The sequence below is a fragment of the Phaethon aethereus genome, assembly GCF_964289735.1.
Source record: "Phaethon aethereus genome assembly, chromosome: W".
Classification (NCBI taxonomy): Eukaryota; Metazoa; Chordata; class Aves; order Phaethontiformes; family Phaethontidae; genus Phaethon; species Phaethon aethereus.
Window position 1 is genome coordinate 37,052,737 of NC_138581.1, and position 68,260 is coordinate 37,120,996.

Genomic DNA, 68,260 nt, shown 5'->3' on the forward strand with positions numbered 1-68,260 from the left:
TTGCTTCTTGCATCTTTGCTTCTCTGTCTGTGACCTCTCAAGCCTCAGGATGGGAGCAAGTAGCATCTTTAAAAGTTTGCAAACTGGTAATAGCACTCTGTAAAGGCAGTCTCATTTGTGAAATGTTACTAAACCATTAATGTGTCTTACAGTTTCCTATAATGAACTTTTTTCTGCTGGACACTTGCATAATAACTTTTCTTTCTTATTTGAGTCTCATTGACTTTAAATATTACAAAGCTATGTAGATTTTTTTTCTGAAATCTATTTGCTAGAGAGTCACTAGCTACTGTTCAGAGCAAAGGTGAGGCTGACAATGAAGGAAAGGTGGACTGGAAACAGGTGTGACCTTTGCATTTTGTGAAATAGCTACACAGAGATAGTGTAGATGATATTCAAAGCAGAATTCAAAGTGTTCTGGGATCCACTTGCATATAATTGCTGTAATATCAACCTTATCTTTCCATGTTAAAGATTGTAATGGCTAGTGGTGGAAAGTTGTATCTGTAAAGGCACCGAACTGAAGATTTTGGAATAGCTGTGAGGGGAGAAAAGTCAGGGAAAAGTAGTCTATTTCAAAAAATAATTAAAAAAAAAAAATCCATAGAAATCTAAATATTGGTTATTCTTAAGATACTTCTAAGAATCTTATGGTATATTTATTGAACACTAGTATACTGTTTACTTTGTTATAAATACATTAACCAAAAATCTCACAGCATTTTGGTAGTGGGAGGGGCTGCAGAGGTGGCCAGCCAATCAGTGACACTGGTGCTGCCTCTGTGATAACATGGTGAAGAAAGGGTAAAAAACACTGCACAGCAGCTGTGAGAGGAGTAAGAAAAATGTGAAACAGTCCAGCAGACACCAAGGTCAGTGAAGCAGGAGGTGGAGGAGGTGCTCCAAGCTCCGGAGCAGAGATTCCCTGCAGCCCGTGGAGAAGACCATGGTGACACAGGTTGTCCTCCTGCAGCCCATGGAGGTCCATGGTGGAACAGATATCCACCCTGCAGCACATGGAGGACCCCATGCTGGAGCAGGTGGATATGCCCTAATGAATCTGCAGCCTATGGAGAAGAGCCCACGCCGGAACAGGCTCCTGGCAGGACCTGCATCCCGTGGAGAGGAGCTCACGCCAGAGCGAGTTTTCTGGCAGGACTTGTGGCCCTATTGGGGACCCATGCTGGAGCAGTTCTTGAAGAACTGCAGCCTGTGGGAAGGACCCATGTTGGAGAATGTTGTGAAGGACTGTATCCTGTGGGTGGGACCCCATGCTGGAGCAGGGGTGGAGTGAGTGAGGAGGAAGGAGCAGCAGAGACAACGTTATGAACTGACTGCAACCTCCATTCCTCATCCACCTGTGCTGCTCAGGGGGGAGGAGGTAGATCATTCAGGAGTGAAGTTGAGCCTGAGAAGAAGGGAGCAGTGGGGGGAAGGAGTTTTTAGATTAGTTCTTATTTCTCATCCTATTCCAATTTTGATTGGCAATAAATTAAATTAATTTCCCCAAGTTGAGTCTATTTTTCCCATGACGGTAATTGATGAGTGATCTCTCCATCCTTATCTTGACCCACAAGTTTTTTCATCATATTTTTCTCCCCTGTCCTTGTTGAGGAGGGGGAGTGATAGAGCAGCTTGGTGGGCACTTGGCAGCCAGGCAAAGTCAATCCACCACAGGGAAACATTGCAGTACCCAGTAGGTCAGGTCTAGTCCATGGTTATGCCTGAGGTAGGAACTGTTAGATGCCTTTTTTTTTTTAAAATGTATATTTACTGATATTATTGTGAATGGAAAAAATATACATCTGAATACAGGAGAAGTTACTGTGGATGTGCTAATGGATATAGATGGCCTCAAAGGAAAGGGGTTATAAGGGATCAAATAGACTAAAAGGATTAAAAAATAGAGTGGAAAGATACTTCATTTTTTTGTACAGTACTACTTAACAATATGTTTTTAACATATTTAAGAATATCAAGAGTATAGTTACAGTATTTGTTATTAAAAAGGGGGCCAAAATAATTTTAAAAAGCAGATGTCAGTGATAGTTTTGTTATGAGACACTCTGTAGAGTGTAAAACAAAACTGAATAGAGAAGTACTGATTATGGTTTCTGGATGATAAAAAATCTCATTTCTGAGATCCTCTTTCTGTTAAAATCTCTGTTTTATTTTTAGGAGAATAGCACGTTGCTTAAAACGGATATAAATGGAGAGTCCAGAACTACTGCATCTACGTTCCCTGTACCTCTTGCAGAGGTCAGTTCTGCAGGCAATATAGAAGCAGAGAAACCACGATGTTCCAGTACCCCCTGCTCACCAATGCGACAGACAGTTTCAGGCTATCAGATCCTTCATATGGATTCCAACTACCTGGTTGGCTTCACGACTGGAGAGGAGCTGCTAAAATTAGCCCCAAAATATACAGGAAATGAAGATAATAAAGGGGAATCCAGGCCTAACTTGCACTCTAAACAGCTTGATTCAGGACTTGCATGTTCGTCCCATTTGTACAAAGCTAAAAGTAGGTACTATCAGCCATATGAGATCCCAGCAGTAAATGGGAGGAGGAGGAGACAGATGCCAAGTTCAGGGGATAAATGCACTAAGGCTTTACCATATGAACCTTACAAGGCACTTCATAGTCCCCTGCCTCTTTGCCTTTTAAAAGGTAAAAGGGCTCACTCTAAATCCCTGGACTATCTCAATTTAGACAAAATGAGCATCGAGGAATCTGCTGACACAGACATGCTACAATACCAGCTCCAACGCCTTACTCTTAGAGGGGACCATATGATTGCAAGAAATAACACATGAACTATGATCTATAATCTAGAATTTAGAACCAGTTTCTTGTTATTTCTCTGTCGCTGCAAAAAGCCACTGTCATACTGTGTACATGACTGTCTACATTGTAGGTGGTATCAGCTAAATGTTATCAGAAAGGATTTTATTTGAATAGAATTTTGACAGTGCACTGTGTTACAAATACTTGGAGGGAAAAAATCTTTCCAGAGCAAGCAGCTTCTAATGCAAATCTGACTGCAGGTGGTGGATATTTCTTTGGACACTTTTTAACAAAGAAGAGGTTTTTGGTTTTTGGATTTGGGTTTGGGGTTTTTTTGTACAGTTATCTAGTATTTATGGTAATTTAATACTGAAAAATTGATGGTCTGCTTGATTGTTGCTAATTTTGGCTTGATGTTAGAAATTGCTCTTTGATAAGTACTCAGGTTATCTTTTTGTTTCCTACTGTATTCTACAATCAAATGTATGTATGATTTTTTACATCATGGGAAGGAATGTGAGTTTGGCTAAATTGGATCACTTGTTATCTTAAACCATCCCATTCAAACATTTTGAAATTGGGTTTGCACTGGTGGTGAGGAGGAAATTCACTCATAAAATAAATTTTTGTTCATTTACTACTTTAAACCTATTCAATTATTTTTTAGTTTCTGCATGGAAGTAATTTTTTTGCCTCCTCTGTTTTATAAAACTAGTTTTTGGAATATTAAGAATATTTGGAATATTAAAACTAGTATTTGGAATATTAAGAAAATATTTTTGAGAGTGAAGGGTTTGTTTTTTTTATTAATATGACTTATTTTTACATTGTCTTGACATGTAAACAAGGATTCACTTGAGATTCCAGTAAATACACTAGAATGTCTGCATCAGTATGTCAATAAAGTTTTTAATTTTAATTCATTATTTCTATGTAGTATAGTAATGGAAGATGTCAAATAACTCTAGCATTGCTTTGGAAATTTAGTTTATTTGAAGTACTGAACACTTTTATTAAGATCCAGAAGGTAGATTTTTAGATGGAGTGCAAGTAAGTGAAGTGTTTCTCTATCAGCCCTGAAGAGCTGATTCTGGATTATTCAACAGAGTAGACTGAATACACTGGCTTAATTTGTTGCTTAAGAATTTTTTGTCCAAATATGACATCAAATGCAGTTTTAATAGATGTATTCTTAGATGTATTTAAAACATGTTAGTAACTTATGTTTAAAAATTAAAGTTTTTAGACATTTTTAGGTGCAATCTATTACTGAAGCAGTGTGCAACTTCATTTTGATTTACTTATTTAGAAGTTAAAATTAAGATCACGTTGTTTTGAAACATAACTTATTTGATCAGTTGTTTCTGGTACAATTCAGGGTTTTTTTGTTTCCCCTTCAGAATGAATAGCAAGCACTAGTCAATGCATGTATTGTAGAAAATGAAGAGTTCTTTTCATTCTGTCACTTACTCCATAACTGTAACTGAAGGTAGTGAAGAGGAGCGCAGTAGACTATGTTTTACTGGTTTGGTTAATGTTTTCTGGCTTATTAGAATATTTACAACTGATGTGTATTTTAAAGAGTTAACTGCACCTCTATAAATTTACTGTATTGAACAATGATTTCTAAAGTAAACTTTTCCTATGTAGTCTTTAGTTTGAAAAACAGAATATGGTCAGATGCCAAAGAGATGGAGGTTTTGTCTAAGAAATAAACACCACTATTTATTGAAATGCCCTATGAAAAGGTATTTCTGGCTGAAAAATAGAGAGAGTGATATAAATACCTTTTTTTGTGGAGTCTTTTGCTGTGTAGAAGAATGAGGACATTTAAAAATACAACTTTAGACCAGGAATCATTAAAACTTGAAAGCAAGAATCTTATACTTCTGTGAAATATTTAGACAGTTAGGATTCTTCTGTTGTTTCAGGAAATCAGATAGTGCTGTGTTTGGATTTAGGGTGAGAATAATGTTGATAACATACTGATGTTTTAGGTGTTGCTAAGTAGTGTTTATACTAAGTCACGGACTTTTCAGCTTCCCATGCTCTGCCTGTGAGGAGGTGCACATGAAGCTCGGAGGGATCATAGCCAGGACAGCTGACCCAAACTGGCCAAAGGGATATTCCCTACCATATAACATCATGCTCAGTATATAAACTGGGGGGGAGTTGGCAGAGGGGTAGTGACCGCAGCTCGGGAACTGGCTGGGCATCGGTCAGCGGGTGGTAAGCAATTATACTGTGCATCACTTATTTTCTATATTCTTTTATCATTTTTTTTTCTCTTTCCTTGCTGTCCTATTAAACTGTCTTTATTTCAGTCCACGAGTTTTACCTTTTTTTTCCGATTGTCCTCCTCATCATTTTGATAATGGGATGGCCTACACGGCACCTGGCTTTCTGGCATCATATGGGATTCACCTTTCTCAAAGGGGGAAGAGGGTCTTTGCTCGCAAGCTAGCGGGGCTTATAGACAGGGCTTTAAACTAGACTCGAAGTGGGAGGGGGACAATATCAGGCATGCCTGCGTCAAGCTGTGGGATGACACACCAAGGTTAGAGGGCCGGGGTGCTAGCGGGGCCCCTCATCCTTTTGCTCTGAGATGTGCTGGCTACATGGCAGGACACTTGAAGGCTTACAGAGATGAGTCAGGGGCTACTGAGGTAATAGGAGCAAACAAGGAAACACCAGCGAAGGACATCAAAGGACCTAAGGGGTGTTCCCCTAAGAGGATGACATGGCCGACAGCCCAGATGAAGTGCCTCTACACTGGCACTGCCCAATGCATGCAGCATGGGCAATAAACAGGAGGAGCTGGAAGCCACCATGCTGCTCGAAAGCTACAATCTGGTTGCCATTACTGAAACTTGGTGGGACGAATCTCACAACTGGAGTGGGACTATCAGTGGCTACAGGCTGTTCAGAAGGGACAGGCGAGGAAGGAAGAGCAGAGGCATTGCCCTCTACATCAAGAAACGGATAGAGTGTGAAGAGCCGTCTCTGAAGAATATCCACGAGCAGGTTAAAAGCTTATGGATAAGTATTAGAGACTGAGGCAACAAAGGGAACCTTGTGGTTGGTGTCTGCTACAGGCCGCCGGATCAAGGGGAGCCTACTGATGAAGCCTTCTCGCTCCAGCTACAAGAGGCATCGCGCTCGCAGGCTCTCGTCCAGCTGGGGGACTTCAACAACCCTGACATCTGCTGCAAAAGTAGCACAGAAGCTGTAGGAAATCCAGGAGACTCCTGGAGTGCATGGAGGATAACGTCGTATGTCAGGTAATAGACAGCCCTACCAGAGGGGATGCGATACATGACCTGTTGGTCACCAGCGCAAGTGAGCTAACTGGTGACATCAAGATTGGAGGAAGCCTGTGCTGCAGTGATCATGCACTGGTGGAGTTCGCAGTCCTGAGGGATAGGGGGCAAGCAAAGAGTAAAGTCAGGACCCTGAATTGTAGGAAAGCAAACTTCCAGCTCTTCAGGGAGTTAGTCAGTAGGACCCCCTGGGAAGCTGCCCTCAGGGACAAGGGAGCAGAACAAGAGCTGGCAGATCTTTAAGGACGCTTTCCACAGAATGCAAGAGCTCTCAATCCTCAGGTGTAAGAAATCAGGAAAGGAAGGCAAGAGACCGGAATGGATGAGTGGAGACCTGCTGGTCAAACAAAAGGGCAAGAAGGAAATGCACAGGCAGTGGAAGCAGGGACAGGTAACCTGGAAAGAGTACAGGGATGCTGCCTGGTTGTGTAGTTATGGGGTCAGGAAGGCCAAGGCACGGCTGGAGCCGATCATGGCAAGGGACGCAAAGGATAATAAGAAGGGCTTCTAGAGGTATGTCAGCCAGAAAAGGAAGGTCAAAGAAAGCGTACCCCCCCTTGATGAGCAAGACTGGCAGACTGGTAACAATGGACAAGGAGAAGGGTGAGGTACTCAACGACTTCTTTGCCTCAGTCTTCAATGGCAATCTCTCTTCCCATACCTCTCGAGGAGATGGACTGCAAGAGAGGGGCTGGAGGAGCAAAGTCCCTCCCACTGTAAGAGAAGATCAGGTTCGAGACCACCTGAGGAACCTGGACATCCATAAGTCTATGGGACCTGATGAGATGCATCCCAGAGTCCCGAGGGAATTGGCTGATGTAGTTGCCGAGCCACTCTGCATGATATTTGAAAAGTCATGGCAGTCAGGTGAAGTCCCTGGAGAATGGAAAAAGGGAAACATTGCACCCATTTTTAAAAAGGGTAGCAAGGAGGACCCTGGGAACAACTGACCTGCCAGCCTCAGCTCTGTGCCTGGGAAAGACTTCTGTAAGGCCTTTGACACAGTCCCCCACAACATCCTTCTCTCTAAATTGGAGAGATATGGATTTGATGGGTGGACTGTTGAGTGGATGAGGAGTTGGTTGAATGGTCACATCCAGAGGGTAGTGGTCAACGACTCAGTGTCCAGATGGCGATCGGTGACGAATGATGTCCCTCAGGGGTCCGTATTGGGACCAGTAGTGTTTAATATCTTCATCAGTGACATAGCGGGATCGAGTGCACCCTCAGCAAGTTTGCAGATGACACCAAGCTGAGTGGTGCGGTTGACACGCCTGAGGGATGGGATACCATCCAGAGGGACCTGGACAAGCTTGAGGAATGGGCCCATGTGAACCTCATGAGGTTCAACAAGGCCAAGTGCAGGGTCCTGCACCAGGGTCAGGGAAACCCCCGGTATGAATACAGGCTGGGGGATGAAGGGATGGAGAGCAGCCCTGCTGAGAAGGACTTGGAGGTACTGGTGGATGAAAAGCTGCACATGAGTCAGTAATGTGCGCTTGTAGCCCAGAAGGCCAACCATATCCTGGACTGCATCAAAAGAAGCATGGCCAGCAGGTCGAGGGAGTTGATTCTGCCCCTCTACTCCGCTCTGGTGAGACCCCACCTGGAGTGCTGCATCCAGCTCTGGAGCCCTCAGCACAGGAGTGACATGGACCTGTTGGTGCAGGTCCAGAGGAGGGCCACGAAAATGATCAGAGGGATGGAACACCTCTCCTGTGAGGACAGGGTGAGAGAGTTGGGGTTGTTCAGCCTGGAGAAGAGAAGGCTCCGGGGAGACCTCACTGCAGCCCTCCAGTACTTAAAGGGGGCTTCTAAGAAAGATGGGGACAGACTTTTTAGCAGGGCCTGTTGCGATAGGACAAGGGGTAATGGTTTTAAACTAAAAGAGGGCAGATTTAGACTAGATATAAGGAAGAAGTTTTTCACATTGAGGGTGTTGAAACACTGGAACAGGTTGCCCCGTGAGCTGGTAGATTCCCCATCCCTGGAGACATTCAAGGTCAGGTTGGACGGGGCTCTGAGCAACGTGATCTAGTTGCAGATGTCCCTGCTCATTGCAGGGGGATGTCTAGATATTGGACTAGATGACCTTTTAAGGTCCCTTCCAACCCAAACTATGCTATGATTCTATAAACTTGCTGTTATCAGTCACTCTATGAGGAAAAAAGTCCTGTCATTAATGTACATGGAATTTTGCTTCCCAGAAACAGAGTAGCTCTGCAACAGAGACTACCTGGATGCTACTGCAGCCTCAAGGTTGAAATAACCACTAAGCTGCTGTGAAGCCTCAGTTTAGTTATCTGTGCTGTTGGATCCTCAGGTGTATTATTTTAACCAGTCCCCAAATCACTGTGTTGCAGTCAGTCACAGAGTGCCACTAGGAAATTAGCTTATAAATCCACAGGGAACCTGCTTTCTACCACTGAAATAATTATTACAGTTTTCTTCCTCTCTGGACCTCACTCTGAATGATTGAGCTGAAATGCAGAGCGAGCACAGAGACGCTCTCAGGAAATTCTCTGTTCTCTCACTTGCAGTATATTCCCTATAAATATCTGCAAAATACCTTCATTCTGTTCTTCAAAGTCTTGCCTATGCCCTAATGGTTTCAAAAACCTAAAAACTCTTGGACTGACAAAGACTGCAGCGATCATTCCAAACTAAATTGTTTCATTTTCTTCTTGCCTGTACTCTTCTCTCTGTGTGTGTCAGTGTTGTCTTTCTCATATACTTTATACAAACTTTTGTAGTTTTTTCTGTTATTGCAGCATCTAGAACAATGCAGTAGCAGTCCACAGCTGGAGCTCCTAGGGATGACAGTGACACAAATAATGATAACCACAACATCTTATACTAAGTCTGGCTGGGATGGAATTAAGTTTCTTCATAGTAGCTCATATGGTGCTGTGTTTTTTATTTGTTACCAAAACAGTGTTAACATATGGATACTTTAGCTATTGCTGAACAGTGCTTGCACAGCATCAAGGCCTTCTCTGTTTCCCATTCTGCCCCTGCAGTGAGTAGACTAGAGGTGGGTAAGAGGCTGGGAAGGAACACAGCTGGGACAGCTCACCGAATTAACCACATAAAGTCATGCTTGGCAATAAAACCAGGGAGGGAGTCTTTCCAAAGTAGTCATTGCTCGGGGACTGTCTGGGCATTGGTCTGCTGGTGAAAGGTGGTGAGTGACTGCCTTTGTATCACTTGTTTGGGTTTTCTTTTTCCCCTATCACTTTTTAAAATGGTTTTCTCTTGACTATGCTGTTGCTGGTCATGATGTTGACTTGTTTGCTCTCAGTGCTGGTTTATTTAGTCCCTCACCCACTCCTTGGAGTGCTCCCTCTCTTGCTGTACATCACACTCCAGGGCTTGTTAATGGCTGCTTTTGGCTTTTGCTGTTTGCTGTGCTGTTTATCACTTTGTTGTGTTTTGCCTGGGAGACCTATGATAAAAGCACTGGCGTGGAGCCTAATCTGGTATTTGGGCCCTGCACTGCTGTCATTCCAGTACTCTCGGAACCATCTCATGGAGACAGTCAGTAGTTACACCTTTCTCCTCCAGGAGACACGTGGTGGGGAAAATGAAGAATGGCACCTCCCCTTTCTTCTCCACAGAAGATGTTTCCTGCCATGTTGCAACGGCCCTTCAGTTTCTTGAACATTCATGTATAACCAGTATGCTCATATTGGTGTGTGCCATACATCTGATTTCAGCTTTTCCTAAAGTTAGCCAACTGCTTGGAAATGCCACACAGGGTTGTGCTCTGAGGCAGTTCAGTCATGGGTGGCAAGGTGTGTGGGAGAATTTGGTCAGATGCTTAAAGCAATTTTCACCTCTGATGATCTAGGACTTCACACCCAAACAGGCATGGAATCCTGTTGAAGTGGCAGACCACTGGAAGGAAGGATGCCTTGCCTCTACCAAAGAGACACAACTTCTAGCACTGTGTTGGGGCCTTGTCTACATGTACTGAGCCTGTGTCCAGCAACCTCAAAGGGACGAGGGGGCCTCTGGAGCTGAGGACATATAAACAGACACTGGCTAAGACAGAGACCCAACCCTTAACTATAACAGTCACTTCTGTAGTCAAGAAAAAACAGTGGAAGCAGAGGTCAACTTGGTTAGTAAGGGAGGAAAGAGCAGGAGGAAGAATCATAAGAGGCAGCCTATTCTGCAGCAGAGCAGCCACAATAACAGGAGAGGAAAGAGACAGAAACCATAAACAAGTCGGAAAATACCTGATCCCTATCCCTGAGTGAGTTGTAAGATATGCTGAAAGATTATGGCCACCAGCCAGGCAAGCAAATTATCACCTCATTGCTCCATTGCTGGGATACTGGAGTCGACAGTCAGGAATTAGAGGGTAGGGATGTACAGCAGCTGGGATCCCTCACTAGGGACCGGGGAACTGACAAAGGGATTGGAAGAGGAGCAACAATCCGCAGCCTCTGGAAGCAGCTCCTGTCAAGCATGAAGGCAAGGTATCCCCTCAAGGAATATCTTATAAACTATCAAGGCAAGTGGACCACTGTTGAGGAAGGTGTCCAGTATCTTAGGGACTTAGTGGTGGTGGAGGTGATCTACAGCAACCTGGAAAACAACCAGGCCTCCAAAGATCCAGATGATATCCAGTGCATGCGGTCCATATGTTGGAAGTTTGTACCGGAACACACTGTATGCCAGCACCCTGGCAATAATGGACTGGACAGACATTGAAGCACAAACAGTGGATAAACTGGCCTGTCAGCTCCAGCAGTTCAAAGAGAATCTCTCTTCCTCCCCAATCCTAAGGGCCTACATCTCGGCTATGGAGAAACTGCCTCAACAGTTCCAGCAATTCAAAGAGAATGTCTTCCTCCTTGTCCCTAGAGTCCAGCATCTCAGCTATCAAGCATAGCACATGGAGTCAACCTTTTTCTGCTCAAGGGAAAGGGAATGATGTACGCATGCCACATGCCACCCTGTGGTTCTAGCTGCGCAACCACAAGGAGGACATGAGGAAGTGGGATGGTGCACCTACCTCAAACCTACAAGCCCACTGTGAGGAAAAACAGCGGATAAAAAGAGTCCATCCAGGAAGATGACTGCTCTGTTTGCTGTAGAGCAATTCCCCAGACACAATGGAAGGGCTGATCCTACTTCTGATCCTGATAAAGGGACTTCTGGTTTGCAGTTCCAGGAGACAGGTAATGAATGCTTTGACCAGGAATAGAGGGGCCCTGCCTCCAGCCAGGTGGAGGAAAGGGATGACTGGGTTTACTGGACTGTATGGATTTGATGGCATGGCACATCAGACCCACAGAAGTACAAGGCTTTGGTGAACATTGGTGCACAGTGTACCCTAATGCCATCAGGATATAAGGGCACAGAACCCATCTGGATCTCTGGAGTGGCAGGGGGTTCCCAACAGTTGTCTATCTAGAGGCTGAGGTGAGCTTAGCAGGGGACAAGTGGCAAAAGCACCCATTGTGACTTGCCCAGATGCCCAGTGTATTCTTGGCATAGACTACTTCAAGAGAGGGTACTTCAAGGACACAAAAGGGTACTGGTGGGCCTTTATTGTAGTCACTGTGAACACAGAGAAGATTGAACAGCTATCTACCTTGCCCAGCCTCTTGGAGGATCCTTCTGTTGGGGGATCGTCTGCCTGTTGAAGAAGAGCAGGTGCCGACTGCTACTATGACAGTGTACCGACAGCAATATCACATCAGCTGAGACTCCCTGGTTCCCATCCGTTCATCAACTGGAGAGCCAAGGAGTGATCAGCAAGACTTGCTCACCCTTTAATAGTCCCATATGGCCAGTGCGAAAGTCTGACAGAGGGTGGAAGGTAACAGTGGTCTATTGTGGCCTGAATGAGGTCATGCCACCATTGAGTGTCGCTGTACCAAACATGCTAGAACTCCAATATCAACTGGAGCTGAAGGTTGCCAAGTGGTATGCTACAACTAAAATGCCAGTGCATTTTTCTCAATTCCTTTGGCAGCAGAGTGCAGGCCACAGTTTGCTTTCATGTGGAGGGATGTCCAATATACCTGCAATCAACTGCCCCAAGCTTTTCTAGGTGTTGTGGGTTTCTGGAGAACACATATTCCGAGTTACAGTCAGCTTGTGAGCCCTCTCTATCGAATAACCTAAAAGAACTGTTTTGACTGTGGCCCTGAGCAGCCAAGCTTTTGAACAGATTAACAAAGAGATAGTTCATGCGGTAGCCCTAGGGCCAGTCCAGACAGGACCAGATGTGAAAAATGTGCTCTACACCACAGCCAGGGAGCATCTGGTAGAAAGCACCCAGAGAGACTTGAGGCTGACCTCTATGGTTTTGGACCTGGGGGCACAGAGGATTTGAGGCCTGCTACATGCAGACTAAAAAAAGAGATATTAGCAGCATATGAAAGGGTTCAAATTGCTTCAGAAGTAGTCAGTACAGAAACACAGCTCTTCTTGGCACCACGATTGCCTGTGCTGAAACAAATGTTTAAAGGAAGAAGGAGGCCTACATGATGAGTAGCAGAAACCATCAAAGGAGAAGGCCATCTGCACATCAAGCCGTTGACCACTACCCTCTGGATGCGACCATCCAACCAACTCCTCATCCACCCAACAGTCCACCCATCAAATCCATATCTCTCCAATTTAGAGAGAAGGATGTTGTGGGGGACCGTGTCAAAGGCCTTACAGAAGTCAAGAGAGATGACATCTGTAGCTCTTCCTTGTCCACTGATGTGGGCACTCCATCATATAAGGCCACTAGGTTGGTCAGGCAGGACTTGCCCTTGGTGAAGCCATGCTGGCTGTCTCGAATCAGCTCCCTGTCCTCCATGTGCCTTAGCAAAGCTTCTGGGAGGATCTTCCCAGGCACAGAGGTGAGGCTGACAGGTCGGGAGTTCCCAGGGTCCTCCTTTCTGCCGTTTTTAAAAATGGGTGCAATGTTTCCCTTTTTCCGTTCTCCAGGGACTTCACCTGACTGCCACGACTTTTCAAATATCATGCAGAGTGGCTTGGCAACTACACCAGCCAATGCCTCAGGACTCTGGGATGCATCTCATCAGGTCCCATAGACTTGTGTATGTTCAGGTTCCTCAGGTGGTCTCGAACCAGATCTTCTATGATTCTGTGATTCTCTTACAGTGGGAGGGACTTTGCTCCTCCAGCCCCCGTCTTGCAGTCCATCCCCTCGAGAGGTGTGGGAAGAGGCGCTGCCAGTGAAGACTGAGGCAAAAAAGTCATAGAATCATAGAATCATAGAATCATTAAGGTTGGAAAAGACCTCTAACATCATCAAGTCCAACCGTCAACCCAACACCACCATGCCCACTAAACCATGTCCTGAAGTGCCACGTCTACACGTTTTTTGAACACTTCCAGTGATGGCGACTCCACCACCTCCCTGGGCAGCCTGTTCCAATGCTTGACCACTCTCTCAGTAAAGAAATTTTTCCTAATATCTAGTCTAAACCTCCCCTGGCGCAACCTGAGGCCATTTCCTCTCGTCCTATCGCTAGTTACTTGGGAGAAGAGACCAACACCCTCGTCGCCACAACCCCCTTTCAGGTAGTTGTAGAGAGCGATAAGGTCTCCCCTCAGCCTCCCCTTCTCCAGACTGAACAACCCCAGTTCCCTCAGATGCTCCTCATAAGACTTGTGCTCTAGACCCCTCACCCGCTTCGTTGCCCTTCTCTGGACACGCTCCAGCAACTCAACGTCCTTCTTGTAGTGAGGGGCCCAAAACTGAACACAGTATTCAAGGTGCGGCCTCACCAGTGCCGAGTACAGGGGCACGATCACTTCCCTACTCTTGCTGGCCACACTATTTCTGATACAGGCCAGGATGCTGTTGGCCTTCTTGGCCACCTGGGCACACTGCCGGCTCATGTTCAGCCGGCTGTCAACCAGCACCCCCAGGTCCTTTTCCTCTGGGCAGCTCTCCAGCCACTCCTTCCCAAGCCTGTAGCCTTGCATGGGGTTGTTGTGACCCAAGTGCAGGCCCCGGCTCTTGACCCTGTTAAACCTCATACAGTTGACCTCAGCCCATCGATCCAGCCTGTCCAGATCCCTCTGCAGAGCCTTCCCGCCCTCCAGCAGATCAACACTCCCACCCAACTTGGTGTCATCTGCAAACTTACTGAGGGAGCACTCAATCCCCTCATCCAGATCATCAATAAAGATATTCAGCTCTTCTTCCTGACATCTTAGCAAGCGAAGCAGCAGCTAACAAAACAGTGTCTTCTGCTAGCCATCTACATTTTCATTTAGTGCAGGCATAAATTATTCATTCATATACAAACTTTTGCTGGCATTAACATAGCAGAGGTGATGAACTGTGCCCACAACGCTACTATTTAGATGTGACAAACGTTAAACACATTTGCAGATCCCAATTTTCTAACTTATAACGCTGCACAACATTGAGAAAATACGTAGGTGGATATATTTCTCTCTTCTCTGTTATCAGAAATCATATTAGCAATTTGTCAAAGACCAGTTTTACCAGTTAGAATGGAATCACTTCATAGTTGTAAGTAGGCACCTTCTCATATCTTTCTTTTCCATCACTTTTGTATTTTTCACCTCGAACTGCCAGATATCTTTCCAGATCATGTGATTCTGTTCTCCTCTCCAGTCTCCGAAATGTCAAAAAAAATAATTGGATAAAAATCGATTGAGAGGTTCTCTGATAATATTGATGTACACCAGCTGGTCTCCTCCAAACCTTGAGAAGTTGAGGAAATGAACATGTCTAGTCAATAAATAGGGCTGCTTGGCAGTGCTTATGTTTTTAATCAATTCCATCTGTTCATTTTTGGTCAGTCTTGATTTGCTATGGATGTCAGATGTAACCAGATTAAGTCCATGTTTCTCTGATAAAATTCTCAAAAGCAAAACCACAGTTCGACTCCCACACTTTCCAACTCTATTGTAGACCACCTGGCTAGGGAAAGGAAGTACCTTTTGAGGGGGTGGTCCATGGTCATCCAAATAAGTGGAATTTCCCAGGTAGTGCTGCAGGTCCAGCAGAAAGTGTGGGGGGCCCCCCATTGAGCTGGTTGAAGAGGGAGCCCAAGCAGAAGAGCAGCAGGGTGTCCATGCAGAAGCCGTAGTCGCACAGCGAGAGGAAAGGCAGCAGCAAGAGGGGCGGCCGTCTCTTCCAGCCCCAACCCTGGCCCGGGCCCCCTCCTGCGGCCACCGCCATGGGGGGCCAGGGCGCTGGGCAGTCGCGGCCACCATGCTGCTGCTTTTTCTTCATCCTCCCCTTCGCTGCCGCCGGGTCACGCAGCCCGCCGGGGAAAGCACATCCTCCATCCGCCTGACCGGCTCCGGCTGCACACAGCGGGGAAAGTTCCCGGGAGCTCAGGCGACCCGTCCCGTCCCCATTGCTGGCTGCCCCCGGTCCCGCAGGCAGGCGAGAGTCATTGAGTACCTCAGCCTTCTCCTCATCCATTGTTACCAGTCTGCCAGTCTTGCTCATTAAGGGGGGTTTGCTTTCTTTGACCTTCCTTCTCTGGCCTGTAGAAGCCTTTCTTATTATCCTTTGCATCCCTTGCCATGTTCAGCTCCAGCCGCGCCTTGGCCTTCCTGACCCCACCCCTACACAACCCAGCAGCGTCCCTGTACTCTTCCCAGGATACCTGTCCCTGCTTCCACTGCCTGTGCATTTCCTTCTTGCCCTTTCGTTTGACCAGCAGGTCTCCACTCAGCCATGCTGGCCTCTTGCCTTCCTCTCCTGATTTCTTACACCTGAGGATCAAGAGCTCTTGTGCTCTATGGAAAGTGTCCTTAAAGAGCTACCAGCTCTGTTCTGCTCCCTTGCACCTGAGGGCAGCTTCCCAGGGGGTCCTATTCACTGACTCCTTGAAGAGCTGCAAGTTTGGTTTCCTGAAATTCAGGGTCCTGACTTCAATCTTCGCCTGCCCCATATCCCTCAAGACTGCAAACTCCACTAGACCATGATCACTGCAGCACAGGCTTCCTCCAATCTTGATGTCACTGAATAGCTCACTTGCACTGGTGACCAACAGGTCCAGTATCTCATCCCCTCTGGTAGGGCTGTGTATCACCTGTCTTAAGAAGTTACCCTCAATGCATTCCAGGAGTCTCCTGGATTGCTTACAGCTCGCTGTGCTACTTTTCCAGCAGATGCCGGGGTGGTTGAAGTCCCCCAGCAGGATGAGAGCCTGCGAGTGCGGTGCCTCCTGTAGCTGGAGTAAGAAGGCTTCATCAATAGGCCCCCCTTTATCGGGCATCCGGTAGTAGACACAAACCACAAGGTTCCCTTTGTTGCCTCGGTCTCTGATTCTTTCCCATAAGCTTTTGACCTGCTCGTGGCTGTTCTTCAGAGACAGCTCTTCACACTCTATCCATTTCTTCACTTAGAGGGCAACGCCTCTGCCCTTCCTTCCTCACCTGTCCCTTCTGAACAGCCTGGAGCCATCGATAAGCTGCACTCCAGTTGTGGGACTTGTCCCACCAAGTTTCAGTAATGGCAACCAGGTCGTAGATTTCTAACAGCACGGTGGCTGCCAACTCCTCCTGTTTGTTGCCCATGCTGCGTGCATTGGTGTAGAGGCACTTCAGCTGGGCTGTTGGCCATGTCACCGTCTGAGAGGAACACCCCTTAGTTCCTTTGAGGTCTTTCTCTGGTGCAACAGTTTGAGGGGCCTCGCTAGCACCCCGGTCCTCTAACCTTGGTGTCTCATCCCACAGCTTGCCACGGCCTGATATTATCCCCCTCCCCCTTCGAGTCTAGTTTAAAGCCCTGTCAATAAGCCCCGCTAGCTTGCGAGCAAAGACCCTCTTCCCCCTTTGAGAAAGTTGAATCCCATCTGATGTCCTTAACCCGGGCCCCAGGGAGGCAGCAGACTTCCCTAAGAGAAGGGTCTGTCCAGCATATTGGACCTTCAGTTCCCCTCAGAAGGGAGTCACCTACAACTATAACTCGTCTTTTCTTCCTCGTGGAGGTGGTCATGATACAGGGGGTAGGCCTTTCTGACCTTGGCAACACCTCTGGTGTATCTGGACCATCTTCCACATCATCCATGGACTGTCCTTCCACATCCAGAGCCTCATACCTGTTGTACAGAGGCACCTGGGGAGGCGAGGTGGGCAAGGAGGGGGTTCGCCTGCCGCCCCGAGCATGGACTTGCCTCCATACGCTCCTTTCCTTTAAGCTACTGCCTTCAGCCTGGCAGGGGGAGGATACAGGACCCCCTTGATCTTGGGTTTTTCCTGGTGGCTGTTCCTGCTTCTGTCTCAGGGTGGGCAGAGCATGGTTCCACAAGTCCATCTCTTTCTCTGACTCCCTGATGCTCCTTAACCTTTCTACGTCCTCTTGTAGCTCTGCCACCAGGCTGAGCAGATCATCCACCTGGTCACACCTCACACAGCTGTTCTCGCTACTGCCACCAGTTACCAGTGAGAGGCTCTGGCACCCTCTGCAGCCTGAGACCTGGATGGCTGCATGTTTCCGTGGGAGCTCTGTCTGGGTTGCCACTTCCATTCTGGTGAGTGCAGGGGACATGGCTTTCTGCTGGGTGGCTACCATAGCTAAGCTCCTTCTGAGAGGGTGATGACCACCAACTGAACTCACCTCTTGAGGTGGTGGGGAGACTACACCCTCCCTCCGATTGAACTGCCACGCCATGCTCTGCTTGCTCTGTTCGCAGCACTCCTGGTCGCTAGCAGTCCCCAGGCTGCTTTTTATAGGCATGGGGGTGGGCCGCTGGTGCTCCGGCAACGCCCAGGCCTCATCAGTCTCCCGCGAGAGCTGCTGGCTCCTGGTAGGTCTCTCCATTGCCCTGGCATTTCCCTGCCTCCCTGTGCGCCAAGGTCTGCCACTCCTCTGCGCGTCGGGCCGGCTCCGGAGCAGCCCCCCTTGGTGACTAACAGCTAGTTTCCATCAGCCTTGGTCCTGCCCAAACAAAGCCCCTACATACTGTGGGAGGAGATAGGGTCCCTGTAGTGCACGTAGGGAAGTGTTTGGGAAAGACAACGTGGGCTGCTCCTCCCTTGGGAAAAAGCAAACCCATTTGTGGGATTGCTTTCACTCAGGGACCCAGGTACACTTGGTGGGTAATGCAGAAGGATAGGGAAATCTAGTGTGTACCTCAAGGAGATTTAACCTTGGGAGAAAATAATGCATTATCTGAGTTGTATGCTTTAGGAGGTACTACATCAGGAACCACTTGAACCAACAAAGAATGAAGCTCACAAGGAACCAGGTGAGTGCAGCAGTGACCCAACCCAAGCTGGTCTTGGTGCCCAACAATCCAACACGCTGCTGCTTCTGTCCTGAGCACCCATCTTGACAGATATGGCCCGAGTCATTGACTTGTACTGGGTCTGGCTGGGATGGAGTTCACTTTCCCATAGCAGCCCTCATAGTGCTGTGCTTTGTATTGGTAGCTAGAAAGGTGTTGATAACAGCAATGTTTTGGCTACTGCTGAGCGGTGCTCCCACAGCATCAAGGCTGTCTCTCCAAACCCTCCCCCAACGCCAGTAGGCTGGGGGTGGGCAAGAGGTTTGGAGGGGACATAGCCAAGACAGCTGACCCAAAATGACCAAAGGGATATTCCATACCATATGACATCGTGCTCAGCAATAAAAGCTGAAAGAAAGGAGGAGGAGGAGGGGGCATTCGTTATTAAGGCGTTTATCTTCCAAAGCAACCGCTATGCATGCTGGGGCCCTACTTCCCAGGAAGTGGCTGGACATTGCCTGCTGATGGCAAGTAGAGAATAAAAACCTTTTTGTTTTCCTTTCCTTTCCTTCCAAGTGCAACCTTTGTTTTCCTTCGTTAAACTGCCTTTATCTTGACCCACGAGTTTTTCATCTTATTTTCTCCCCCCTGTCCTGCTGAGGAGGGGGAGTGATAGAGCGGCTTGGTGGGCACCTGGCAGCCAGCCAAGGTCAACCCACCACAACTGTTCTTACGGACATTTGGTAGGGCGCCCATAGAATGGGAGATTAATATCTGTGTATACGTCAAGGGGCAGCGGATGGTGGTTAATGAGGATGTATAAACCTGACTGTTGGATGTAAAGATGGTTTAAGTACGTAGTATAAGCTGTAAGCATTGGTAAGAGGGAATTTTAGAAATAAGAAATATAATGGGAAAGGAAAAGAAATGTATGGGATGGAAGGATCAAATATTGCAATGCAGTGTGGGTTAGGTAAGTGGAAAGGTTTGAGTAAGGTATAGGAATGAAACAATATATGAATGGTACGGTCAGAGGGTACTTAGATGTATAAGTAATGTGGGACCTGAGCATGCTGCAAATGGTATGGAATAAAGGGTAGAGATTGTACTGGGTCTGATGGGGATGGAATTAACTTTCTTTCTAGCAGCCTGTATGGTGCTATGTTTTAGATTTGTGACCAAAACAGTGTTGATAACACACTAGTGTTTTTGCTATTGCTGAACAGTGCTTGCACAGAATCAAGGTCTTCTCTGTTTCTCGCTCTGCAACCACAGCAAGTAGGCTAGGGGTGGGAAGGAGGCTTGGAGGGGAGACAGCAAGGACAGCTTACTCGAAGTGACCAAAGGGATATTCCATGCCATATAACATCATGCTCTGTCATAAAACCTGGAGGGTAGTCTTTCTAAAGTAGCCGTTGCTTGGAGACTGGCTGGGCATTGTTCTACTGCTGAAAGATGGTGAGGGACTGCCTTTGCACCACTTGATTTTTTGGGGGTGGTTTTTCCACTTCACTTATAAAAATGTCCTTATCCCAACCCACAAGTTTTTCTCACTTTTCCCCTTCTCATTCTTGCCCCTATCCTGCAGTGGGGGATAGTGAGTGAGCAGCTTTTGGATGCTTAGTTGCTGGCTGGAGTCAACCCACCACACAGCTACAGGAGTAGTAACAAAACCACCACCAAATCTGATTTAACTCATCAACACAGAGCTCTGCACAACACAAAGAGATGTCATTGCTTTTTTCCCCCAATCTACATTAAATGTTATGGATTTCAGTCTTCACTTAATGAACCTTGCAAATTACAGGCATGAAATATATGGATACACAGAGAGAAATGTATTCATGCCATTCAGGAGGGCAGAAGAAAGCCTATGTATCATACAGGTCCCTTCAGAACATCATATGTGTGACATTCTTTAATACCTATGTTTGGGTTTTGAATGTGACCATTTCTGTACTTCAGATGGAAAACTGTTTTCTTATGAAGATAAAAATAGGAAGCAATGCTTTTTTCTACATTTTGTGCAAATTGTTACATCCTGACAAAATTTCAGCCCTACATGATGATAATTATAGGAATGCACAGAAAAAAAAAATACATACTTACAAAAAAGAATACATAAAACCAATGTAGGTCTAGATTCAATAAATTTTAGTAGTCAATTGGAAATACCAGGACTGAGGGCTTGCCTTATATGACTGTACTGGGTCTGACTGGGTTGGAGTTAACTTCCTTCATAGCAGCCAGTACGGTGCTGTGCTTTGGATTTGCGGCTAAAGCAGCGTTGATAATATGCCAATGTTTGGGCTATTGCTGAACAGTGCTTGCCCAGTGTCAAAGCTTTGTGACCCCGTCTCCATCCTCAAAGCTAGCAGGCTGGGTGTGGGCAAGATGTTGAGAGGGTACGTAGCCAAGACAGCTGACCCAAAATGACCAAAGGGATATTCCATACAACATGTGGTGGGTTAAACATGGCTCACTGCCAGGCACCCACCAAGTTGTTCTCTCACTCCCCCTCCTCAGCAGGACAGAGGGAGAAAACAAGATGAAAAAAAGCTTGTGGGTCAAGATAAGGACAGAGAGATTGCTCACCAATTACTGTCACAGGCAAAAAAGACTCAACTTGGGGAAGATTAATTTAATTTATTGCCAATTAAAAAAAACAAAACAGTGGAATAGTGAAAAGGACAGACAAAACTAAAACCAGCTTCCCTCCCACACCCCACCCTTCTTCCCAGGCTCAGCTTTATTCCTAACTCACTCCTCTACCTTCCTAAGCCACGGAGCAGTGCAGGGGGGGTGGGGAATAGGGGTTGCGGTCAGTCCAGAACACTTCATCTCTGTCACTCCTTCCTCCTTACGCTCTTGCCCTGCTCCAGCGTGGGGTCTCTCCCATGGGAGACAGTCCTTCACGACCTTCTCCAACATGGGTCCCTCCCACGGGATACAGTCCATCAGGAAAACACTGCTCCAGTGTGGGTCCCCCATGGGGCCACAGGTCCTGCCAGAAAACCTGCTCCTGCGTGGGCTCCTTTCCACAGGCCGCCATTCCTGCCGGGAGCCCTCTCCAATGTAGTCTCTCCACGAGGTTAACAGCTTCCTTTAGGGCACATCCACCTGCTCCAGCATGGGGTCTTCCATGGGCTGCAGGGTGGATATCTGCTCCACTGTGGACCTCCATGGGTTGCAGGGGGACAACCTGCGTCACCATGGTCTTCTCCACGGGCTGCAGGGGAATATCTGCTCTGGCACTCGTCCTCCTCTCTTTCTTCACCAACCTTGGTGCCTGCAGGGCTGTTTCTCTCACATTTTTTCTCACTCCTCTCTCCTGGCTGCTATTGTGCAGCTTTTTTTTACCCTTTCTTAAATATGTCATCATAGAGGTGCTACCAACATCACTGATTGGCTCAGCTTTGGCCAGTGGCGGCCCTATCTTGGAGCAGGCTGGAACTGGATCCATCCGACATGGGGGCAGCTTCTGGTGTCTTCTCACAGAAGCCACCCCTGCAGCTCCCCACCCCCATTACTAAAGCGTTGCCACGTAAACACAATACAGTACTATATACCATTCTGGTCTGGCAAACTCAGACTGTAGCGATTGTTTTCAGTTGTTTGAGCAAAAGCATCAATAGGCACCAGTAAGGACTGGAGCAATCTTAATTCCTCCTCTTTGGGCACATGTATTATGATGTACTAACTCCATGGTCATATGCTACTTTTTCCCCTTCCAAAAACCACGCTATTAAATTTTTCAGTGCAAAGTACAGTTCTGCATCAGGGATGGACAACAGGAGCACAAATTACTTTATTTTCATACAGTTTCCTGACTCATTTTTGGGAAATGAAAATTCAGATTTTAATTTTTCATAGCGCTCTGACAGACTTGCTGCATGAACTTAACCACGTGTGTTACAGCTCTTTTTTTTTTTTCTTTTCTTGTTGTCTTCACATTCTAAGCTTTCAGACCCATACTTCAGAGTTTGATTTGCCACAGGCCTGGATCCTCAGAGACGAGTTATTTGGTTTTTAGTCGCAAAGTTCTCTGTAATGACAAGTATGTTTAAAATAAGAAGCTATGTTTCTGTCATGGTTTAGCCCCAGATGGCAACTCAGCACCATGCAGCCGCTCATTTGCCCGCCCCTCCCCAGATGGAATAGGGGAGAGAATCGGAAAGATGGGTTGACATAAAAACAGTTTAATAGGACAGCAAAGGAAGAGGAAATAATAATTAAAAAAAAAATAAGAAGGAGAATATTACTGATAAAGAAATATAGAAAAACAAGTGATGCACAATGCAACAGTTGCTCACCACCCGGTGATTGATAGCCCCGTCCCTGAGCAGCGATTCCCGCCCCTCATCCAACTCCAGTTTTCTACACTGAACATGACATTGTATGGTAGGGGATATCCTTTTGGCCAGTCTGGGTCAGCTGTCCTGGCTGTGCCCCCTCACACCTTCTTGTGCACCTCCCTGCTGGCAAAGCATGGGAAGCTGAAAAGTCCTTGACTGAGTATAAGCACTACAACTACTCAGCAACAACTAAAAACATCAGTGTGTTATCAACATTATTCTCATCCTAAATCCAAAACACAGCACTATACCAGGTATTAGGAAGAAAACTAACTCTATCCCAGCCCAAACCAAGACACCCATTCACTCCAGTATAAGGCATACAGCTTCCTGGGTGCCAGGCCAACTACTCCCCTCCTTACCGGCCTTGAAGGCCTCAGGCACCTGGCCAACCAGGTGGTGGTGATGACCCCGTCACAGAACAGGGAAGCATAGCAGCACACAGAGCACTGTCTATAAAATCAAGCAGTTATAAGTCCTAAGTGGGAACTTGGACTGGGATTGCTGCTGGACAGTGAGACCTGTGACTGCTTGGTGGCCAGGGATGCCACCAGCATTGTCTGCTTCCTCTGAGGATTAAGTGGCTCTCATTCTTTTATGCCTTTTTGAGTCTAGATTATGATTGTTATATTGATATGGCAAGCCAAGTATTAAGACTTGACTTGATCTGCAGAGGGTCCAGGTGATTTGAAACCATAAGCTAAGCAGTGCTATAAAATTCTGTGCTATGCTGCTTATAAAATTGTACTGCAATGATTCAGCTTGTAGAAATCCTGTGCTATTCTGATTATAAATTCTATGCTATGCTAATCATAAAATCCTGTTACAAAAATAAAGCTTTAATTGTAACTACAACTTAGTGCCGTCATCATTCTGCCAAGGATCCCTTAAAGAACCTGTCTGTCCCCTTAGTGTTGGGTGATAGTTGGGTAAGTTCAAACCATTTTATTATTCAGTATAAGGATACCACGCCAAACAATAAAGATAAATATTATTATATGCATGGAACAGACAAATGGAGCTTAAGTGACTTTGTTCAAGGTCACAGCATATCTATAGGATGGATTATCTATCTAGCACTTTTAATTTTCTATATTTTTATGAGTTTATAAATTATTTGTATACATCTAGCATACTCTGGTCGGTATACTAAACCCTTCACTTCAATGTTCTATACTATCCATAAAACTATACCCTGTTACCTGAATGATAGCAAAGTAATTGGGTTGATCCTATTAAAACCATACTAACATTCTTTGAGTCTAAATTTTTTTTTTTATTTTCCTTCTGAAGGAAATGAAAATGAACTGATCTGCTATGCAGTTCCTGGTGCAGATTGTTGTGTCTCCAATGGACACTGGAACATCATGCTACAGCATCTGCTTCTTGACTGATTGTCTATGCAAGATCTCATTTTCTAAAAATCAAGAGAAATCACACGCCTTGCCTTCAGAAATACAGTCACTTGAAGGTACACTGATTGCATCAGCAGGTCTTCTGCCTCCCAACACACAAAGAACAGGGAAGGCGATCAATGCCATCTGCTTGCAAGGAGATGTAACCATTAGAGCAAATACCACTCTAAATGCAGTATTATCAAGAATTATCAAGCGAAACTTTTGTCAAATGCTAGTACGCTTGGAAAAGGAAGAAAATTAATGCTCCAAGTATTACTGAGCTGAAAAGCCTCTTTGGTGTTAAATTAACTAAATGTAACATCATGTTTTGAATGCCTTGAAAAGAATCAACTGCAAAAGATTCCACTTTCACACTGAAGTTTAAACAGACAAGGATACAATTTTAGAACCTCATTAGTCTGAAGGTGTATGATGATTTTTGGAAAAAATGAATGATTAAAAATAAAGTAAAAAGAAAAAGATACACAAATATTTGATCTGAAATCTCACTGTTCTATTTCAGATAATGTTGCATCTCTACAATTATGGATTGTGGGAAGATTTTCAGGCTATTATCTAATGCATTCTTCAAAATACAGGATAACATAAGAGATCACCTTTAACTCAAGGCATTAGAACAGCAGGTAACTTCTTTCTGAAACACAGGTAAGAGAGAACTTGTTTTTTATTAGAAGACCATTACTTCATGTAAATAATTTGCAATGTCATTTCCCACATATGTGTTGGGATCACTCTGCAAGGGCTCGACCTTAAGGAGAAGGAGCTGTGGCGTTGATCTGCACGGCTCGGCCTTGAGGAGAAGGAGCTGTGGCGTTGAGAAGCTGGTAAACAGCTGGATATCTGCACGGCTCGGCCTTGAGGAGAAGGAGCTGTGGTAAACAGCTAAGAAGAACCAAGGAAAACAGGAACACCTGCAAGCAGCGAATCCTGACTGTGTGAGAGGCGCGTGGACAGCGCGTGATATTTTGTATATAGCCAATTGCAATAATGTGTGTAACAAGCTGTAACCAATCATGAGTGTGTGCGCAGTGACTAAGCGAAAATTATGATATATATTGGAGTCAGACAAGACAATAAACGGCATTGACCTGATCATATTGGTCGTACGCGTCGTGTCCGAGACTTCCGCGTCACATATGCTACTGGAGACTCAGAAATATGCAACCTAGCCCCTGGTTGATACTTAGGTCACAAAGGAAAACATTTTGGATAATTCTCAGGTCAAGTCAATTAAACTAAGTGACTACACAACTGATAAATTTAGGTTATTCAGTAACAACAGAGAATGTGTCTGACTGAAAGAAAAGGGACACAGGTTAACATCATCCCTTGGTAACTAACAGAAGCAAGCCTGAAGCAGCAAATGGATGGTGCACTTGCCAAACAGCACCTGCAATAGTGTAAACTCCACATTCTCCTACCACAACCCCACTGCAAACCCAGCAGTTGGCATGCAATGTTTTATAATCACATTTAAGCTTCCCCCTGAGGTGTACCAAATATTAAATTTGAAAAGAAGCCACTGAACTTTCTGACACGACTGATTATTAACCAAGATACTTTCCACGTTCTTCCATGCTCTTCTCCAGAGTTGGAAAGAGAGCGCAGCTTCTCCTCTTTAAATCTCATGTCCTATGCCAGTCCTATTAGAGAGGTGGCAGCAGTAGAAAACAAGCCCAAACAAGGAAAACGAGTGTTCAGCCAACATCCTCCTCTCCCCTCCAACAGCATCAAGCTGCAATGGCACTAATATTTTTCTTCTCTCTTTCACATCAAATCCTTCTGTTGAACACTTACACCAGCAAACCTAATGCTCTATCTTTAATGATTTCTTGTCATTTCTTGTTTATGTATTACAATATGTTGTATTGTTTCAAAGACGGCATACACTATGTATTTTACAGGTATTTTCACCTTCTGCAGTTCACAGACTACCTTCTGTAATCTTCTGCAAGTCAAAATTACTTGTAAATATTTAGTGTATTAATTGAAAAAATAAGTCTTTAAAAAAACAAATTAAAAAACCAAACAGCTGTTTTATTTCATAGTATTCCTCTCTCCCTCTCTCTCTGATAAACATACCAAGGTAATTATAAATTGCTCTTCATGCACACCTGTGGTGGGTTGGTCACCAGGTGCCCACCAAGCTGCTCGGCAGGACATGGGGAGAAAATATGATGAAAAGCTTGTGGGTCAAGATGAGGACAGGGAGATCACTCAGCAATTACTGTCACAGGCAAAACAGACTCGACTTGGGGAAGATTAAATTTATTGCCAAATAACTGCAGAGTAAGGTGATGAGAAATAAGAACAAATCTAAAAACACCTTCCCCCCCACCCCTCCCTTCTTCCCAGGCAAAACAGACTCGACTTGGGGAAGATTAAATTTATTGCCAAATAACTGCAGAGTAAGGTGATGAGAAATAAGAACAAATCTAAAAACACCTTCCCCCCCACCCCTCCCTTCTTCCCAGGCTCAACTTCACTCCTAACTCTTCTACCTCCTCCTCACCTTCCTTCTTCACTGACCTTGGTGTCTGCAGAGTTGTTTCTCTCACATATTCTTGCTCCTCTATCACAGCTGCTGTTGCGCAGCAGTTTTTACCCCTTCTTAAATATGTTATCACAGAGGCACTACCACCGTTGCCGATTGGCTCAGCTTTGGCCAGTGGCAGGTCCATCTTGGAGCCAGCTGGAACTCGCTCTGTCCAACATGGGGGCGGCTTCTGGCATCTTCTCACAGAAGCCACCCCTGCAGCACCCCACCCCCGCTACTAAAGCCTTGCCACATAAACCCAACACGTGTCAGTAACAGTGGTTGCAGTTTTTTTCTGCCATGCATCCCAATGTCGCAGAATCACAGAATGGTTGAGGTTGGAAGGGACCTCTGGAGGTCATCTGGTCCAATCTCCCTGCTCAAGCAGGGACACCTAGAGCCAGTTGCCCAGGACCATGTACAGATGGCTTTTGAATATCTCCAAGGAGGGAGACTCCACAACCTCCCTGGGCAACCTGTTCCAGTGCTCAGTCACCTTTACAGTAAAAAAGTGTTTCCTGATGTTCAGATGGAACCTCCCGTGTTTCTGTTTGTGCCCATTGCCTCTTCTCCTGTCACTGGGCACCACTGAAAAGAGCCTGGCTCCATCCTCTTTGCACTCTCCCTTCAGGTGTTTATATACATTGATGAGATCCCCCCTGAGCCTTCTCTCCTCTAGGCTAAACAGTCCCAGCTCTCTCAGCCTTTCCTCATAGGAGAGATGCTCCAGTCCCTTAATCATTTCCTAGCATTACAAAGCATATTTTCAGACATGTACACAATTCCTTATAACTGACACTTAAGTTTGTATCCAATGTTCATCCCAACCACTTGGCATGCTTTGCATGACTACACAGTGGACACAACCATTTTTGCATCCATCGTGAAAGGCCTTGAAGCCAATGAAAGCCCATCAGCTTCCAAACCAGGCTATAGCCTTGTGACACTAACATCATCTATTCCTGTTCCTGCTGTCATCCTAGTCAGGTAGCTGGCACTCTGGGGCCTAAGAGATATTTTTTTATCCTTCTTCCCATTGGTCAGGGACTGGTCTCTTTTGCTGTCTCAGCTTGGCATCAGAAGATATGCTTATGCACTGTGTCCCACATTGGCCACACATACACCATAAATGAGAGCATAGCGCAGAGACACCTGCTTAGTGCCAGCCCATTCCAACTCAACCTGATATATGTTCACGGCATAGCATCGTGCATAGATCTAAAAGGAGTAAAATTGATTGACACTACTAAATGGTGGATTTTAAGGTCCCACCACCTGGCGGATGTGTTCCCCTCTGCGAGTGAATTAAGACTACAGACTCTCACCTCAGCCTTCTCCACTTCAGGCAGCACATTTCCAAGGAGAAAATAATGCCGAGTTCAGGCATTACTCGTGCCTGGGCAGTGTTCTCAGCAACAAGCTGTCAGCACACTCAGCATAGTGTTAGCATTAGTTAGTCTTAAACTGCTATATCAGCACATGCAATCATTCATTTTCATCTGAACATCAGGAGCTTTCAGAAGTGTTTAGCTCTTCCCCCCCCCCCCAATTATTACATTGATTGGTACTGAAATATATTATATGGAAGTGTTATTCTCTGATACCACTGTGCTAAGTAAGCAGTGCACAACATAGAACAAAGATAGCCCCTGACCCAAAAGCTCGCAACTTAAGTAATCTGAAATAGTTGTCCAATTTATGTTGCAGCAATAGATTCAGTTTTCAATTAACATACTTGGATTCAGTGGACCGCTCGTGGAAACCCATAGGAATTTTACCAATGTATTTTATTTAATACAGAACAAGGCTTAAAAACTTAAAAACATTGTCGGAGACAAATGAAAGATTCTAGGGGGGCAGGTCAGTAGGAGACAACACAATTAAAAAAAGATTAATGAACCCGGATTTAGTGGACAAGAAGATGAAGAGGTAGTTGTACTTCAGCAGTAAACCATGAAGACCGAGTTGTTCTTTTACTCTTGAAAAACGTAACTGTCTTGAGATCAGCAGAATCCACAGTAACTAGGGTAAAGGTAAAGGTGGCAGCGGGAGATCGTGACCACCGACTCAATTGAGGGACTATGCAAATTACCACCCCCCACTCTTTCTAGGAGCATGCGCGACAATTTAAATATTGTGGGCAAGTTCCACTCTATTACTTATTCAACGTGGAAAAGGTATACAAAGAGAAACCAAATTACAATTAAATTGGAATGATTTACTCGTGGATCAAATCGGGTTAATGAGGCTTATGTGTATATTGAGGAGAGAAAGTAGGGGAGACCCTCCCGTTGAGTCACGAGGTTTGGAGTGGACCGAAATCCACTCCTAGTCACAGACTTGGTCAACGGTTTATGACTAAGGTTAGGTAAGGAAAATAAAGGAGTGCCCTCCCGTTGAGTCACGAGGTTCGGAGTGGACCGAAATCCACTCCTAGTCACAGACTTGGTCAACGGTTTATGACTAAGGTTAGGTAAGGAAAATAAAGGAGTGCCCTCCCGTTGAGTCACGAGGTTCAGAGTGGACCCCCTTGCTTTCTTAACTCCTTCTCAGAGAGGAGTCTAGGTGCGGCTGAATCCACTCCTAGTCCCAGACTTGGTCAACAGTTTATGACTAAAGGGATAGAGTATCGGGGATTCTGGTGTGGTGATATAGTCTATGATTTTGTGCTTGGTGTAACTTTAGGATGGCAATTTATCTAATACAAAATAGCAGCAATCAAATTCACTAACGCTATTGAGTTAAATCACAGTATCAAATCATATAAAACTTAGCAGCGTAATCAACCTAAAACTTACTAAGATTCCTTAGTCACACACACATATAGGTGTAGAGATAGAGACACATAAAGAGATGTAGAGAAAAGAGCGAGAGGTGTACAAAGGTACCTATTAAATATCCCCTGCAAATCCAGTCAAATACTCACATCGAATGCTTTGCATCGCTCAGCGGGTGAACAGTCGAGCCTCTGAGTTGATCGCGAACTTGAGGGCTCACGGACTCTGAGAGGCATCCCACTCAGAGGGAGATGCTGGTCGCAGCCCGCTGCGGTCCAGGACAGCTCAAAGGGTCTCACTTGGGACCACTATTTATAGGACTGGGAGATAATTGACTTTAGGCATCAGTGAGTTTCCCACAATCCAGGCAGGTGATTTCTCAAGTTTTAACGGTGCCGCTGCGAGGATTGTCTGGAGATAATTGATTAGTTCTGTTCTTGTTCCGTACCTTGTTTAGGCGATTGTGTCCTTGATACACTCAGTGCCATTCTCCTCCTTGGCTACACAAGAGTGCTTGGTACGATTGAGCGGTTCTCAACTGCTAAACCCTTTGTTCGGAGGCCAAAGCTTGTCAGGCAACTTAGAATGGCCCAGGTACAAAGCGAGGCGGGGGGAGGGGGAATGCACCACCACACTTATGAAGAACGGAGAGCAGTTTTAGAGAAAGCTAAGGAGTAGCCCAACAATATGGAGGAGTACCTAATGTGGACATGTATCTTCCAAGGGAAGATCCGAGGTGGGATCCCAATACGGATGAGGGGTTAGAAAGAGTAAAAGGATATCAAAAGCTGATCTTATATGGGATCCAAAATGGAGTAGAAAAGCCTAAGAATCTAAGTTGCATGAAGTAAGGCAAGGGGAGAAGGAAACCCCATCTGCTTTCTATGAAAGACTGTGCGAAGTAGCTTGAAAGTGGACCGATTTGAACCTGAAAGATGCTAGTAATATGAAATAGTTTAATATGTTGTTCATTAGTCTATCGGCATCGGACATTAGAAAGAAGCTGCAGAAAGTAGATGGTGCGGACGGGATGACAATTTCACAATTAATGTCAATTGCGTATAAGGTATATAATAACAGAGAAGAGGCAGAAGAAAAGGAGAGGAAAATTGCAGGCTTCTTTACTGACTGCCCTGGCAGAAGGACAAACAAGGGACAGAGGTAGAGGCAGGGGTTGTGGAGGTAGTAGAGGGGGCCGTTGTGAAACCTCTCTAAAAATGAATCAATGATGTGCCTACTGTAAACAGGAGGGTCACTGGAAGGGAGAATGTCCACATTTTTTGAGTGATCAGGGAAAAGGCACGGAGGGAGCTGCTAGGGAAATGGCAGAGATTGGATTAGACTGAAGGGGACCGGAGGAATCTATTAAAGTTTCCCCAGCTAATCCTCTGGTTCCAGTTAAGCTGGGGAACGAAATAAGAGATTTTCTGACTGACAGTGGGGCCACCCATTCTGTAGTGACTAGTCGTAAGGGACCGTTAAGCAAGACTAAGATAAGCGTTGTTGGTGCGACAGGGAAAAGAACTTTAAGACCAGTTTTGCAGCCTATGGAGCTCTCAATTGGGGATACCAAACTAACACATAAATTCCTCTATATGCCAGAATGCCCTTTGCCATTGCTTGGACGAGATTTACTTTGTAAGTAAGTTAAATGCACAACTAACCTCCTCTGAAGATTCTGTCCAGCTACATATTCCTACAGAGAATGCGTGGAAAGCCCAGATATGTTTGCTAACTGAAAAGAATCACGCGAAAGAAGGAGGCATTCCAGATGAAGTATTGGATGCAGTGATACCTTTGCTAGCTTTGTGGAATACCACCTAGCACCCATATCTGCACATTTATCAGCAGTCCTGGTTAACAGGGGAGGTCCCAGGCGACTGGAGGCTTGCCAATGTGACGCCCATCTACAAGAAGGGCCGGAAGGAGGATCCCGGGAACTACAGGCCTGTCAGCCTGGCCTCGGTACCAGGGAAGATTATGGAGAGGTTCATCTTGAGGGCGCTCACAGGGCATGTGCAGGACAACCAAGGGATCAGGCCCAGCCAGCACGGGTTCATGAAAGGCAGGTCCTGCTTGACCAACCTGATCTCCTTCTATGACCAGGTGACCCGCCAAGTGGATGAGGGAAAGGCTGTGCATGTTGTCTACCTGGACTTCAGTAAAGCCTTTGACAGCGTCTCCCACAGCACTCTCCTGGAGAAACTGGCGGCTCGTGGCTTAGACAGGTTTACTCTTTGCTGGGTAAAGAACTGGCGGGATGGCCGAGCCCAGAGAGTTGTGGTGAATGGCGTTAAATCCAGCTGGCGGCCGGTCTCAAGCGGTGTTCCCCAGGGCTCGGTTCTGGGGCCGGTCTTGTTCAGTATCTTTATTGATGACCTGGATGAGGGAATCGAGTGCTCAGTAAGTTTGCAGACGACACCAAATTGAGCGGGAGTGTTGATCTGCTGGAGGGTAGGAGGGCTCTGCAGAGGGATCTGGACAGGCTGGATCGATGGGCAGAGGTCAACTGTATGAGGTTTAATAAGGCCAAGTGCCGGGGCCTGCACTTCGGCCACAACAACCCCATGCAACGCTACAGGCTTGGGGAGGAGTGGCTGGAGAGCTGCCCGGCGGAAAAGGACCTGGGGGTGCTGGTTGACAGCTGGCTGAACATGAGCCGGCAGTGTGCCCAGGTGGCCAAGAAGGCCAACAGCATTCTGGCCTGTATCAGAAATAGTGTGGCCAGCAGGAGGAGGGAAGTGATTGTGCCCCTGTACTCGGCACTGGTGAGGCCGCACCTTGAATCCTGTGTTCAGTTTTGGGCCCCTCACTACAAGAAGGACGTTGAGTTGCTGGAGCGTGTCCAAAGAAGGGCAACAAAGCGGGTGAGGGGTCTGGAGCACAAGTCTTATGAGGAGCGGCTGAGGGAACTGGGGTTGTTCAGTCTGGAGAAGGGGAGGCTGAGAGGAGACCTTATCGCTCTCTACAACTACCTGAAAGGGGGTTGTGGCCACGAGGGTGTTGGTCTCTTCTCCCAAGTAACTAGCAATAGGACGAGAGGAAACGGCTTCTTGTTGCGCCAGGGGAGGTTTAGATTGGATGTTAGGAAAAATTTCTTCACCGAGAGGGTGGTCAAGCATTGGAACAGGCTGCCCAGGGAGGTAGTGGAGTCACCATCACTGGAGGTGTTCAAAAAACATGTAGATGTGGCACTTCAGGACATGGTTTAGTGGGCTTGGTGGTGTTGGGTTGATGGTTAGACTTGATGATCTTCAAGGTCTTTTCCAACCTTAATGATTCTGTGATTCTGTAAATAAAATACCTCTACTCTGTGTGTATATTGGCATCTTGCACACCGGTTATACGATCCCCCTTTGGGGACAACACAAATATTGGATATCACTGAGATAAACCCACTGTTTTATAGAAAAATAACTACAAGTAAATTCATGTTCTATTTTCTTATTCAGGAATGTTTTTGGTTGATCAGCCTACGAGCTCTGTACTGGTATAACATCACTGTTATACTGTTATAAACAAAGTTCAAAAAGGTGTCGGGATTTCAGTGCAGAAATAAAATTGAACCTTTTCGGAAATACTAGTGTCAGAATATTCCTGTATTTTGGGCCAAAATGAGAGAGCGCCTTGTCACTTGCAATGAATTTAGAAGGCAAAAAAATCTTTCCTTCTAACACTTTGTTACTTCTTGTATTGCATTTACATGGCAACGCTTTTAGTAGAGGGGCAGGGGAAACCGCAGGGGTGGCTTCTCTAAGAAGACACCAGAAGCTGCCCCCACGTCAGATAGAGCCAGTTCCAGCCAGCTCCAAGACGGACTCGCCTCTGGCCAAAGCTGAGCCCATCAGCAACGCTGTTGGTGCCTCTCTGATAACATATTTAAGAAAGGGTAAAAAACGCTGCACAGCAGCTGTGAGAGAGGAGAGAGAAACAACTCTGCAGACACCAAGGTCAGTGAAGAAGGAGGGGGAGGAGGTGTCAGAGCAGAGATTGCCCTGTAGACCAGGGAGAAGATCATGGTGAAGCAGGCTGTCCCCCTGCAGCCCATGGAGGACCCCACACCGGAGCAGATATCCACACTGCAGCCCGTGGAGACCCCATGCCGGAGCAGGCTCCTGGCAGGAACTGTGGGCTGTGGAGAGGAGCCCATGCTGGAGCAGGTTTTCTGGCAGGACCAGTGACCCTGTGGGGGACCCACACTGGAGCAGTCTGTTCCTGAAGGAAAGGACCCATGCTGGAGCAGTTCTTGAAGAACTGCAATCCGTGGGAAAGACCCACGATGGAGCAGTTCGTGAAGGACTGTATCCTGTGGGAGGGACCCCACGCTGGAGCAGAACAACAGCATGAGGAGGAAGGAGTGGTAGAGACAAAGCATTATGAACTGATTGCATCCCCCGTTCCCCAACCCCCCCTGCGCCGCTCGGTGGGGGTGGGGGGAAGGTGGTTTTAGTTTTGTCTTTGTTTCTCACTGTCCTACTGTATTTTTAATTGGCAATAAATTAATTTTCCCCAAGTCAAGTCTGTTTTGCCCATAACAGTAATTGCCTACTTGCTGGGGGTGGGCAGAGTGAGAAACAGAGAAGGTCTTGATGCTGTGTAAGCACTGTTCAGCAATAGCTAAAACATCAGTGTGCTATCAATACTATTTTGGTCACAAATCCAAAACATAGCACCATACGAGCTACTATGAAGAAAATTAACTCTGTCCCAGTCAAAAGCAGTATATCACCCTTTTTTGATCTTGTCAGCTCCCCAAGAACATTTTTTCGCTTTTTTTTTTTAAAGAAACGGGACAATAAAAGTCTAATTGAAAAAATACTTTTTCCATTGGAACTTTCCATAGCTATTTTATCTACATTACTCTCAATAAATTTAACACGCAAACACAATAAATGAAAGCTGTTATCAACACAGAATATCAATAACTGTAACTGTTGTTAAAAGACATTTTATGCTATCCCACTGTGTTTTAGCAAAGTTAAATGAAAACACTGAAGGCGACTTGCAATACTACAATAAGTGTTGTGGCACAAACTTCTCTACGTAAATCCTTCAGATTAAAGGGCAAAGCATTCCTGACAATCTGTGACAGAGCGAAATCCAACCAGCACTCAACATATCAAAGACCAGGAAGCTCCATTCCATGAAATATTTAGGTCATTCGAATACAAAACCAAAGAAGCAAAACAACAGACAGACAGAACCAACCAACCAACCAGAACAACCTTACCTTTCACAAGCTCGGACAGTCCACGCAGCAATTATCCATAATGAGATACTAAAAACCAACAGTACAGTTCCTGGACATATTGTCATTAAAGTCTTCATAACAAAACGGGTATTGAAGTTTATCTTATTTAACGCTCCAATGCTTCTAGATGATGCATCAGTGAAAAGTTTGCTATGCAAAAGCATAACTCTGGCAATAAGATACAGCCTTAAGAACATTGGTATAGATAAAATAATATCCACATCAGCTGTTGTTGTGGATGGAGTGTAAGAAAAGGCAAGCCGGGCTGTCCATATGAATGTATAGCTCCCAGGTATGGGATGTATAGCACATACAAGTATTTCCAAGCAGATAAAGAAAATACGCTCATAAGTCATGGCTATTCTCCAGTCATCTGCTCCATTGTCCACCATGAATAACTGAAATGATAAAATATAAGGTTAACTTTAGTATGCCATTAACAAACCTTGTTACAATTCCATTTCAAAATAATACCATCGTTTTCAGAGCTGTTAATGACCACTAAAACCAAAATAAATATGCCATTTCAGCAAATGACATTACTAAGTCACTACTAAGTGAATGTCAATTTGGTTAAGCCAAAAAGAATGTTTTTGTGTACTATTTTAAAAACTGTGTATGAAACGGAATTTCCACATATTATTTACTAAGATTTTTTCATATTTCTGATTAATTGTCATTTTTGATAAAACAAAACTCTGTGCCAAGTTATACCTCATCCCTTCAAAATCAATTGTTTATTCAAAGTTCATAGAATTAAGAAGAATTTAAGAAAGGATTTTGAGGATGGAAATCTAAATTACAAATTGAAAATACTTACTGCAGTACAACATTAAGACATCTTTAGAGCACATCAAGGCTTCAGACTGGAGAGATTATAGTTTCAGTAGAATTATTCAAGCTTTCTTCAAACTTCATGTACCAATATAGACCAACACAGGCTGCAAAACCATCCAAGAAACTACATAAAGGACGTAGGGGTATTGGTCGACAGCCGGCTGAATATGAGCCGGCAGCGTGCCCAGGTGGCCAAGAAGGCCAACAGCATCCTGGTTGGTATCAGAAATAGTGTGGCCAGCAGGACTAGGGAAGTGATTGTCCCCCTGTACTCAGCAATGGTGAGGCCGCACCTGGAATACTGTGTTCAGTTTTGGACCCCTCACTACAAGACAGACATTGAGGTGCTGGAGCACATCCAAAGAAGGGCAACGACGCTGGTGAAGGGGCTAGAGCACAAGTCTTATGAGGAGCGCCTGAGGGAACTGCGGTTGTTTAGCCTGGTGTCGTGGTTTAAGCCCAGCCAGCAACTAAGCCCCACGCAGCCGCTCGCTCACTCCCCCACAGTGGGACAGGGGAGAGAATCAGAAGAGTAAAAGTGAGAAAACTCACGGGCTGAGATAAAGACAGTTTAATGGGTAAAGCAAAAGCCGCGCACGCAAGCAGAGCAAAGCAACAAATTCATTCGCTACTTCCCATCGGCAGGCAGGTGTTCAGCCATCTCTAGGGAAGCAGGGCTCCATCATGCGTAATGGTTAGTTGGGAAGACAGACGCCAGAACTCCGAACGTCCCCCTCTCCCCTCCTTCTTCGTCCCAACTTTATATACCGAGCATGACATCATACGGTATGGAATATCCCTTTGGCCAGCCTGGGGCAGCTGTCCTGGCTGTGTCCCCTCCCAGCTTCCCGTGTACCCCCTGCCTTCTTGCTGGCAGGCCAGCATGAAAAGCTGGACAGTCCTTGACTGCTTAACAACAACTGAAAACATCAGTACGTTATCAGCATTTTTCTCATCCCAAATCCAAAACACAGCCTCACACTAGCTTCCATGAAGAAAATTAACTCTATCCCAGCTGAAACCAGGACATCTGGAGAAAAGGAGGCTCAGGGGAGACCTTATCGCTCCCTACATCTACCTGAAAGGATGTTGTAGTGAGGTGGGTGTCAGTCTCTTCTCCCAAGTAGCAGGCGATAGAACGAGAGGAAACGGCCTCAAGTTGCACCAGGGGAGGTTTAGATTGGAGATTAGGAAAAATTTCTTCACCAAAAGGGTTGTCAAGCATTGAAACAGGCTGCCCAGGGAAGTTGTGGAGTCACCATCCCTGGAGGTATTTAAAAGACGTGTAGATGTGGTGCTTAGGGACGCGGTTTAGCGGTGGACTTGGCAGTGTTAGGTTAACGGTTGGACTCGATGATCTTAAAGGTCCTTTCCAACCTAAATGAGTCTATGATTCTCTGATAAAGACTCTAAAAGATAACTCATAGTGGAAAAATCAGTTCAACTGTACCGCAACTACTAGCAATGCCTGAACTAGGTGTTTTAAAGATAGGTTGACCATGTCTAAATGAACTGTAGTCACACCTTCAAAAAAACAAAAATGAAAAGCAGAGGCCTGCAAGCACCAGAGTAGCCTAGGCAGCCAGGTGAGGTCTATTAGTAGCCGAAAGTTAAATGCACATGTATGTAGGTCCTTGCAGAATCAAAGCCTTCAGTTTACCACCCAGGAACAGAAGTAATAAAACACTTCACACTGTTTAGTAAATGTTGTTCCTGAAGATTTACTAAATACTTAATTGAACAATATTTGTCACTAGTAGAGAGTAGGGATAACAGTCTGGGTTATTCCTGCCTCGGGCAAAAGCAAACCCATTCGTGGGACTGCTTTTGCTCAAGGACCTGGGTGCACTTGGAGGGTGATGCGGAAGGATGGGGAAGTCCAATGTGTACCTCATTATCCATAATGAGATACTAAAAAACAACAGTACAGTTCCTGGACATATTGTCATTAAAGTCTTCATAACAAAACGGGAATTGAAGTTTATCTTATTTAACGCTCCAATGCTTCTAGATGATGCATCAGTGAAAAGTTTGCTATGCAAAAGCATAACTCTGGCAATAAAATACAGCCTTAAGAACATTGGTATAGAAAGTGGCGTGACCCTTTTACTTTAGGAAGCATGGATCCAGTTAGCAGGCCCTTGCAATTTACCTCAGTATTAGTAATTAACAGTACCTAATAAGGTCCCTTCCCAGAAGGCCAACCATGTCCTGGGCTGCATCAAAAGAAGCGTGGCCAGGAGGTCGAGGGAGGTGATTCTGCCCCTCTACTCTGCTCTGGTGAGACCCCACCTGGAGTACTGCATCCAGCTCTGGAGCCCTCAGCGCAGGAAAGACATGGACCTGTTGGAGAGGGTCCAGTGGAGGGCCACAAAAATGATCAGAGGGATGGAACACCTCTCCTGTGAGGACAGGGTGAGAGAGTTGGGTTGTTCAGCCTGGAGAAGAGAAGGCTCCGGGGAGACCTTATTGCAGCCTTCCAGTACTTAAAGGGGGCTTCTAAGAGAGATGGGGACAGACTTTTTAGCAGGGCCTGTTGTGATAGGACAAGGGGTAACGGTTTTAAACTAAAATAGGGTAGATTTAGACTAGATATAAGGAAGAAATTTTTCACCACAATGAGGGTGGTGAAACACTGGCAGAGGTTGCCCAGAGAGGTGGTAGATGCCCCATCCCTGGAGACATTCAAGGTCAGGTTGGACGGGGCTCTGAGCAACCTGATCTAGTTGCAGATGTCCCTGCTCATTGCAGGGGGGTTGGACTAGATGACCTTTAAAGGTCCCTTCCAACCCAAATATTCTATGATCATCAGAATCCACGTTCATCACACAATCTTAACAACCTTCACAAACTTCACTTACATCAACAAAAAAGAATTCCCCACACCAAAATCAAAACAACATCACCACAACACCAAACCAGTGGACAGTTTACACACACAATCCATCCCTCGTCCCTTCACCACAATTTTAACAACTGAAATCCCCCATGATCATTCCGTTCTCTAACATTGTTCAGTCCATGTTTTGCCCGTTACCTCTTCCAATTACTGTCCTTATCTCAAATTCCTTATGCTCCACATTGGGCACCAAAAAGGACTGTGGTGGGTTGGCCTTGGCTAGATGCCAGGTACCCACCAAAGCCGCTTTATCACTCCCCCTCCTCAACTGGACAGAGGAGAGAAAATATAACGAGAAGCTTGTGAGTCTAAGATAAGGACAGGGAGAGATCATTCAGCAATTACTGTCACAGGCAAAACAGACTCAACTTGGGGAAATTAATTTAATTTATTGCCAATCAAAATCAGAGTAGGATAATGAGAACTAAAACCAAATCTTAAAACACCTTATCCCCACCCCTCCCTTCTTCCCAGACTCAACTTCACTCCCGATTTTCTACCTCCTCCCCCCAAGTGGCACAGGGGGATGGGGGACAGGGGTTGCGGTCAGTTCATCACATGTTGTTTCTGCCGCTCCTTCCTCCTCAGGGGGAGGACTCCTCACACTCTTCCCCTGCTCCAGCGTGGGGTCCCTCCCACGGGACACGGTCCTCCACGAACTTCTCCAATGTGGGTCCTTCCCACAGGCTGCAGTTCTTCACACACTGCTCCAGCCTGGGTCCTTTCCAGGGGTACCATCCTTCAAGAACAGACTGCCCCAGCGTGGGTCCTCCATGGGGTCACAAGTTGTGTCAGCAAACCTGCTCCAACGTGGGCTCCTCCCTCCACAGGTCCACAGATCCTGCCAGGAGCTTGCTCCAGCACGGGCCTCCCATGGGGTCACAGCCTCCTTTGGGCATCCCCTTGCTCCGGCGTGGGGTCCTCCATGGGCTGCAGGTGGATATCTGCTCCACCGTGGACCTCCATGGGCTGCAGGGGGACAGCCTGCCTCACCATGGTCTTCATCATGGGCTGCCGAGGAATCTCTGCTCTCTCCAACCTCAGTCATCTGTCTTACGCAGAAGCTAGTGAGAAATCATCTATATCCTTCTGAAACTTCCCTCTCTTCTCTTCTCCACATATAAATGGAAATACCTCATTTTTTTCCCATATTTGCCTGGCTTCCCCACCATTGTACTCATTAGTTACACATGAAAGGGATATCACTTCAAATAGTTGTTCGGTTGCTGAACTTATCAAAGCAGAGCCAGCTTGAAGTACAGATTGCTTTAATAACTACCTACTTTGACAACAGTTGAAGAGCAGCATAATTCTTCCCTGTCTTCCATCGTCTGAACTGGAGGTGCTGTCAGTCACCATAAAAGTAAGTGCCCTATAACCTCTGTAGTAAGGAAGGGGGTGAAGGAGACCGTTATATGCAGGACAATATGTCAAAAGGGGAAGGGAGGGGAGCAGAGTGGAGAAGAGGTGCTGCAGATCAACTTAGCTAGGAAGGGAGAAGTGAGATGCTCTTCCTTCAGTCACAGTCCCATTCCTCTGTCCCAAACTTATTTCCCCGAGTGAGCAATCTCATAAATTGAAAAACCAACCACACAAATACAATTAAGTGCGTGTCAAGTAGAACGTGGTACTGCAGGTGACATAAAACTGGACATGAGCTTTCATCTCTTCCCCTGCTTCCATTTATTCTGTAAGTATATGAATTTTGCAAACTTCTCAGAGATATGATTTCTACAAATGGGGCCACAACATAAATTGGCATTAGTATGTAATATGAATGTATCCAAAGGGCTTTAGGTATGATGGTGACAACAACAAGCAGATGGACTCTTGTGACATGGAATTTCAATGTTCTGTAGAATTTGTAGTCTTTCAGAGAATCAGAACTGTAGAAACAAATTAAAAAGCCCCCAATAAACACAAACAATGAAGCAACCTTACACTTCACACGTTTTGAATTGGGAGGGCTACTGACTATAGGTGTAAGAACCTTATATACAGTGCATTTAAGATTTGAAAGCAACTATACACATCATACATCTGTCATCTGATAAAAGGAAAGTCCACCTTTCACGTTTTACAGTTTAATAAGGGATCATGTTATTAAGCAAGCTAGAATGACTTTTCCAACTACAGCAATGCCAATGTAAATCCATGGTAACTATGTTCTGATGGTAAAATGAAAGCACTGATGATAAAGTATCAATGGAAAAAATATTTTCTAAATATGGGCAAATAAAATTTAATTGTTTAGAATCAGTTGCTACATGAATCAGAAATTACATATATTTTATGGAGATGAAAAGTACTGCTAACATCTTCAACTTGCACACTGCCAACTTTACAAGGTATGATCTTATATTTAGATGTAACACTGTCTCACTGGGCTTAATGGGTCAAAATTCTTCAAATATTGGATTCTGTAAAGTTAAAAGTAAGGTCACACACTTGACCCCCCCCAAGTCCCTCTCTGATTTGCATAGGCTGAAATAGAAATATTGCATGTATTATGATATCAGTAATTGTACTGAGGTAAAGTTCTCTTACAAAATTGCACCAAATTGTGAGAATAATACTAATAAAAAGGTAGTTAGATTAAGAATGAGGCAATAGTCACCTGCTGAGCGCCTGCAATGGCTGTGCAAAATAGTATTCAAGCTGATGCAATTATCTAGGCAAGACATTCCTTGTAGGTGGCAGCATCCACTGATAATGAGAAGAAAAAAAAAAAGCAGGGACAAGAAAGGAAGTCGTTAAGTTTGGGTGATCTCCAAGTGCTGTAAAGACACCCAGAAAGGATGGATAAGTGAATTAGGGGAAGAAATGGTTTTCCCAGCTGTTCTGTGGTCCCATCCAGTATTTTCAACATGCTTAATAGTAATAAAAATTTTGTTAGGGAAAAAAAGCCCGAAAAAACTCCATCCCTTGAGGAGGGCCCCTTTACTGGAGGAAAGGCATGCAGCAATTCTCTTTTGTTATTTCTTAAGCTCCATCCCCATGAACTAAGGCAATCCTCATTTTGAAAATCTTGGTCAGAATTTTAGAGCTGTCAATCCAGTGTCCTTATCTTTTGCTTATCCTAAATTTCCCTTATAATGCATGATGGTTTTGATCTAGAGCAAATCTGCATTTTCATTGGTGATGCACTGGAGGAGCAGAGGAACGTGCAGATTAGTGGAAGAGTAAGAAATCAGAAGTAGAAATTGTAAAGCATGCCTCCTCCTAATATGCAATTGTGCTGTCTGTGTGTGTATTGGGTCTGGCTGAGATGGAGTTCATTTTCCCCATAGCAGCCCTCATAGTGCTCTGCTTTGTATTTGTAGCTAGAAAGGTGTTGATAACACACCAATGTTTTGGCTACTGCTGAGCAGTGCTCCCACAGCATCAAGGCTGTCTCTCCAACATTCCCCCCCCCCCAGTAGGCTGGGAGTGGGCAAGATCTTGGGAGGGGACATAGCCAGGACAGCTGACCCAAACTGGCCAAAGGGATACTCCATACCACATGATGTCAGCTCAGCAATAAAAACTAAGAGAAAGGAAGGAGGAGTGTCTTCCGGAGCAACCGCTACATGTACTGAAGCCCTGCTTCCCAGGAAGTGGCTGAACATTGCCTGCTGATGGGAAGTAGAGAAGAAATCTTTGGTTTTCCTTTGCTTCTGTGCACAGCCTTTGCTTTTGCTTTATTAAACTGCCTTTATCTTGACCCACGTGTTTGGTTATTTTTTCCATCCTAATTTCTCCCCCCCCCCCCCCCGTCCTGCTGAGGAGGGGAATGATAGAGCGGCTTAGTGGCACCTGGCGTCCAGCCAAGGTCAACCCACCACAGTGTGGAATAATTATTTGGTATTTCTTCTCCTTCCTCCACTATTGTGGAATGGTATCACAAAGTCTTAGAAATCAGCACAGCTCCAGCAGTGGTGGGATTCCAATTAGAGCATATAAATAAGTGACACAAGTTGCCAGGGTGAATGTGGGGTAGGTTGACCCTGGCCAGCAGCTAAGCCCACACACAGCCACTTGCTCGCTTCCCTCATCCCCACAGCAGGATGGGGGAGAGAATAGGAAGAGCAAAAGCAAGAAAACTTGTGGACTGAGATACAGACAGTTGAATAAGTGAAGGAAAAAGAAAGAAAAAAACCCATAACAAGCCATGCAAAAACAATCACTCACCACCTCCCACAAGCAGGACAATGCCCAGCCAGTCTCTGAACAACAGCCACCTAGGAAGACAAAAAACCCCACCCTCTTCAGTCTCTTGTTGGTGGATGTTATGACAGCGATAACATCCTAACCTTTCAGAAAACTTTCCATTAGCTGAACAGCTTACTAGTATAATCTGTAACAGTTCCTATCCGACATGCCTTCCTCCTCACACTTTTCCCCTGGTGGTTACCGAGTCTCATTACAGAGATGCCCAGATCTTGAAGAAAGAAGTAATATACCTGGGATTTGTGATTCCTAAGGGACAGAGGCAGCTCAGGCATGACTGAAAAGAAGCTATTTGCAGGACTCCAGAACCGACCATGGTAAAAGAGCTTCGAATCTTTTTGGGAATGACAGGTTGGTGCCGGTTATGGATCTATAATTATGGATTTCCGGTTAAACATCTGTATGAACTACTAAAAAATAGCCAGATGCAATTAATATGGGCTGATGAAGCCAAGAGGGCATTCAAAGAACTGAAATTGGAGCTAATGAGGGCTCCAACTCTGGGCCTGCCTGATATAACAAAGCCCTTCTGGCTGTTCTCCTATGAAAGGCAAGGAGTGGCTTTGGGAATTCTAGCCCAGAGGCTGGGTCCTCATAAGCGAGCAGCAGCATACCTTACCAAACAATTGGATGAAGTCAGAAAAGGATGGCCAGGACGCCTTCGGGCAGTGGCCGCCGTTGTTTTGATTATTCAAGAAGCCTGAACATTCACTTTGGGGCAAAAGATGATTGTGCACGCTTCCCATGCTGTAACTTCCGTTTTGGAACAAAAAGGAGGACATTAGCTCTCGCCATCAAGGTTCCTGAAATATCAAGCAGTCCTGATGGAACAGGATGACGTAGAAATTGTCACATCTACTGTTATAAACCCTGCTTCTTTTCTACAGTGATAAGCAGGAAATGGAGACTGTTGTGCATGACTGCATAGAAACCATCGAGACCGTGTATGCAAGCAGGCGTGACTTGAAGGAGGAGCCGCTGAAGGAAGCTGAACACACTTGGTACACCGACAGGAGTAGTTTTGTAAAGGATGGAGCTCGAATGGCGGGGTATGCCGTGACCACCACAGACCAAGTGGTGGAAGCAAAGTCACTCCCTAAGGGTACATCTGCACAAAGAGCCGAATTAATTGCTTTAGTAGGAGCATTAGAGCTTGTTGAAGGACTGCGAGTGAATACCTGGAGCACAAGTCTTATGAGGAGCGGCTGAGGGAACTGGGGTTGTTCAGTCTGGAGAAGAGGAGGCTGAGGGGAGACCTTATCGCTCTCTACAACTACCTGAAAGGGGGTTGTGGCGACGAGGGTGTTGGCCTCTTCTCCCAAGTAACTAGTGACAGGACAAGAGGAAATGGCCTCAAGTTGCGCCAGGGGAGGTTTAGATTGGATATTAGGAAAAATTTCTTCACCGAGAGGGTGGTCAGGCATTGGAACAGGCTGCCCAGGGAGGTGGTGGAGTCGCCATCTCTGGAAGTGTTCAAAAAACATGTGGATGTGGCACTTCAGGACATGGTTTAGGGGACATGGTGGCACTGGATTAATGGTTGGACTTGATCTTGAAGGTCCTTTCCAACCTAGTGATTCTGTGATTCTGTGAATTCAAAATATGCCTTTGGTGTATGCAGTTCATGCCCATGGGGAAGGAACAGGAACTTTTGACGGCCCAAGGAAAACATAATAAGCATGCTGACATGATCCTAAGGCTTTTGGATGCGGTACAATCACCTTCGGTGGTTGCACTTATGCACTGCAAGGGGCACCAAAAGGGTAACACCGCTCAGGAAGGGGGGAATAAATCGGCAGATTATGAGGCAAAAAGAGCTGCAGAACAAGGTGAGGTATTAAGTTTGATTCCTGAAAGAGCTTTACCACTACCAGACTTGGTCAATTATGGTGAGAAGTATCTTAGATTAATTAAAGATTTGGAAGCAGAAGTTGAATCATCAGGCTGGGAGAAATTAAAAGGTAACAAAATAATAGTTCCCTGTAGAATATTATGGAAACTGGTAAAAGCAGAACACGACGAGACTCATTGGAGAACTGAAGCCTTGTATAATTCCCTTATGAAACAGATAATAGCCAGGAATTTGTTTTAAACTGTAAAAACCATGGTTAATAAATGTGAAATAGGCTTAAAGAATAATCCAAAGGTAGAAAATAATGTAAAATTTGGAAGTATTGATAAAGGGAAAGTTCCAGGTCAAAATTGGCAAATAGACTTTTCTGAACTCCCAAGAAAAGAGGGGTTTTGGTATTTGTTAGTATTAACAGATACCTTTTCGGGCTGGCCAGGGGCTTTTCCTTGTAGGACTAATAAGGCTAGGGAAGTGACAAGAGTACTTTTAAACGAGATCATTCCTAGATTTGGAGTACCAGTAGTAATATCTTCTGATAGGGGTACTCATTTTTGTGCGCAAATAGTGCAACAAGTTAGTAAAATTTAAGGAACAAACAGACAACTACGCACCCCATATTGGCCACAGGCAAGTGGACAAGTTGAGAAAATGAATCACTTAATTAAACAACAGCAACAGTTAGCTAAAATCAGTCAAGAAGCGAATCTACATTGGTACCAAGCTCTCCCACTAGCCCTATTACGAATCAGGGTAAAACCAAGAATTAAAGAGAATTTAAGTCCATTTGAAATTTTGTTTGGGAGGCTGTACCAATCCCAATACCAAGGGGAAGATCTCACCCAGTTAGGTGAAAATAATCTACAGAAATATATAACAATATTAGGTAATTCTAAACAAGAGTGATTGCAAATGCCTAGAGATTCTAGCCAAACATTATCTCTAATAGGAGTTCCAGTTCTGGTTAACATCTCTCTATTTAATAACCCCCACTACAGAGTAGGTCATGATAAGAATGACTTTAGATGACACCTCTTGGAGATTTGAAGAAGTCTGGAACAAAATAACCCCTCGGTTACCAAATTTTAAATGGATCAAAGAGCTGTTTGTACTCATAGTTGATAGCTTACTTGTTTTATGTACTTCTTGTATGATGCGATGTTCAATGTGGTGTTGTCAGAAGAATGCGGACAATTATGTTACGTGGAAAAAGAGTAAGATCAAACATGAAGTCGCAACAGGGAGGTATTTCAATCGATGGACAAATGATAATGGTATGTTATGAGGGATTGCAAAAGAATTCGCAAGGATAATAGAGAAGGGGGGAATGAAACAAGGATCTAAAACAATTATAAGGTTTTAGCATGTGTCACTAATCAACTGTAAGTTTTGCAAACTTCTTAATATATGGAAGGTTATTGATTACATGATTAGTTTGCCTTCAGTATAGAATTCTTTAGCCTAATAACTATGTGATTATGTTTAACGGCCTACTCTCACAGTCCTTAGGCTGTATTTGCCTCAATGCTAACATTGTAACCAGGTGTAAACGGTTAATCACGACTAAAGCAGGTCTCATGAAAATTAAAACAAAGAAGAGTTAAGAGCAAGGACTGAGAGATTAAAGAGAACAGAGAAGATATCTTAACCCTGAGAATAGAAACATCCTAGCAGGAATGCTCTAACAAGGATGATAAGAAGGAACCGCTTGGCTGGACAACAGAAGGGGCAAACATCCAAGGAGAAGAAACTATCCTCAAGAGACCCGTGACCATAAAAGGGAAAAAGGAGTAGGGGGCTAACTCCCCAAACGACCACCAACGACCACCCGAGACCCCCGCGCATGCGTAGCATAGTTTTGCAATGCCAGCATTATGTAAATGTAGTAGATAAGCAAGGAGGCGGAGATTTCTTGGAAAATGTGTGAATATTCATGTCTTTAAGGTATATAAAGGATGAACTTTTGTTTCAACACATGCATGTTAGGAGGAGATATCCCCCATGCGTCCAGCGCTGCAATAAAGATGTCTGCTTAATAACACTTTGATGTTATTGAGTTTAAATTTCTTACGTTTGGATTTCTTTGAATCACTCCTCACACTTTTCCCCTGCTCCAGTGTGGGTCCTCTCCAGGGCCTGCAGTCCTTCAGTATAAGCCTGCTCCAGCATGGGTCCTCCACAAGCTGCAGGGAATACATGTTCCACCATGGTCTCTTCCACGGGCTGCAGGGGAATCTCTGCTCCAGTGCCTGGAGCACCTCCTCCTTCTCCTTCTTCTCTGACCTTGGTGTTTGCAGGATTGTTTCTCACACTTTTTTCCCATCACTCCTCACATTGCCATGCAGCGTTTTGCCCTTTCTTAAATATGTTTTCACAGAGGCACCACCAGCTTCGCTGACTGGCTCAGCTTTGGCCAGCAGTTGGTCTGTTGCCAAGCCAGCTGGAACCGCCTGTGTCTGGCACGGGGCAGCCCCTGGCTGCCTTCTCACAGAGGCCACCCCTGCATCACCCCCCTTCCCCAACCTTGTCACATAAACCCAATACAGTGTGCTACAGCAAAATGAAGTCTGGATGAGGCTGATCAGTAATTTCAGGGCACTGCAAGGGCCAACAGCTCCCTGGGGGTCACAGAGGGGGAATCCCCGGGCCAGCAGGGCATGGGCCTCACCAACCAGGGCTTGTCCTACTGCCTCCAGTGAGGGAGCAGGGCAGGCCAGAGGGAGGGCATCTTCTTAAAAAGAAGTTCAAGAATTAGGGTGATCAGGAAGTTGAGCTTCAGGGCCCTGCTATGCCACATACTTTCTGTGCAAGTAGCAGTCACAAATATGTTCTGTGCCTCACAGCACATCTGACAGAGAGCACCAGCTCATTCACAGCAAGGTCAAGAGACATAAGATGTCCCTTTCTCTCATCCACATCATCCCTCACAGCCTACTCCAGAGCCATTTTATCTCAGAAATATATACACAAGAGAAAGAGGGTATCCTTTTAATAATTTAAGGAGCAAGTGGTAACAAAATTGCCTTCCTACCACAGCTTCTGGGTTCGCGCTGTTTTTGTGCCTAGGAGCAGATACCCAGCTCAGCTGAGACTCAGCCAGCGTGGGCTTCACAGAGGCACTGAAGTTGACAGCAGTTCTCACACTTGCCACCTGCAGAAGGAGGGACAACGGAATCCCCATATGATATATGAACCCCAGGATGGTTCATTTTTCGTCTCTAACGTAAGCAATGGCAGAGAGAGAGAGAGTTTGATTAGGGCATGCTAGAATAACAATAAAGTGGGAAAGGAGGTCCCAGCAGAGTCAGCTGCACGTCAGGCTCCCAATTCATGCTGCCCAGCCCTGCCACTGCACGATGAAGATCCCTAGACTAGACATAAGGAAGAAATTTTTCACAATGAGGGTGGTGAAACACTGGCACAGGTTGCCCAGAGAGCTGGTAGATTCCCCATCCCTGGAAACATTTGAGGTCAGGTTGGACGGGGCTCTGAGCAACCCGATCTAGTTGAAGATGTCCCTGCTTATTGCAGGGGGGTTGGACTAGCTGACCTTTAAAGGTCCCTTCCAACCCAAATATTCTATGATGTGTACCTCAAGGGGATTTGATTTTGGAGGAAAATAGCCGATGATTTGAACTATATGATATTAATTGCTATATAACACTGTATGTCATCACTGCTATACATACAACGTCATGCTCAGTATATAAACTGGGGGAGTTGGCCGGGGAGGGCCGCTGCTCGGAAGGGGGCTGGGCATCAGTCGGCAGGTGGTGAGCAATTGCATTGTGCATCACTTGTTTTGTATATCCTTTTATCATTATTATTTTTCCCCCTCCCTTTTCTGTCCTATTTAACTGTCTTTATTTCAACCCACAAATTTTACCTTTTTATTTTCCCCCCAATTCTCTCCCCCATCCTGCCAGGGAGGGGGGGCAGTGAGCGAATGGCTGTGTGGTGTTTAGCTGCCTGCTGGGTTAAACCACAATAATATGCAAGGTATCTTTTAAAAAAAGGAAAATAATCCATAATGACAAAGAACATACAATCTCAGCAACAGGAGAAGACCTTCACACTACTTCACTTCTAGTCTGAATCTAGACAAGGCTGCTCAGTAAATACGTAATCGGAAATGAAAAACTTTTGCAGGATTTTTAAAATTAGATTATTCAAAAACTTAGAAGTAATTTAGGGGGTAAGAAGGTGAAATACATAAAGAATGTCCTTCTGAACATAAGAAAAGTATTTCCAGCATGCTACACACCATATACAGGGCCAAACAAGCAATTCCTCATCTGCATTGCTTTTTCCCCCCTTTCCATCCTTCAAAAGTTTAGAAATGCAAGCCTGAACTCTCTGTATATATCCTTTAGAGATCCAAAAACACATTCTACATCTTCTTCCCAATGCATTCAGTTTGTCTTCCAGAAAATTGCTCCAGTTCTTGGTTTAAGAAAGTGATAACAATAAGTTAACTTTACTGTAGTTGGGGTGACACTAAAAGAAAGAGTGAGTTAACCACAGTAAGAAAGAAACAAACCAAAAAAACCCAAGCCAAGTTCTTTTATTTTTGGACCTGTTTTTTGCTCCTTCATGTTCCTTCTCTTTATCTTAGGTATAGTTCTTGCCTCCACTGCAATACTTTTAAAGCCAAAGAAACATAGTGTTGAATTAAGCTAAAGAAACACACTCAGTGAATTCAATGTATGCAACATGAGCACATACACTTTATTTTGCCTGTGGTCTTTCTGAAGACTTTGTATGCTAGATATAAAAATGAAATTCATACTGGTAGGAAGGCAAATCTATCTATTAACAAAAGACAGTTGGTTTGCACTTAGCAAATGTACTATTTGATATAAAAGGCCAAAATTTCAAAATACAACGAGGCTCAAGTGCATTTGATTCTTGCAATTAGCCTATAAATGCTGCCAGTCAGATCACACAAATGGTAAAACAGTTATAAAGAAGTCCAGGTATTTGGAGCACCCAGAATATAGATGAATAGTAACCAGTTTAACCGAATATGAGATAGATAATATCAAATCCCTCAAATGTTGCGTGGTTTTCTGAAGAAAAGAATAAATGACTGACATGACCATTTCAGTTCTCAGATACATATCAATTACATGTTAAATCAGTGGTGTTTTAAAATCTCTTTTAAAGTTGCAGAATATGCTGGAAAAAGCAATGGTCTTTTGTCCTCCCTTTTTACCTACCGCCTTCACAGATTTCAATATGAATACTATATGCAAAAAGGCAATTCAAGAAAAATGATACCTTAAGTATTGATTCGATTCAAAAGATGAGAAGAATGTTGAGTTAAACTTAGACATCAAAATTTGATCTTACAAATGTCATAAAAGAAAATTACATTTAATCACTTTTTAAAAAACACATACTTAAGAACATATTCAGTTGTCAGCAGAAGAAATCCTAATATCACAGAATCACAGAATCACTAAGGTTGGAAAGGACCTTCAAGATCATCAAGTCCAACCATTAATCCAGCGCCACCATGTTCCCTAAACCATGTCTTGAAGCACCACATCCACACGTTTTTTGAACACTTCCAGAGATGGCGACTCCACCATCTCCCTGGGCAGCCTGTTCCAATGCTTGACCACCCTCTCGGTAAAGAAATTTTTCCTAATATCCTCAGCCTCCTCTTCTCCAGACTAAACAACCCCAGTTCCCTCAGCCGCTCCTCATAAGACTTGTGCTCCAGCCCCCTCACCAGCTTTGCTGCCCTTCTTTGGACATGCTCCAGCACCAATATGCTACAAAGAAAGAAGTTTCTCAGTAGTGCTAAGTGGAATGGGTTATGCTTGCAGGCACAGAAAATCCTTATCAACTTCCCTTGACTTTGGCTAAGCCAATTGCTTCTAAGAAAAATAATATTTGAAAGTGACAATGTCTTCGGCTGTCACATAATGGGATTTAGGAGGTAAAAACACAGATGTTAGAAAGCACCAGAAGCCACAGAGGACCACAGATGCAGTACAAATATTCCCATTTAAAAAAATAGAAACATTTCAAAATCATATTTATGAGGTAAATTTCCATACAAATCCATGTCTCTAAATTCAGTCCATGAAATACAGGAATATCAAACATTCTGGAACAAAATAGGCTGTGGATAACAAGTCAATTGGGATGTACTGAAAATAGATAGAAATTAGTACAGGATTTCATGTACATTTTATATGCTTGCAATTATGCAACCTACTAAATGCAATTGTTAATTTTTAATTTGGAAAATGCAGTGGTATTTGTATGTTCCTGCTTGCTTGGATGCGTACATTTACTATTCAGAAAGCAAGGAGGGAAAATGAATGAAGGAGAGAAAGAACAGCTGAACAGCATGATTTAAGGAGGAGGTGTGAGTGTGTATATTTTTAAATATATTTTTATATATCTACATATATACACACACTCACCCCCTCTCAGCTGCTTTCACTCAATTCTGTTATAATAACCATGCATTCATTTTAAGATACTACTCCCCATTTGAATGGGGAATGATGCTAGTAATAAAAAGAGAACAAACTTTTCCTATAAAATTGAGTCCTGCAGCCTATGCAGAAGGCCAAACTCCAGTCAAGGTCAAAGATGTTATGCCTGCTCATAGCTTTCAAATTTCTTATTAATTATTAATCTAACATCGTAACCTGTTTTAAGTTCTTCATCAATGTTCTGTAAAGCTTCTTCAAATACAGAACTACCATCTACCTTTACTAAGCCTGCACTCTGTAAGACAAATTAAAAAAAGTTATTTTCACCTGAAATTATATAATGCATTTCCAACAGGTAATATGTAAAAATAAGACATGAATCTTAAACTATAAATAAATTTGATGTTTCTAACACCACACAGTATAAATATAAAAATAGACAGTACATCATAGATACTAATGGGTGGTTGTGTATTTACATAAAAATTTGTGTTAAATTCATATAACACCAGGTTAGAAAAAGAGAAACAAATTCAGAGTAGACAGATTGCACACAATGACAGCTTAGATCAGAGACTCCCTGAAGCTACTTAAAAGAAGAGAAATTAATTTTGTAAATCATTAGTATATCAAAACAAATTCCTAGCAGGCTGTTTGAGGATGTTGGTGAATGCAAAGTACAAGGAAATTGGCCAGTTCCTTTACAATCCCGGTAGAAGAACAAATGTGAAAACAGTATCGCTGCTCTGCTATAAGGAATAAAAAGGAAGCGATAAACAATGATAAAGTAGCATCAGCTGTACTCCTTGAGGCATTCCTTGCAGAAGGCAAATCAACTGTACTCACAAAGGCATTGTGGCAATTGTTTAATTTAAAAAAACAAATTTTAAATGGTTAAATACCGGAGTCGCTTTACCCTTATAAAAGAACTGATGGAACTATGACACAGACTAGCAAAATATAGCCTCTGTGGCTGCTGTTCCACCAAATTTTTGACCAAGCATTTTTCTATACCTTCTAGTCCCCAGAATATCACTTATGCAACTAAAAACAGCATTATAGTCCTCAGAGAGGAAGAAGGTGTTAAGTACAAATGATTGAAAATCATATGGTGGTTGGAGATAGACATCTCAAGCCTTTCCCTAACTGGGGGATGAAAAACACCTTCTTCCATCATCAGAAGGCATATAATCAAATGGTCTATAAATTATCCAAAGGCCTGTCTTCAATCTTGGGGAGCCTATAGGAATTCCTGAGGACTCTACATCCTGAATACGGTGCCACAGAGCAGAGAAGTTAGTAAGTTTAAGTCTTATATAAAGCCATGAGGCATCAAACACCTTCTGCATGCAAAGCACAGAAGGCAAAGAATAATGTTTTCCACAAAACTACATGAAAGCCTTGTTATCTTATATTTGCCAGAACGTTTCCCACATCCAGAGTTGTGGTATCCATCTTCCCACAAAATATCAGTACTTTTATACAGAACTAATTTTAGAATGCATCTTGTAAGAAACTTAGTGCTCTCTGTCATATTTTTCCCCATTTCAAGTATCTCAGAAATAAAGTAACTCTAATTCTACAATATTCTTGTGGAAGCAAAATTCACTGAGGAGAACTATTGACATTTCAGTATTTTTATGTAGTTAATTTTAAATGATCATTTTACGGTTCTTGATTTAGGATTTGTTTTTCTTCATTCATCACAAAAATTAGTTTGTTCTACGGATCACTGCATGAAGAACTGCCATCTCCCAACACGGCTGTCATCAGCCACTGTTCCCAATGTGAGAGAAGCCTTACTTCTCTTCAGGGAAGATCAGCTTCATTACTACTGGGAAAACTAGAACCAATTCAAAAAGGATATATTCACTGAAGAAATTGGCAATATTTTTCCAAGGGAATAGGGGAAACAGAAGTTAAAGGAAGAAATACTGAATCTGAAGCTAGATAAAATGAGCTAATTTATTCATTCTGCCAAAGGAGTACACCTGTGACTCTAGACTCAAGAACGCATTTTTAAGGAAAGATAAACCCGATGTCCAGATAAACTTCTATCAGCTTCACTAAAAAAAGCTCAGAACAAGGGTGGATTCGAATGGACAATGCTAGGTATTGTCAGGCCAACCATTCAGTGGCCTGACCATTAGATACAACCTCCTCCAATATCCTAAGGGAGGCTGTTGGAAACAAGCATCTTCTACATTTAATTTCAATGCAAAAGGCCTCAGATCCTTTCAGTCACTCTTCATTAGATGCTTGACCAATGCTAAAGGATTTTCTATCCTGCCTTCTGTCTTATGCATTACAGTGCTGCTTTTCAGAGACACTGGGCACCTGTAACTTTTCCTAGGTCAACAAGATTTCTATTTTCTATTTCAAGATTTCTATTAATTTCTGCCAAATATCAACAATTTTCATTCTTCTGTATGAGTGAGAGCATCTGTATCAAGGGAAGAGGGAGAAGAGGTTCAGATTCAGTCCAGGAGAACACAGGTTATCGTTATTCAAGAAAGGCAATAGAAGGGCAACGTTTATTTACAGAAGGGATACCCTAAGTAGTCCAGCACCAAAGCAAAAGTATCCCAGTGGACATAGTCCTCCTACCCTATGACAGCCATCTTTCAAGAAATACCAGGCTGTGACAGAATACCCAAGAAAGGGGATTAAAGACATCTTATTAGCAACCTTAGAGAATTTTGTTTTTAATCCTTTGCTTTGAGTAATATAAGGAAGTGCCAGTAAAACTTCAGGAACTGTACATTTAAAAAGCATTCCTATCTCCAGCAGTACAAGAGAGAGACAGAGAGGTCTACTTTCTCAGTAAAAGTAGAAAAAAAAAATAATGCAGCTTTACCATGAGAACTGTTATAAAAAAGTTTCTTAACTTCCACCTGATTATTAATCTAACACCAAATTGCATTAGGGAAGCATGGAATGGAATGATAAGTTGTCTAGAAACAACAATTTTAATCATGTTGTATGCTGCTATTTTAATTACCTATCATGAAGTAACAAACTGTTTATGCATGAAGTGGGCAATTTATATGTTGTAACCTATTATGATAATCAGATGATACTATCTTCTTAGCTCTTCCCCACCTCTTTGAAAGTGTATTTCTCAACTGGAACAGTAGTCAGAGAAATACCTGTTCTAGGCTGGGATAACAATGAGTTATATTTTTCCTACTGGTCTTCCAAACCGAATCAACAACCACACAAGTTTAGAGAGCGAGTAATGAATATTTCATAATCTCCCAAGTGTGATCTTTTTAACAACATTACAAGCATGACAACAATGAACCAAAAGGAGAATACACAGATTTGGGGTTGTCACCATACTTGGCTCCATCATCATTACTGTTGTTCATCTGGCTTCTTTCCTGGGAGAGGGAGGGAGCATTGTTTGTGTTTTTATCCTCTTTTCTTGAAATGATAATGTAGGCTAAGAATTATAATTTAAAACTACCTGGTTTAATTTGATTGTTATTATAGTCTTAACATTAAGACTTATTATTTGACTAATAACAATATAATACTAATAACAACACTAATAGCTAATAATACAGAATAACTAATACACTGCAATCACTGAAAACCTATTTGAAGAAAGCATTTTAACATTTCCAATATTTCACAAAACTGCACAGCAGCCAAACAGCTATTTTTGTCTAAATACTGCAGCTATGCCTTTCTGGAGACTTTGGTCTGTCAAATGCAGAGCTGTTTCATAGAATATTAAAATGAATCTGTTTTGCTAATAGGTTTAGAATGCAAGGCTAAAATATGTCCAAAATTATGCATGTGCCGTCAGGCAGCAGGAGAACTCACCTGGCTGTGCTGCGGGAGGGAAGCTGGGGAGGCTGGCAGCCGCCCTCCCCACAGCACAGATTGCTCTGGGCCAGGCCCAGCCCAGCCAAGGGCGCCCCGGATAATGCGAAACGTGCGGAGCTGTCTGCGGTGCTGAAAAGGAGGCGGAGGACACCCCCCCCCCTTATATACTGAAGGTGCTCCTGTTCCTCTACTGCTTATAAACTAAAAAAGAAGAAGAAAACAAAAAAGGAAAGGAAAAGAAAAAGCCCATTTATCTCACATCCATATAATATCCTGATGAAGAATCCCTATGAGTCTTCTTAAATCTCCCTTCCAACTCCCTTAAAATAGGATGTTCAGCAGGTCTGGGACAAGCAAAATCACAGTTTGGTTTAACTGATGAGCTGACTGTTTTCAAAACAGAACAAGATCATTTAAATGGACAGACTACAGTCACCTACTATACTGTTAGGCACTACCATAGAGTTGCTTGCAGCATGGCTGTTCAGACTTCCTACCAAGAAATCAAGGGCACATACTGAAAAAAAGCAGCAGATGATTTTGGTTAGCAGACATTTTATGTCACCAGGTGCTTCTAAATATTAAATCTGCAAGCGCTACTAATTGCTAAACTTTCATCTTATTTCCCAACATATTTTAGTTCATGTTTTGCAGGAAAATCTACTTTTCTTTCAGGTAGGTTTGCTTCTATCAGACTATGAAACATACCACACTGCAAGCAAAATACATTGCCATTCTGTTCTGTACAACAAAATTTATTGTCTTGATGAATACCTGCAAATTTACACTATACTTACTGATAAAGTCTAAGTACCTTTCAGAGAAGAATAAGAAAGAAATGATCAAATTTGAACAAGATCAGCAAACAGCTGGTGCTCCAGGACACAATCAACCATCTGTGGTCATGATTCTACAGACCTGATTCAAGAAATATTCCACTGCACATAGCAGGATATTTGCCTGAAGTAAAGGCAAGTATTCCTTCAGAAAACAGTCAAAGACTATTTTAAAATCGTTACATTATCAGGCTTACGCAGTATTTTCTTTCACTTGGAGTAGGTTCTGTACATCTCTAAGCTAAAGTATTTTAAAGATACTTCTTGTTTTCAGATTTAAGGTGTAACATAAATTTAGCACCATAGATGTATGTAAATATTTCTCTGTATGGTTTTCATCTTATTTTTTAAAAAGTCAAGTGTGCGTATATAAACATACTGTGCCTAAATTAAAAACCTATCAGATATCTAACAGCTAAGGGTGGTACAATGGCCTTTCCTTCCAATAGTGTCCTTGAAAACAAAACTTCCCTTTCATTTTCAAGATGAATGACAGAGCCCCTTGGAGCTGCAGCTTACTCCAGGCTCTGACATGAGTACTGCAGCCTACAGTGTTTCTCAGACAAAAACATAAAGTATTACTGATTTACAAACAGGTATGCTTGTATTCTATACTGCCAGGCAGTGTTGAAAACTACATTAACCTTAAGTCACATGATTGCACAATTCCTTCCATGTAGTCTCACACATGAAGGAGTTCTTTAAAATGATCAATTAAAAAAAAAAAATCAGAAATACAACTGAAGTTTTTTAAAAGATTGTTTTTTCTGATCCATAACAAATCTCTGAAAGAATGAAAATGTGTGTCTAATTAGCTGAAAAAAAATTATGCAGATGTTGGAGTAACTACCTACTGTAAGCTTATGCATAGAGAAACCTATAACTATTTGGTTATCTTGTGTATTGTTTTCTATTCAAAGTTTCTTGAAAATACATAGAATAATTCAAATACTTACAGAGCTTGTTTTTTTCAGCTTTGTTCTTAGTGCCTCAAGCACCACTTATAGCAAGGTACACTAGAGAACAAGGCTCCCACATTGCAGCAGCTACATTTATTTATTTTTACACAAATAAAGAAACCTCTTCATCAGTATTCCAATAGTTTATAGTGATACTCTGTCACCAGACACTTGTTTATTGAGTTCAATAATGTTAAACAGCTGCCCACCTTTGATATTAATGCAAAGAAACTAGGTTCTGAGGCAGAAATAGTGTTTTTCATATGTAAGGACTGCAGGACAGGATCCCATTTGGCAAAGAGTCTTCAGTAAGGCAAAACAGTAGTCTAAGTAGGAGACTATGGTGCCCTTTCATATTAGAACTACAGCATAGAAGAAGGGTACCATAAAATTCTTAATTTTTCTTTTTTGTCAATTGGTACTGCTGAAAAAGATGTTCTTGCCCTTAAAAACTGTCATTTCGGCTTGTAGTCCAAGGTATCTCTAATTAGACATAGCAAAACCACCAACGTATCTACAAATAAGGTATTCTTCACTTCAAAACTTTGAAAACTCTCTCATATGTTTCAATTCAACTGAAACGTCAAATTGTAATTTCTTGATAAAAAAACATTGACAACTGAAATTAGAACTAAGTACCTGGGACAGGACATGTGTATTGGGTCTGGCTGAGATGGGAGTTAATTTTCCCCATAGCAGCCCTCAGAGTGCTGTATTGGTAGAAAGGTGTTGATAAGGTGCTAGAAAGGTGTTGATAACACACCAATGTTTTGGCTACTGCTGAGCAGTGCTCACGCAGCATCAAGGCTGTCTCTCCAACATTCCACCACCACCAGTAGGCTGGGGGTGGGCAAGATCTTGGGAGGGGACACAGCCAGGACAGCTGACTCAAACTGGCCAAAGGGATATTCCATACCACATGATGTCAGCTCAGCAATAAAAGCTAAGAGAAAAGAGGAGGAGTGGGGGGGGCATTCAGGTTTTTAATGACGTTTGTCTTCTGGAGCAACCGCTATGCGTACTGAAGCCCTGCTTCCCAGGAAGCGGCTGGACATCGCCTGCTGATGGCAAGTAGAGAATAAATCTTTGGTTTTCCTTTGCTTCCACATGCAGCCTTTGCTTTTGCTTTATTAAACTGCCTTTATCTTGACCCACGCGGTTTTTTCCATCTTCTTTTCTCCCCTCCCTGTCCCACGGAGGAGGGGAGTGATAAAGTGGCTTGGTGGGCACCTGGCATCCAGCCAAGTCAACCCACCACAACATGTGACAGTATTTTTACTTACTCTATAGCTTTGATCATTAAATTCCCCCTACCTTTAGCCCTACCTGTCTTGACAGGTTTCCTCTGTCACATTTCCTAGTGGCTGTAATTTCTATGGCATTAAATAAAAAAAATCACACATAAGGTTTCCCCCTCTTTTTATTCTTCTAGTGTATGCTAGTACCTGAAACAGCACAGTGAAGATTACATACCTAAAAGTTGCTGATGCCCCTTTCCTAATAATTAGCCCTGCTATCCAGAGAAAATGCACAGCATGACATTTAGTCACTGGGAAATAAAAGACTGTTGCCCTACATCTGCTACAGAAGACAGCAGGTATGTCATAGAGAAAGTGTGATATAACCTCAGAACTAAGTGATCCTACTAGCATAATCGCAGGCAACAGTCCCTAACAGGCAATGCTTCCTAGCACGAATGTGTCCATCTTATTTCTCTCCAGGGATGAAATATGTTCACTGAACTTCAGGAAGCACTAAGTGATTATTTTTGTTTTCTGAATCAGCAGGAAGTGCAAAGTACTTACCACAATAAAGCCTTTGAAAAACTGACTCTGCAACCACAGTTATATAAACACTTAGCAATTCATAAAGTGAAACATTACCTGAATTTCCCTTGCATGGTATACAATAATGAGCCCAAGCAGGATAATCGTGGAGAGGCTAATAAGGCATTTCAGAGCGAGGGAATACAGAGACTCCTGCAACAGAAAGACACCACTGTCCGTCAGAGACCCACACGCACGGGACCGTTCCCGCGAGCAGCGGAGCCCAGACTGGGAGGGGAGGGGGAGGGTCGCCTCGCCTTACGGTGTCGGGGCCGGGGGAGGGTGACACCTCGCCTCACGGTTGCGGAACCGCGGCGGGGGGAGCATCTCGTCTCAGGGCGGAGGACCAGTGGGCCCCACACGGCGGTGCCGGGGGTTCAGGGCACCTCTCCTCAGGACGATGGACGACCCCTCACGGAAGGGCCGGGCGAGGGCCGAACAGTCCCGCAGCGCCGGGCTCTAAGAGAAACGAAGTGACATCGGGGCCGGGCGGCAGCCGCCTTTCCGCGAGGAAGGCGGCGTGGGGCGGCTAGACCGCACGGATTTGAACGGCTGACAAGAGAGTGCAGCTGGCTGCGGAGCCGCCTTCCCGCGAGCCGGCCTCGCCCGCGGGCTGGGGCGGGCACAAGAGCCCGCAGCAGGGGCACGGGACGGGGTGGAGGGGCGTGGGTCGTGCTGCGTCGACGGCGCCGAGAGCGAGAGGAGGGCGGTCCGACGGCGTGGCAGGTACCTTCGTGTAGGCGCCCCAGGACAGCTCTGTCTCGATCACCATGACTACGATGCCGAACATGCCGAAGATGAGCGCGTAGTCGCTGAGGCGCTTGCGCTTCTCGAAGAGCGCCCGGCGGTGCCCCAGCTTGTAGCCGATGTTCTGGTTCTTCTTGCTGGACTTGCCCCCGCCGTTGTTCGTGCCGCCGGAGCCGTAGAGCGCCAGGTTGTTGGAGTTGTTTTGCTCGGGCTTGGAGACCACGATCTCCGGGGCAGCGGCTATGGGGCTGGCGAGCGGCGGCTGGAGCGGCTGAGACTCGGAGTCAAGCTCGTGCAGGTTCCTGCGGGATGAGCTCAGGTTGCTGAGCGGCCGCATGATGCCGCCGTTGTACCTGCAGCTGCTCATGGCTATTTCGGCGAAGGGATTTCTCTCCCGACGCTGCTGGTAGTGGTGATGGTGGGTGCTGCCGCTGCTGACACTGCTGCTGGGACTGTCTGCCTGCTGCTGCAGGCTATGGCACTGGTGGTACTGGGGGTACTGGTGGGGCTGCCTGGACGAGCCGGCATGGCTGGAGGGGGTAAGCTCGCTGACGTTCAACTGGCTGCCCTGCCGGGAGGAGGCGGAGGTGAAGAGCGGCGAGGAGTGAGTCCTGAAGGCGCCCGAGAGGGACGAAGAAGTGCAGAGCAGCGAGGGTAGGTTATCCCCCGCTGCTACTGCAGCGGCCCCATAGTAGGTGCAGTTGTTGCACTGGAGGCATGGGCTCTGCTGCTGCTGCTCGGAGCAGAAGCCCGGCTGGAACTGCAATGGTGTTTCCATGTCAGAGGCGTTAAAGCCGCAGGAGGACCAGGTGGTGGTGCACCCTGCGCAATGCGTTATGGTCGGCAGGGGAGAGTCCTGTTACCGCCACGAAGGGCCCATCCCGGCTTCCGTAGAATCCAGCCGCTGCGTCTGATTGGTCGGGCGGACCAAAACAAGGAGCATCTCGTCGGGGAAGACCGGCTGCGGCGTGAGGCGGTGGAGAGATTCCTCATCCGCCCTGCCCTCTTCCGCGCGGGAATCCCGTCTCCCACCGCTCCCGCAGGTAAGGGTTACCCTCGCCCCCCGCCCCGCCGCCAGGGTGCCCCACGCCACAGAAACCCGGGGTGTCCCGAGGTGGGCTGGGAGAGCGCTCGCTGAGCTCGCTTCCGGGATCGCCCTCTGCGAGGAAGGGGCTGCCGCGGCGGGGGGCTTCCTGGCCCCGCCGCCGCATATATCTGCGCCGTCTCCAGAACATGGGCACTGCGCTGCGCTCCGGCGCTGTCCGGCGGCGCCCCGCCGCTTCCCGGAGACGTTGCTGCAAAACAGCAGCACCCTCGGTCCGAGGCCCTCGCCGCGGCCCCGGGGAGGAGGCGGCTCTCGGGGCCTGGCGCGGCCGACGCCCAGCACAGAGAGTAGCTGGGCCGGGCTGCGGCCTCAGGCCGTGCCCACAGGCCATCAGCGAGGTCACAGGAGATCTCTCCGCTCCTGAAACTCGGGAGAGCCTAGGGCCCACTGCCTTCCAGGGCCCGCAGGGCCTGGGGTGGCAGTGAGAGCTAACTGCTCGGGGGCAATCCTTTGGCATTTGGTTACATATAGTAATTTCTGATATTTTTCAGACCTATAATAAAGGGGAGGATTTCTTTTGGCCGCTCTTTTTCTGAACTAAAAAAGGAAGAAACTAGTCACTGGAAGTCTCATAGTAGCTTGAATCCTCCTTTTTTCTGATTAATCCAAACTAAAAGCTTAAACTGAAACTTTCACAGACTCAAAAGTTCAATTTGGATGCAAGTTGATCACCTCTGTTATTCAAATATAGAACTGACATTTAGTGGTAATTTGGTTTAGAAAAGCTAGATGTTTCTTTAACCTGTCATTACACTTTGCATAGACATATGAGTTATTTGAAGCGTCAAATATACACAGTACCTATCAAAAAAGTCTTTGATTATTCTTTTCTTTTTTTTCTGTTTTGTTTCCTTTTATGTGTAATGTGGCTGACACATAGGACATCAGGGACTTTCTTGGCTACTCGAATAAACTGCTGATAAGGTTTGAAATAACATTTTGTAATTGGTAGCTCTAACAACTAGCATCTTCTCTGGATAAGACACAGAAGGGAACCCTCTAACATGCTAACCAGTAGGTTACACATTTCTTTTGGCCAAAGAAACCTCGATGTGTATACATGATGTGCACCATAGCTCTTTCAGTTTAGGATTAAAATTAATCTCTTCCAGCTGTTTCATCAGGAATTGAACTGGAGGGTTGTACTAGGTCTGGCTGGGATGGAGTTAACTTTCTTCATAGCAGCCCATATGGTGCTGTGTTTTGCATTTGTGGCTAAAGCAGTGTTGGTAACACACCACTGTTTTGGCTGTCGCTGAACAGTGCTTGCACACTGTCAAGGCTTTCACTCCCCCCCCAGCAAGTAGGCTGAGAGTGGGCAAGAGGTTGGTAGAGGACATAGCCAGGACAGCAGACCCCAACTCACCAATAGGATGTCACACTCAGCAATAAAAGCTCAGGGGAAAGAGGAGGATGGGGAGACATTCGTGATTATGGCATTTGTCTTCCCAAGCAACCGTTAAGTGTGATGAGGGCCTGCTTTCCAGGAAGCGGCTGGACATCTGCCTGCTGATGGGAAGTAGTGAATGAATTCCTCTTTTTTTTGCTTGCGTGAACAGCTTTTGCTTTCCTTATTCAACTGTCATTATCTTGATTCACGAGCCGTCATGCTTTCTTTCTGTTTTCTCCCCATCCCGCAGGAGAGGGGAGTGAGCGAGAGGCAGGGTAGGTGTTTGGCTGCTGGCCAGGGTCAACCCACCACAGGGGTTCAGTGCTGAAAGTACGAACTACTATAGCTTGGGGTAAGGAGCTAAGGATTTTGTAGGAGGGGACCGGTATGAATGTTCACTGTCTGCTTTATACCAGTTGTGGATCTGGACCACAGCACATTTCATTAAGATTTTTCCTAGTTGTACAGTTTGGAAATAACATGACTTTAGAGTGGCTGCTATAGCAGATCATTAATAATTGGTGAAAAGGCTGCCTCTGTACAATTCGCTATAACAAAGAGCCAAGTGTCAGTTGTGAACTGAACCTGCTCTATTATAAAGGAAAAGGGCTGTTTCCCGCTCTCCCTGCTTTCATTTTCTCTTCTCATCCCCCACATCACCCCTTCCCCATCCCATATGATTTCCCTGTAAGACTGGGATCTGACTCTGAGGGATCTTCATCGTGCAGTGGCAGGGCTGGGCAGCATGAATTGGGAGCCTGACGTGCAGCTGACTCTGCTGGGACCTCCTTTCCCACTTTATTGTTATTCTAGCATGCCCTAATCAAACTCTCTCTCTCTCTGCCATTGCTTACGTTAGAGACGAAAAATGAACCATCCTGGGGTTCATATATCATATGGGGATTCCGTTGTCCCTCCTTCTGCAGGTGGCAAGTGTGAGAACTGCTGTCAACTTCAGTGCCTCTGTGAAGCCCACGCTGGCTGAGTCTCAGCTGAGCTGGGTATCTGCTCCTAGGCACAAAAACAGCACGAACCCAGAAGCTGTGGTAGGAAGGCAATTTTGTTACCACTTGCTCCTTAAATTATTAAAAGGATACCCTCTTTCTCTTGTGTATATATTTCTGAGATAAAATGGCTCTGGAGTAGGCTGTGAGGGATGATGTGGATGAGAGAAAGGGACATCTTATGTCTCTTGACCTTGCTGTGAATGAGCTGGTGCTCTCTGTCAGATGTGCTGTGAGGCACAGAACATATTTGTGACTGCTACTTGCACAGAAAGTATGTGGCATAGCAGGGCCCTGAAGCTCAACTTCCTGATCACCCTAATTCTTGAACTTCTTTTTAAGAAGATGCCCTCCCTCTGGCCTGCCCTGCTCCCTCACTGGAGGCAGTAGGACAAGCCCTGGTTGGTGAGGCCCATGCCCTGCTGGCCCGGGGATTCCCCCTCTGTGACCCCCAGGGAGCTGTTGGCCCTTGCAGTGCCCTGAAATTACTGATCAGCCTCATCCAGACTTCATTTTGCTGTAGCACACTGTATTGGGTTTATGTGACAAGGTTGGGGAAGGGGGGTGATGCAGGGGTGGCCTCTGTGAGAAGGCAGCCAGGGGCTGCCCCGTGCCAGACACAGGCGGTTCCAGCTGGCTTGGCAACAGACCAACTGCTGGCCAAAGCTGAGCCAGTCAGCGAAGCTGGTGGTGCCTCTGTGAAAACATATTTAAGAAAGGGCAAAACGCTGCATGGCAATGTGAGGAGTGATGGGAAAAAAGTGTGAGAAACAATCCTGCAAACACCAAGGTCAGAGAAGAAGGAGAAGGAGGAGGTGCTCCAGGCACTGGAGCAGAGATTCCCCTGCAGCCCGTGGAAGAGACCATGGTGGAACATGTATTCCCTGCAGCTTGTGGAGGACCCATGCTGGAGCAGGCTTATACTGAAGGACTGCAGGCCCTGGAGAGGACCCACACTGGAGCAGGGGAAAAGTGTGAGGAGTGATTCAAAGAAATCCAAACGTAAGAAATTTAAACTCAATAACATCAAAGTGTTATTAAGCAGACATCTTTATTGCAGCGCTGGACGCATGGGGGATATCTCCTCCTAACATGCATGTGTTGAAACAAAAGTTCATCCTTTATATACCTTAAAGACATGAATATTCACACATTTTCCAAGAAATCTCCGCCTCCTTGCTTATCTACTACATTTACATAATGCTGGCATTGCAAAACTATGCTACGCATGCGCGGGGGTCTCGGGTGGTCGTTGGTGGTCGTTTGGGGAGTTAGCCCCCTACTCCTTTTTCCCTTTTATGGTCACGGGTCTCTTGAGGATAGTTTCTTCTCCTTGGATGTTTGCCCCTTCTGTTGTCCAGCCAAGCGGTTCCTTCTTATCATCCTTGTTAGAGCATTCCTGCTAGGATGTTTCTATTCTCAGGGTTAAGATATCTTCTCTGTTCTCTTTAATCTCTCAGTCCTTGCTCTTAACTCTTCTTTGTTTTAATTTTCATGAGACCTGCTTTAGTCGTGATTAACCGTTTACACCTGGTTACAATGTTAGCATTGAGGCAAATACAGCCTAAGGACTGTGAGAGTAGGCCGTTAAACATAATCACATAGTTATTAGGCTAAAGAATTCTATACTGAAGGCAAACTAATCATGTAATCAATAACCTTCCATATATTAAGAAGTTTGCAAAACTTACAGTTGATTAGTGACACATGCTAAAACCTTATAATTGTTTTAGATCCTTGTTTCATTCCCCCCTTCTCTATTATCCTTGCGAATTCTTTTGCAATCCCTCATAACATACCATTATCATTTGTCCATCGATTGAAATACCTCCCTGTTGCGACTTCATGTTTGATCTTACTCTTTTTCCACGTAACATAATTGTCCGCATTCTTCTGACAACACCACATTGAACATCGCATCATACAAGAAGTACATAAAACAAGTAAGCTATCAACTATGAGTACAAACAGCTCTTTGATCCATTTAAAATTTGGTAACCGAGGGGTTATTTTGTTCCAGACTTCTTCAAATCTCCAAGAGGTGTCATCTAAAGTCATTCTTATCATGACCTACTCTGTAGTGGGGGTTATTAAATAGAGAGATGTTAACCAGAACTGGAACTCCTATTAGAGATAATGTTTGGCTAGAATCTCTAGGCATTTGCAATCACTCTTGTTTAGAATTACCTAATATTGTTATATATTTCTGTAGATTATTTTCACCTAACTGGGTGAGATCTTCCCCTTGGTATTGGGATTGGTACAGCCTCCCAAACAAAATTTCAAATGGACTTAAATTCTCTTTAATTCTTGGTTTTACCCTGATTCGTAATAGGGCTAGTGGGAGAGCTTGGTACCAATGTAGATTCGCTTCTTGACTGATTTTAGCTAACTGTTGCTGTTGTTTAATTAAGTGATTCATTTTCTCAACTTGTCCACTTGCCTGTGGCCAATATGGGGTGCGTAGTTGTCTGTTTGTTCCTTAAATTTTACTAACTTGTTGCACTATTTGCGCACAAAAATGAGTACCCCTATCAGAAGATATTACTACTGGTACTCCAAATCTAGGAATGATCTCGTTTAAAAGTACTCTTGTCACTTCCCTAGCCTTATTAGTCCTACAAGGAAAAGCCCCTGGCCAGCCCGAAAAGGTATCTGTTAATACTAACAAATACCAAAACCCCTCTTTTCTTGGGAGTTCAGAAAAGTCTATTTGCCAATTTTGACCTGGAACTTTCCCTTTATCAATACTTCCAAATTTTACATTATTTTCTACCTTTGGATTATTCTTTAAGCCTATTTCACATTTATTAACCATGGTTTTTACAGTTTAAAACAAATTCCTGGCTATTATCTGTTTCATAAGGGAATTATACAAGGCTTCAGTTCTCCAATGAGTCTCGTCGTGTTCTGCTTTTACCAGTTTCCATAATATTCTACAGGGAACTATTATTTTGTTACCTTTTAATTTCTCCCAGCCTGATGATTCAACTTCTGCTTCCAAATCTTTAATTAATCTAAGATACTTCTCACCATAATTGACCAAGTCTGGTAGTGGTAAAGCTCTTTCAGGAATCAAACTTAATACCTCACCTTGTTCTGCAGCTCTTTTTGCCTCATAATCTGCCGATTTATTCCCCCCTTCCTGAGCGGTGTTACCCTTTTGGTGCCCCTTGCAGTGCATAAGTGCAACCACCGAAGGTGATTGTACCGCATCCAAAAGCCTTAGGATCATGTCAGCATGCTTATTATGTTTTCCTTGGGCCGTCAAAAGTTCCTGTTCCTTCCCCATGGGCATGAACTGCATACACCAAAGGCATATTTTGAATTCACAGAATCACAGAATCACTAGGTTGGAAAGGACCTTCAAGATCAAGTCCAACCATTAATCCAGTGCCACCATGTCCCCTAAACCATGTCCTGAAGTGCCACATCCACATGTTTTTTGAACACTTCCAGAGATGGCGACTCCACCACCTCCCTGGGCAGCCTGTTCCAATGCCTGACCACCCTCTCGGTGAAGAAATTTTTCCTAATATCCAATCTAAACCTCCCCTGGCGCAACTTGAGGCCATTTCCTCTTGTCCTGTCACTAGTTACTTGGGAGAAGAGGCCAACACCCTCGTCGCCACAACCCCCTTTCAGGTAGTTGTAGAGAGCGATAAGGTCTCCCCTCAGCCTCCTCTTCTCCAGACTGAACAACCCCAGTTCCCTCAGCCGCTCCTCATAAGACTTGTGCTCCAGGTATTCACTCGCAGTCCTTCAACAAGCTCTAATGCTCCTACTAAAGCAATTAATTCGGCTCTTTGTGCAGATGTACCCTTAGGGAGTGACTTTGCTTCCACCACTTGGTCTGTGGTGGTCACGGCATACCCCGCCATTCGAGCTCCATCCTTTACAAAACTACTCCTGTCGGTGTACCAAGTGTGTTCAGCTTCCTTCAGCGGCTCCTCCTTCAAGTCACGCCTGCTTGCATACACGGTCTCGATGGTTTCTATGCAGTCATGCACAACAGTCTCCATTTCCTGCTTATCACTGTAGAAAAGAAGCAGGGTTTATAACAGTAGATGTGACAATTTCTACGTCATCCTGTTCCATCAGGACTGCTTGATATTTCAGGAACCTTGATGGCGAGAGCTAATGTCCTCCTTTTTGTTCCAAAACGGAAGTTACAGCATGGGAAGCGTGCACAATCATCTTTTGCCCCAAAGTGAATGTTCAGGCTTCTTGAATAATCAAAACAACGGCGGCCACTGCCCGAAGGCGTCCTGGCCATCCTTTTCTGACTTCATCCAATTGTTTGGTAAGGTATGCTGCTGCTCGCTTATGAGGACCCAGCCTCTGGGCTAGAATTCCCAAAGCCACTCCTTGCCTTTCATAGGAGAACAGCCAGAAGGGCTTTGTTATATCAGGCAGGCCCAGAGTTGGAGCCCTCATTAGCTCCAATTTCAGTTCTTTGAATGCCCTCTTGGCTTCATCAGCCCATATTAATTGCATCTGGCTATTTTTTAGTAGTTCATACAGATGTTTAACCGGAAATCCATAATTATAGATCCATAACCGGCACCAACCTGTCATTCCCAAAAAGATTCGAAGCTCTTTTACCATGGTCGGTTCTGGAGTCCTGCAAATAGCTTCTTTTCAGTCATGCCTGAGCTGCCTCTGTCCCTTAGGAATCACAAATCCCAGGTATATTACTTCTTTCTTCAAGATCTGGGCATCTCTGTAATGAGACTCGGTAACCACCAGGGGAAAAGTGTGAGGAGGAAGGCATGTCGGATAGGAACTGTTACAGATTATACTAGTAAGCTGTTCAGCTAATGGAAAGTTTTCTGAAAGGTTAGGATGTTATCGCTGTCATAACATCCACCAACAAGAGACTGAAGAGGGTGGGGTTTTTTGTCTTCCTAGGTGGCTGTTGTTCAGAGACTGGCTGGGCATTGTCCTGCTTGTGGGAGGTGGTGAGTGATTGTTTTTGCATGGCTTGTTATGGGTTTTTTTCTTTCTTTTTCCTTCACTTATTCAACTGTCTGTATCTCAGTCCACAAGTTTTCTTGCTTTTGCTCTTCCTATTCTCTCCCCCATCCTGCTGTGGGGATGAGGGAAGCGAGCAAGTGGCTGTGTGTGGGCTTAGCTGCTGGCCAGGGTCAACCTACCCCACATTCACCCTGGCAACTTGTGTCACTTATTTATATGCTCTAATTGGAATCCCACCACTGCTGGAGCTGTGCTGATTTCTAAGACTTTGTGATACCATTCCACAATAGTGGAGGAAGGAGAAGAAATACCAAATAATTATTCCACACTGTGGTGGGTTGACCTTGGCTGGACGCCAGGTGCCACTAAGCCGCTCTATCATTCCCCTCCTCAGCAGGACGGGGGGGGGGGGGGGAGAAATTAGGATGGAAAAAATAACCAAACACGTGGGTCAAGATAAAGGCAGTTTAATAAAGCAAAAGCAAAGGCTGTGCACAGAAGCAAAGGAAAACCAAAGATTTCTTCTCTACTTCCCATCAGCAGGCAATGTTCAGCCACTTCCTGGGAAGCAGGGCTTCAGTACATGTAGCGGTTGCTCCGGAAGACACTCCTCCTTCCTTTCTCTTAGTTTTTATTGCTGAGCTGACATCATGTGGTATGGAGTATCCCTTTGGCCAGTTTGGGTCAG

The 68,260-nt window shown here is 44.8% G+C and overlaps 3 protein-coding genes across 3 annotated transcripts in view; 1 reads left to right on the forward strand and 2 right to left on the reverse strand.

The window, feature by feature from the left end:
* The window catches only part of LOC309415213 (macrophage immunometabolism regulator-like), a gene marked incomplete at both ends in the record, with an annotated part of 9,293 nt that extends 6,476 nt beyond the window's left edge, over positions 1-2,817 (forward strand). The window contains one exon of the mRNA XM_082012664.1: positions 2,179-2,817. Coding sequence (XP_081868790.1) covers positions 2,179-2,817 — 639 coding nt within the window. The remainder of the gene's footprint in view (positions 1-2,178) is intronic.
* Positions 2,818-14,616: 11,799 nt separating this feature from the next.
* LOC309415214 (uronyl 2-sulfotransferase-like) lies at positions 14,617-15,552 on the reverse strand (the record flags this gene model as incomplete). The annotated part of the gene is given in 3 exon segments (XM_082012665.1): positions 14,617-14,745; positions 14,749-15,147; positions 15,149-15,552. Coding segments are annotated over 3 exon segments (738 nt in total). The 5' UTR covers positions 15,359-15,552.
* Positions 15,553-34,620: 19,068 nt separating this feature from the next.
* LOC309415178 (small conductance calcium-activated potassium channel protein 2-like) lies at positions 34,621-60,039 on the reverse strand (the record flags this gene model as incomplete). The annotated part of the gene is given in 4 exon segments (XM_082012619.1): positions 34,621-35,043; positions 58,407-58,502; positions 59,080-59,955; positions 59,959-60,039. Coding segments are annotated over 4 exon segments (1,476 nt in total).
* Between the last annotated feature and the right edge of the window lie 8,221 nt (positions 60,040-68,260).